The sequence below is a fragment of the Cherax quadricarinatus genome, chromosome 24, assembly GCF_038502225.1.
Source record: "Cherax quadricarinatus isolate ZL_2023a chromosome 24, ASM3850222v1, whole genome shotgun sequence".
In the NCBI taxonomy this organism is placed as follows: Eukaryota; Metazoa; Arthropoda; class Malacostraca; order Decapoda; family Parastacidae; genus Cherax; species Cherax quadricarinatus.
Genome location: NC_091315.1, coordinates 8,722,255 through 8,794,343, shown reverse-complemented (window position 1 = coordinate 8,794,343; position 72,089 = coordinate 8,722,255). Strand labels below are relative to the sequence as shown.

Below are 72,089 nucleotides of genomic sequence, written 5' to 3'. Positions count from 1 at the left end.
ATTCACAGCTCCTGGTCCCGCCTCTTCACTGGTCGCTACTAGGTCACTCACTCCCAGCTCCATAAGGTTTACCATACCTCCTCTTAAAGCTATGTATGGATCCTGCCTCCACCACCTCACTTTCGAGACTATTCCACTTCCTGACAACTCTGTGGCTAAAGAAATACTTCCTAACATCTCTGTGACTCATCTGAGTCTTCAACTTCCAACTGTGACCCCTTGTCTCTGTGTCCCATCTCTGGAACATCCTGTCTCTGTCCACCTTGTCGATTCCTCTCAAGATTTTGTATGTTATCATGTCCTCCCTGTCCCTCCTATCCTCCAGTGTCGTCGGGTCAATTTCCTTGAACCTCTCCTAGTACGACATGCCTCCTAGCTCCAGGACTATTCTCGTTGCAAACCTTTGCACTTTCTCTAATTTCCTCACGTGCTTGCCCAGGTATCGGTTCCAAACTGGTGCTGCGTATTCCAATATAGGCCTGACGTACTCGGTGCACAGAGTCCTGAATGACTCCTTACTGAGGTGTTGGAAAGCTTTTTTTAGGTTTGCTAGTTGCCCATGTGCTGCAGCAAGTTTTGGTTGACGTGGGCATCAGGTATTATAATCACCCCAAGAACCTTTTCCTTGATTGAAGTTTGTAATTTTGGCCCCCTAGGCTGTATTCTGTCTGCGGTCTACTTTGCCCATCCCCGATCTTCACGACTTTGCACTGGGCGGGGTTGAACTCCAGGAGCCAGTTGTTAGACCAGGCTTATAGCATGTCCAATTCCCTTCGTAGTCCTGCCTGGCCCTCCTCCGATTGAATTCTCCTCATTAACTTCACATCGTCTGCAAACAGAGATACTTCTGAGTCTATTCCTTTCGTCATGTCATTCACAATTACCAGAAACAGCACCGGTTCTAGAACTGACCCCTGAGGAATCCCGCTCGTCACAAGTTCCCACTCCGATACCTCGTCACGTATCATGACTCACTGTTGCCTTCCTGTCAGGTATTCTCTGATCCATTGAAGTGCCTTCCCTGTTATACCTGCCTGGTTCTCCAGTTTTTGCACTAATCTAATGTGTGGAACTGTATCAAAAGCCTTTTTTTACAGTCAAAGAAAATACAGTCTACCCACCCCTCTCTCTCGTCTTACTGCTGTCACCTGCCTCTGCTCCCTCTCTCAGGATCCACGGAGAGATGTTATCTGGCCTCATCGCCTTTGAGGTATCTAGTTCGCTATGCAGCTTCTTCACTTCTTCCTTGGCTGTATGTATTGTGTCCAGTACTTGATGGAGTACCCCACCACTCCGTGTTTCTCGAGTTCTTTCTGTCTCCACTGTGAATACTTCTTTAAATCTCATGCTGAGCACATCACATATTTCTCGGTCACTTCTTGTGAGCTCCCCTCCTTCCTTCTTCAGCCTAACTACCTGGTCCTTTACTGCTGGTTTCCTCCTGATGTGGCTGTACAACAACTTTGGATCCGACTTGCCTTTCGCTGCTATGTCATTTTCGAATCGTCGTTGGGCCTCTCTCCCTACCTGTGCATTTCAATTCTGGCTCTTCGAGTACTCTCCTTATTCTCCTGGGTCCCCTCTCTTGTAGTCTGGCTTCATTCATCATGCCCTTCCTGCTTCCCTGTCAACTTGTAACTCTACTATGTATTCAAAGCTCAGAACCACGCAATCGTCCTCAGTATCTGCACTGCTGAAGATGAATACTAGGTCTAGTTTTGCTGGTTCGTCCTCTCTGCTCTCTCTCTCTCTCTGGTAGTCTCCCTAACGTGTTGATGCATAAGGTTTTCCAGTACCTCCCTCTATTATCTTAGCCTTCCACGTTTCTGGGCGCCCATGTGGCTCCAGGTTTTCTAAGTCAATTTCCTTGTGATTGAAGTCACCCACAACCAGTAGCTTTGCCCTGCCAACATGGGCCCTTCTGGGCACTTCAGCCAGTGTGTCAAACATCGCTCTGTTATTCTCATCATATTCTTGTCTTGGCCTCCTGCTATTCTGCGGTGGGTTATACATCATTGCAAGTACTACCTTGGGCCTTCCAGATTGAAGTGTTCATGCTTCTCCTCTGTCTCCTCCCTCAGTCCGATAGAGTTCCACATCAGAGGCTACTGAGGAAACCTAAGGCACACGGAATAGGAGAAATTTTTTCCTGGGTAGAGGTATGGTTGAGAAATAGGCAGCAGAGAGTTTGCATAGACAGGTTTCCCTGTCATATACTGTGTCATGCAAAGAGTACGTAACCTTTATTCGGCGCATGTACACACCCTCATTTACAGGCTATCTCCCCCAACCAGCGAACCATGTGACTGAGGGTTGACGATGGGGCCCCGTCGTTCAACCAGTATCCAGGTTCCAGCCAATGAGAAGATGGTTTTGGCAATCGCAGAGGTTATGTGGGTACCACTCTCCTGTCTGCCCTTGTCATTCCCATTCTAGAGTCTGCTCTCTAGTGGCTTCTATTCAGCCTTGCTTACCGTGGAGTGCACTAATACCTATACTGTACATAGTGTATATAGTGTAGATACTTCTGTTCTAAATTGGTGAAGGATAATATAAGTCAAAAGTTTTCTGCTGTGTTTATTTTGCTCCCTTTACACCCAGGATAACAGGCCATTTGGACTCCTGGGTTGAAATATATACCAACGCTCTGTACGGGTTTCTGTCATATATAAGTGTTCTATACAGGTTTCCCTGTCATATTTAATTGTTCTATACAGATTTCCCTGTCATATTCTATTGTTCAGGAGGAGTTTCCTTTTCATATTACATTGTTCTGGGCGGGTTTTCCCTGTCATCTTCCATCGTTCTTTACGGGTTCCCTTGTCATTTTCCATCGTCCTTTACGGGTTCCCCTGTCATATTCATCATTAAGATTCAGTTTCCCTGTCATATTTCATCGTTATGGACGGGTTCCTCTGTCACATTCCTTCTTTCTGGTCGGGTTTCACTCTCATATTCCATCGTCCTAGATGGGTTTCCTTGTCATATTTCATCGTCCTGCATTGGTTTCCCAGTCAAAATTCATAGTCCTCGACGAGTTTCCCTGTCATATTCTATAGTGCTGTACGGGTTTCCCTGTAAAGATTCATAGTCCTGGAAGGGTTTCCCTGTCATATTCCATTTCTTCAGGACGGGTTTCCTGATATATTCCATCGTTCTGGACGAATTTCCATGTAATATTTCATTTTTCTGGAAAGGTTTCCCTGTCATATTCCATAGTTCAGGACGTTTTAACTGTCAATTTGAAACGTTCTGAACGGGTTTTCCTCTGTCATATTCCATCGTTTAGGTGGGGTTTCCCTCTCGTATTTCACGGTTATGGACGTGTTCCCCTGTCATATTCCATCGCGCTGGACATGTTCCCTTGTCACATTCTATCGTTCTGAATAGGTTTCCCTCTTATATTCCAACGTCCTGTACGAGTTTCCTTGTCATATTCCATCGTTCTGGACGTTTTTCCATGTCATATTCCACTGTTCAAGAAGAGTTTCCATGTCACATTCCATCGTTCATGTGGGTATTCCCTGTTATATTTCTTAATTATGGACGATTTTCTTTCTCATATTCCATCGCGCTGGATATGTTTCCCTTGTCATATTCCTTCTTTCTGGTCGGGTTACGCCCTCATATTCCATCGTTCAGGACGGGTTTCTCTGTCATATTCCATTGTTCTAGATGGGTTTCCTGTCAAAATCCTTAGTTCTGGACGAGTTTCCCTGTCATATTCCGTGTTTGTGGACGGGTTTCTGTGTCACATTCCATTGTTCTGTCATATTCCATACTTCTAGACGGGTTTCCTTGTCATATTGCTTCGCTCAGGACGGGTTTCCCTGTCATACTCCATCAATAAGGTGAAGTTTCCCTGTCATATTTCATCGTTATGGACGGGTTTCCCCTGTCATATTCCATCGCGTTGTACATGTTTCCCTGTCATATTCGTTCGTTCTGGTCGGGTTTCACTCTCGTATTCCATCGTTCAGAACTTGTTGCCCTGTCACATTTAATTGTTCTATACGGATTTCCCTGTCATATTGCATCGTCCTAGACGGGTTTCCATCTCATATTCCATAGCTCAGGACGGGTTCCCCTGTCATATTCCATTGTTTTCGACGGGTTTCCTGTCATATTCCATCGTTCTCGACGGGTTTCCCTGTCATATTCCATCGTTCATGACGGGTTTCCGTGTCATATTCCATTGTTCTGGTCTGGTTTCCCTGTCATATTCCATTGTTCTCGACGGGTTTTCCCTATCATATTCCGTCGTTCTGGATGGATTTCCCTGTCATATTCCATCGTTCAATACGCGTTTCCATGTCATATTCCATGGCTCTGAATTGGTTTTCCTCTCATATTCCATTGTCCATTACGGATTTCCCTCTCATATTCCATAGCTCATGACGAGTTTCCCTGCCATATTTCATCGTTCTCGACGGGTTTCCCTCTCTATTGTCCATAGATCTTTACATGTTTCCCCGTCATATTCCATCGTCCTATACCGGTTTGCCTCTCATTCAGTCGTTCTCGAAGGGTTTCCCTGTCATATTCTCTCGTTCTAGACGGCTTTCCCTGTCATTGTTCTGGACGAGTTTCCCCTCTCATCTTCCCTAGTTCAGGACAGGTTTCCATGCCATATTCCATGGTTCTGCATGTGTTTCCCTCTCATATTCCATTGTTTTGGACGGGTTTCCCTGTCATATTCCATCGTCCTAGACGAGTTTCCCTGTCACATTTTATCGTTCAGGATGGGTTTCCTCTCATATTCCATGGTTCTGGACGGGTTTCCATGTCATATTCCATTATTCTGAACGGGATTCCCTTTTCATATTCCATCGTTCTGGTTGGGTTTCCCTGTTACATTCCATTACGGTGGACGGATTTCTCTGTCACATTCCTTTGTCCTAGACGGGTTTCCCTGTCATTTTCCATCTCTCCTGAACACTTTTTTTGTGTCTTTTTTCCATCGTTCTGGAAGGGTTTATCTGTCATATTCCATCATTCACGACAGATTTCGCCGTCAGGTTCCATATGTATGAACTATTTTTCCTGTCATTTTTCATCGCCCTCGACTTGTTTTCCTGTCATATTCGATCTCCCTGGTCGGGTTTCCCTTTCATATTTCATTTCCCAGGACTAGTTTCCTGTCATTTTCCATCATCGTGGACGTATCGCTCTCATTGTCCATCAACCTGGGCATGTTTTACTCTCATTTTCTATCTCTGTGGATGAGTTTACCTGTCGTTTTCAGTATACCTGGACGGGTTTCACTGTCATTTTCTATTGTTGTGTCATTTTCCATTATTCTGAACGGGTCGTAAAGCATACTTTCATAGCTCTTTGATAATGTGAGTAGTCACGAAAGCGCTTGGAATTTCTCTATTTTTTCAGAGTGGTTGTTTTGCATATTCTGAAATCACCTGTTTACTGTGATCTTATTGCATTAATGGATACCACACGACTCTTCAGAATGTTCTCGATAAGCTTTCCTAATCATATATCTTTTGTTTCACAGTTTTCTTCTGCACTGATCAAGTCCCACAAGTTAAAAATTCGACTTAATTTCTTAAAAAATTGTTTAAATGAACAAGTTCTGCCCAAGTCTCTTTTACCCAATAGACTCCTTGACATGAGAGATCGTCCTTTTGATGATTTTATGAGAATTATTCTTCAGAAACATATTGAAATAACTAAAATACAGGAGAAAGAAGCATTCAAAATATTGAGAAACAAAAAATACTCTTTTAATCAGGCCATTCCATCAGAATGGAAACACGGTATGTTGGATCATTGCTATAATAAACTCAGAAGAATTTGTAATGAACTCAAACAAACTGCAAAGAAAATTAGACCTTTTAATTGAAAATAGTGATTGGACAAAGAATGCTAATAACAACTTTGTAATTAACTTATCAGATGAAATTTTAGACAAAAATACAACTGCTGCTCTAGGTTTTGGCCTAAGTTTTGCAACTTCAAAAAAACTTAATGATGTTGAAATTGCAAAAGCCTTTTGTAACTTTGAAAAATTTTCTGATTTGTCCTCTGATGAAATTAATATTAGTAAAGGAATGGTATATAGCTCTATGTTAAAACCAAACATTCCCAATTGCCCTCAAAGATTCTTTAAGTCTTATGATACACTTAATAACAATAAAAATTTGCGCCTTACTAAAGCAGACAAAATAAATGCAATAGTAATTATGAAAGAAAATGATTACCAAGAAAAAATGAATAATCTCTTAGATGACACTGAAACCTATTCTAAACTTAGGAAAAATCCCCTAGAAACCGTTAACAGCAATTTCAATAAAACAATAAAACTTCTACTGAAAGGCAAAGATGAATTAGTCAAACAATTTACTTCCACTAATCCATCTTTGCCTTACATGTATGGACTAATAAAAACACACAAACCAGGGAATCCAGTCAGACCAATTATTAGCTCCATAGGGTCAGTTTCATATAAATTATCCAAATGGCTTGTTGATATTTTGAGCCCTATTGTTGGCAAAATTTCTAACTTTAATGTTAAAAACAACATAGACTTGGTTGATAAATTAAGCTCCTTGACTGACTTAAATGATTTTAACATGGTTAGTTTTGATGTTACTTCCTTGTTTACGAAAGTTCCTGTTGATGATTTATTAAGTTTCTTATCTGAAGAACTCGTTAACTATGATTTACCATTGCCAGTTCCTACTATCATTAAACTTATTAAACTTTGCATTGTTGATGCAAAATTTGTATTTAATGATAAATTTTACACTCAGAAGTTTGGTATGGCAATGGGAAATCCTCTTTCACCTGTTCTTAGTAACCTATACATGGAATTTTTTGAAACAAGGTTACTTAACACAATCCTCCCTAATAGAGCTAAATGGTTCAGATATGTTGATGATATTTTGTGTCTTATGCCCAAAAATGTAGATATACACCATTTCCTTGGAAAATTAAATAGCTTAGCCCATTCTATAAACTTTACTGTTGAGTTTGAAGAAAATAACTCATTGCCTTTTCTAGATGTTTTAATTATTAAGGGTAATGAATTCAAATTTAAAATTTACAGAAAACCTACAAATAACTGTTCCTATGTCCACTATTATTCCTCGCATCAAGATAGAGTCAAACTGTCTGTTTTCTCATCAATGTTTCTGAGAGCTTTACGAATTTGTAGTCCTGAGTTCATAGATGAGGAAATATCCAAAATTTATGAAATAGGTAATGATTTAAAATACCCAAGAAATGTAATTGATAAATCTTTTAAAGTTGCTAGAAATACTTTTTACAATCCAAGAAGGGACAACCAGCCTTATTCAACTAAAAATATGTTGGTTCTCCCTTACCATGAAAACTTGGTTGATATGCCTTCTCTTCTTAAGACTTTTAATATTAAAGTTGTATTCAAAAATCTTGATACAGTAAAAAAACTTTTGATAAAGAATTCCCCCCAAAATGCTGATGGATGTGTTTATAAGATGCCTTGTAAAATTTGCGATGAAGTTTATTACGGTCAAACTGGTAAAAATCTCGAACTAAGATTAAAACAACATAAATATAGCATTAGAACTGGACAAGATTCCAATGCTCTATTTATTCATGTAAGAGATTTTAACCATCCAATTGATTTTCAAAAAGTTGAGAAAGTAGTATCAAGCAAGACCATGGTCGACGGGAATATAATTGAATCTTGTTTCATAAAAAGCAGTTTTGACAATAATATGAATATTTCCTTTGGTTTATATAAATTAGATCCATTTATAATTAATAGAATTTGGGAAGAATTTAATAATACACTGGACAAATAATTTTTAAATTTTCTTGGGTAGAATAGTTTGTGGGGTGAGTTGTGCAAAGGACCTATCCAAGTTGGGTCGGCGCGCGTCAGGTGTTTAACCGTTGTTTGATCTGATAGTGAGGTGCTGGCCTGACCTCTTATATAGCTTACTTGTATGCTTTACTTTCATAGTTCCTTGATAATGTGAGTAGTCACGAATGCGCTTGGAATTTCTCTATTTTTTCAGAGTGGTTGTTTTGCATATTCCGAAATCACCTGTTTACTGTGAACTTATTGCATATATATATATATATATATATATATATATATATATATATATATATATATATATACATAAACACTGATCTCTGGCTGAAGGAGACTCGAACCTACCTTCTCCTTCAGCCAGAGATCAGTGTTTGTGTATATTTCGCCTGCTCTCGCGAATTCCTTGCATTGTTAAAATCTCTAGTAAGGCTGATGCATGCAGGGGATGAGATGAAAAGCTGTAAGCCTTCTCCCTGAAAGCTGGCTGCCTTGTATGAAAGTCTAGCGCAAGCTGGACACCAAGGTATTGGTCCAGTGTGGTTCGTAGGTTCGAGTCTCCTTCAGCCAGAGATAAGTGTTTGTGTATATTTCGCCTGCTCTTGCGAATTCCTTCTGGACAATACTGGGTGCGACTTCCGTGGAGACTGAACCATTCAGAATTGCCCACTAATTACAGAATGGCATATGGACAGTTAAAGGCTCAGCTCCGCGAACTGAGTAAGACACCAGAATTGTTAACTGCATATAATGATATAATTGCTGAGCAGTTAATTAAAAAATTTATAGAAGAGGTACCTCCAGAGCAAGCCAAAATTTATGGTCACTATTTGCCACATCACGGAGTGAAGAAGGATTCTAAGACCACTTCTCTGAGAATTGTGTTTAATTGTAGCGCCAGGAGTAACAAAAGTGTACCTAGTTTAAATGACTGTTTGATGACAGGTCCGTCGTTGACGGAAAAATTAGGAGATATCTTATTAAATTTCAGGATGAAGAATTATGCCTTTACGGCTGACATAAGTAAAACTTTCCTAAGAGTGGGTTTACAAGAGGCTGACCAGGACTGTACCCGCTTCTTATGGCCTGAGAATCCTAGTGACCCACTTAGCCCTCTGAAAACCTTTTGCTTTAGGAGCGTATTACTTGGTGCTACATCCAGTCCGTTCCTACTTCAAGCGACGATAAATGCACACCTTAAACGTATGGGAAGTCCATTGAGTAAAGTAATGAGCAAACAATTTTATGTGGACAATTTCCTGGGTGTGACGTCAACTGAAGAGGAGCTGTTAATGACTTATGGAGAGGCTAATAAAATAATGCAAAGTGCAAATATGCCTCTGAGGGAATGGAATAGTAATTCGTCCAAATTAAAGGACAAAATAAGTAAAGATTACCCTGGAGATGAAGTGCAAAAATGTAGTAATGTATTGGGATTAACTTGGGATACTGAGAGAGATTTGTTAATGTTAAAACCTAATAATTACAGTATGCCCAATAAATTAACTAAGAGAGTTTTGCTTGCTGAAGTTTCCAAATGTTTTGATCGACTGGGTTTAGTGTCACTCCTTACGATAAGAGGGAAATTATTAATACAGGAAGCATGGAAACTTAAATGTGCTTTGGATGAAATTCTACCTGAGGAATTCATTAACAGGTGGGATGAATTAATTGGTGATTATGAGAAAATTCCAATGTTGGAGTTCCCACGCCAGGTGGCCAATACAAATAGGAAAAATGTACTCCACATTTTTTGTGATGCTTCAAAATTGGCATATGGAGCAGTTGCTTACCTTCAATGTAATAGTATTACTTCTCTTTTGTCTAAGGCTAAAGTGTCTCCAACTAAATCACGTACCTTGCCTCAGTTGGAATTAACAGCCATTTATGTAGGTGTCAAATTAGCTAATTATATAAGAAATAAGTTGCAGGAGATAAATATTAGCGACACTGTAATTTGGTCTGATAATGAGGTATCCTTACAATGGATTCGTAATGGAAACAGTAAAATTGTGTACGTACAAAACAGAGTCGCTGAAATTAATCAGATGCAAGAGAAGTATAATAATTTGGGTCAGCATGTGTTAACATTTAATCATATACCTGGTGAGGAGAATCCAGCTGATTTCTTGTCTCGAGGTTTACCTTATGCTAAATTTGTAAATACTGTATCAAGGTTTAAAGGACCGAGCTGGTTGGTAAATCAAGCTAATTGACCTGTACAAAAGGCGTATATTACTCCTGTTGAAATTACTGTGACCACCACTCCAATAGTTTGTTCTTCATTAGCCACTGATATAAACAGGTATTCCTCTTTACCCAAACTAATCAATGTAACTAAGTTGGTGTTTAAATTTTTAAACAAGATGAATATCTCGTATAAGTTTTCACATCCTCTTGAATATTGGATAAAGAGGGTACAGGAAGAAATCTATGGAAATGAGATTAAATTGATGATGGAAAGAAAAATTGTGAAAGGTTCCATAATAGAGAAATTGGGGCTGTATTTAGAGAACAATATAATTAGGTGCAGAGGTAGGTTACAAAATGCTGAATTGGGTGATTATGCTAAACACCCTATCTTACTGCCCAAAACTCATCATCTAACAAATGCCCATAAAAATGTAATGCATGATGGGGTACAAGATACCTTAAATTGTATTAGGGAAACTTTCTGGATTCCACAAGGACGGGAAAGTGTAAAAAGGGTGATTAAATCTTGTGTAATATGTTGCCGTGTGAATGCCAGATCATATATATACCCAGGTCCTCCACCATTGCCAAATGAGCAATTTGAGTTGTTTAGCAACGAACTCCGCCCGGCCGTAGTGTGGAAAATACTGTATATATTTTCCAGAAATACAGTAGTTATATGTAAATAGATGCCCATACTGTATTTAATAAAAATTATGTTATAAAAAATAGGAAACTGCACCTGCGCAGAAGAGACTCACCATTGTTGTTTGAATTTGGATTAGAAACGTTAGTGAAATCGGAAGAATTTTCGTGCTCTAGAGGTTAAAATTGGGCTGACACCTCTCAAACAGGAGCCGAAATTGTTGGATGTGCATTCCTGCATAACTTGAGATATCAGGCGACTGGACAAGACAGCTCCAGGAATCTCAGATAAGTCTGTTTATGTTTAACTCTGGCCAGTGTTATTTTCATGGATAGACAGTGAGGTTTTCTGAGTATGATACACTTTAATCTCCAGTCAAATTGGTGAGTGATATTAAGATATATTCTCCTTCTGTTATGTAGATGTGTGTGTATATATATATATATATATATATATATATATATATATATATATATATATATATATATATATATATATATATATATATAATCATTTATTAATTTTAATATACAGTCCACAAATTTATATATTTACCAGAATTCTTGGTGATGCATATTTCATTTGTAATTAATAGGTCTAGAGCAACTTGTGGATATGACAGTGGTAGGTATCGAAGGGGGACGTTTTTGTGACCTAGGTGTCCCAAATTCCTACTTCTCTATGTAACTCGGATAAATAATAATTATCTTTGTTATTTACTGGTATGTACATTATGAGTTACATACAGATAAATTCAATTTTCCACAGTAGATAAAACATAAAAAGAAATACATAACCCAACACAACTCAAAGGTTCTATGCAGTATCCTTCATAGTGGAAATCAAGGATGATCCAAAGAAGGGTAGAATATCACCAGTTCCTTTGTTCAGAATCATGACAACCCACCTGGAACAAAAGTATATGATTCCTGCCGTTTCTTATTGCAGCTGTAGGCTTGGCTGCGAGAGTATTATATAGTTAAAGGATCGAATCTCCCTCCACCTTTCCGAATGCTGAATGGCTCAGGTTTAGTTTTTCATATAAATATAGAAATAAACATTCTTAATGTAGCAGTGTCATCAGCATAAGCATAATCACAATGATATTTTTATTATGACCAGCAACTCCATATTATCCTCAAATTTACGTTACACGATGTGAAGTTGTAGAGAGCTCCACTTCCTTAAGTTCATTTTTTAACTAGTTAATTAAGTTTATAATAATTTGTGTTTAGGTAACCATACCTAAACTAATAAAACAAATATTTAGTTTTGTCATTTGCTCAGATTGTTCAGAAATCAACGCACAGGAAAGCGCCAAAGAACGAAACAGTTTAATTTTACGCGTTTTTCATAAAATATTCCCATTCCGTTCACACTGCATATAGAAAACGATTTTTTATGCGTTATGTTGCCCACACTAATAAAAACATATTTAACCACAAATAAGGAAATCAAAGAAAGAATCCACCAGTACAGTTTATATAATGGTAGCCAGGATCCAGTGATACAATCTAGAAATTGTTTATGGCAGTTCTGTTCGCTACGGTACAATCTAAATATTAGACGTTTAACAAGCAAGCCGTGTGACTGGCAGACACGTCAGCCACCAGTACAATCTAAATATTAGACGTTTAACAAGCAAGCCGTGTGACTGGCAGACACGTCAGCCACCAGTACAATCTAAATATTAGACGTTTAACATGCAAGCTGTGTGACTGGTAGACACGTCAACCACCAATACAATCTAAATATTAGACGTTTAACAAGCAAGCCGTGTGACTGGTAGACACGTCAACCACCAATACAATCTAAATATTAGACGTTTAACAAGCAAGCCGTGTGACTGGCAGACACGTCAGCCACCAATACAATCTAAATATTAGACGTTTAACAAGCAAGCCGTATGACTGGCAGACACGTCAGCCACCAGTACAATCTAATATCGTTCACCGGCAGCCACATCAGCTCATGGTGCCGAAAGCCTCTTTGATATATTTAATAATCTTCAATATCAAAGCGCCGCGTCGCCTCATCATCAAAGCGTAATCGCTGTCTGGATCCTCACACCTCAACATGAAAAAGAAAATGTACATTAAATTCAGAGGAAATAACTCTAATGGCATGGCAAAAAGGATAAAATATGCTGGTGAAAGACGCTATATAATATATTACTAAGTATTAATGTCATTAGCTGTTTACTACCATTTTTTCATGAGAGAAACGGAAGCTTGTTAAACGTTTTGCTCCCTGACACGACTGGCTCTCTTTCCAGCGCTTAAGATCGCAAATAAAAAAATGTCAAATTTTACACTTATCTATACAGTAACACGTATTCCTTAAGAGTTCATAATTCTCTAATGTATCTTTTCAACTCTCTTGGGAAATTGAGTTGGAATCCTTTCCCAGCAGCCACCTATGTTGTACGAAGGAGTTAAATTGCTGGAAATAAAAAGCTATTTATCCTTTTGCCTCCATTCAGTTACTGAAACTTATTAAAATGGGATATTTAAAGTTAGGTCACTTTACTGTGTTTTTGTTGCTGTCTTAAAAATGTTTATTATTTACTTGCTATTAATATTACAATATTATGTGAGACGAGGCTGGATGTCCTAGCATTGTGAAACAAAATTAAACGGGTGAAAGAATTTGAATGAGTTGAAGCAAAGAAATTAAATTAGGTATCTGAGAGAATGAACAACAAAGAAAAGGTCGAGATAACGTTTAGCTGCAGCAAGAAAGTATGAAGTGTAATTATTTATACTCGTGAATATTTTTAGTTAATAAAACGAAATACAGAATGGCAAGAGATGAGTAGACATCCAGTGAAAGCAGCAGAAATTGCAATGTAGAATGTAAGAAATCAGTATCACATAGCGCAGCAACGTTGAAACAATCTTAGACATCGGTAGCACAGCAATGCCAGTATTGTAATATATTAAGAGGATAATTGAGAATGTTAATAATATTTATATGCAAAGGAATATACTCGGATGCAAACTGCATATATACAAGTACTATAACTATTGCAGATTGAAAGATATGCAAATACTGAAAGTTAGAATAGAATGAGATACTTCACTGGAGTGTAGAACTCATTATAAATCAATGCTTCACTTTATATACAAGTCTTTTTAAGTCAGTAACAACACGTAGATTACAAATTTTATGTAGCAAACAGAAGACAACAAACACAATGCATGTATGGTTAACCACACCACACATGATCTGGTCCAGCACTACCACTGAGCTACAAGTTTTACAATAGGTAGCGTTCACATACTACACTTTCTGTGACAAGTTTACCTCAGAAACTTTCGTAGTACATTCTCACACCCCTTCAAGACCCAATTGTCTAGGAACTCGAGATAAGTCGTAATAAACGACTATCACTAAATAATTAGAAGAATGGACGGGACTCGAACCATCTGTACTGTCTGTGAAACCTTATTGTAAGTTTCGTACCTCAGTGGTACTGTGCTCAATTTGCTTCATGTTAGGACTTGAGTTCGAGTTCTTGTTTTTGAAAATATCTTTTGTGGGCCAGGAGAGTGTAAGAAAAACAATTAAAGATGACCAACCAAACTCGTGTCGTGTCAAGTATTGTGCACAAGTCAAGGACTCAATGGAAATGAGTCATTTTGTCTGATTTTGGGTTATAATAGGTAATTTACACATGTTAAACTATGAATGGTAACTGTAATTTTGTGCTTCTGTACATAAATAAACTTGTATACTTGATTCCCTGCCTCAAGGCTTCTCTTAATCTAAGATAAATTGTTTGCCAATGAACTGTTATTAGCATACATATATCTTTACATGTCATATGGTGAATAATATAAATAAATTTGAATTAATGCAGTTGCTCTTGCAAGTCAAAGCTTTCTTTATGATAGACTAATGTACAGAGAACGAAAACTTTTGTGGATTAACTAGTGTAAAAAGTAATGTATTATCTGTTTCAAGTATTTTACTCGAATTTGTAATTTTCTCGAGCTTCCATGTAAACAATATACCTTCTAAGTTTACATGATAATGGGTGCGCATGCACTGTATGATATGCAAATATTCTAGTCAAGAATTCTAATAGATGTGTGCCCTCAGAATGGTTTTACAAACTTTTTCTATCTGAACTGAAACCCATTCTCTTTGCTGACGACACGACTTATGTCATCTCTCACCCTAATCTTGCCACCCTCAACACCATTGTTAACGAGGAGCTGCTCAAAATATCGACTTGGATGACAGCCAATAAACTTACGCTTAACACTGGCAAAACCTACTATATTATGTTTGGTAGCAGAGCAGGTGTTGCGCAACTTAACATTAAGATCGACAACATCCTAATTGCCAGACATGATGAGGGCAAATTCCTTGGCCTATACCTCGACAACAACCTAAATTTCAGCACCCATATCCAACACATAACAAAAAAAGTACAAAACAGTGGGGATCCTCTCCAAGATACGATACTACGTGCCGCAAACTGCACTTCTCACACTATACCACTCACTTATATATCCATACCTCACCTATGTTGTCTGTGTTTGGGGTTCAACTGCAGCAACACGCCTAAAGCCAATAATAACCCAACAAAAAGCCGCAGTAAGAATAATCACTAAATCCCATCCCTGGCAACCCCCCCCCCCCCGCACTCTTCACAGATCTAAACTTACTCCCTGTTCAGAACATCCACACTTACTACTGTGCAATCTATATCTACAGGACCTTAAATTCCAACATTAACCTTGACCTAAAATGCTTTCTTGATAGTTGTAACAGGAACCACAGGCATAACACCAGACACAAACATCTCTATGGCATTCCCCGTGTTCGACTAAACCTTTACAAAAATTCAATGTATTTCAAAGGACCTAAAATCTGGAACACCCTACCTGAAAACTCTAGAACTGAAGACACATTCACCACTTTCAAAACTACAGTTAGAAAACATCTTATCTCCCTGATCCACCCCGACAACTAACTACATGATAACCACCTGGTGGTTCACAATTACACTCACTCACCCACTGACTATAAACCCAGAAATACTAATCTTAATCTTAAAATAATAAATCCTAACTAGTCATAAGTATACCTATGATACTCCAATATAGACACTGTATTGTGCCAAAATAAAAGCATTCACATTGGTAAACTCACGAATTATGATGTAGTCACTTAGCCTTAATACCATAATCTGTAAGGATTTAATGTTAAGAATTAATCTAAGTCTGCTCGAAATGCCTAGCCATGCTAGGTGTCCTAGTGGCCCCCTCTGTAATTAGTATTTTATAACATGTAAACCACACAATATCCAAAACCTGTAAATCCCACATTGTAACCCTTATAGAGAATTGAAGGACAACATTTGAAGATTTATTATGTGCTTATCTTAGTACCACTAAATGGATACAGATCGATCTCGTGACCGGTATCACAAGAGGCACTACTTTCAGTGCTTGATAGTGTGCTTATCTCGCTCATCAAGGACGCCAATGAAAATAAGCAACTGTGTAATAATTTATGTAATTGTATTTATGTATTTCCACCTATATATAAACTTACTATCAGTTGCATGACCAGTTGTCTCACTGTCAGTTAAGAATGTTCTTAATCACTCATTTTTTTTTTGGTAGTGACCTTGAAGGCACAAAGTTGTGTCGGGCACACATGCAGCATTTATTACCCTACATTTATTTAACTCAGCATAGCCTAATAAAATCAATTAATGCGACTTCAATGCTCCTTTGAAATATTACGTTACTGTAATAATATTACCGTATTATATTGCATTTACTTTTGGTATGTAATATTGTTTTAACCTAAGCCACTCAACAGATATGATGGATTCCCTCTCATACTAAATCAAATAGGATGATTTTCCTTTCATAATCCATCTCCTTCACATTGAATAGTTTCCCCTGTCATAATACATCTCACGGCATGATTTTCTATAATACATCGTCACACAGAATGGTTTTCCTGTTCATATTCCGTCATACAATTGGGGGTATATAACTGAAGTTATGAAATCTCGGTTTGAGTTGGGCGACAAAAATATCGTCATAGCTGGTATTGTGTCAACAGGACCAGAGCCCATAAAGTAGGATTTATTTCTCCTGATCATAATACGGAGAGATAAATTTGTGTCCAGGGGTCCATATCACTGGTAGCAGATCTAGTGTCAACGATCACATAGCACTAGCTGGTCATGTCAAAGATTATATAGTACCACTAACCTTATTTCGTATGAAGGTTTCCATAGCATCAACATTAGTTCTTGTGTTAGCGCAGTGGTTCCCAAACTTTTTCAGCTTGTTACCCAATTTAACATGCCACATAAAGCATGTTACCCCTTTCACAAAATGTTGTTATTATTGATATATATGGCTAAACGTGAACGTATACAGCCTCGCATACTCTGCTAATCCTAGCAAAACCATTGAAAACGTAAGAACCACACATACATTATATATAAAATTAATAATAGCTACAAATTCACAGTAACAGCGGGTAAATACTAACTATATACTGCACAGGGCAGTACACATACATACCAGCTTATGTCTACCTCGGCTGATGCTCACAGATAAACTGACAGTGTGAAATGGAGGCAGCCTCAGGAAGTGAGTGACGCGTACTGGACAGGTCGATCTGGGCTACTGAGTGACTTTTGTCCTGAAGCATACTTGTCAAAATACTTTTGGGTTTCCACACACTTAGCTATATGTTTCTTCTTTTCTAATACTGTATATTAGTTTTTGATGTTTATTGTTATTTGGTTTAACTTTATTACTTACTTATAATAGGTTTACTTTATAACTTTATATACTAAGACAAAGTTAACAATAATCCTCATACCGGGTACCGCATTGTTTTCTTGATTTTCAGAATTCATAACTTTTTTTCTATCACCCCTCCATTACCCCCCAAAAATGGTTAAATTACCCCCAGGGGGTAATTTACCCCCAGTTTGGGAACCACTGTGTTAGCGTATCTAACAGCTTTTAATTATTTATTCTAACCATTTATGTACATATATTTTAAGTGTGAATAGCTTTAAGAAGTATAAATAGTGCTTCAAGTCTTAGTTTCACTCCTTTGAATGATTTATTGGTCGAAAGCCATAGTTCTTGTCTTGTACATGATATTGTTAAATGTAAATAAATTCACTATGGCAGGATATCATTATAATACATGTGACTATTGACATGACAAAACATCATTATAGGAAAATAAAGAACAGAAAGTACCTGATCAATGTCTTTCTCTGAAGGAATTAGGAAGGAGAATCAAGAGTGACAAGCAATATTTTGATAGTCGTTTTAGTTTAATTCTAAAAATAACTTGTAACACTAGAAAAAACTCCGAAGATTTAATTTTACCTATTCGGCCGAAGAGGTAAAATTGCTTAATTAGCAAGAACTCACTGAAAATTAAGTCCTATCTAAAATTTTCTCTTATACGTTATATATATATATATATATATATATATATATATATATATATATATATATATATATATATATATATATATATATATATATATATATATATATTTTATTACATAATATGGCACAGAAGATTTAAGAGATACATTGTTAATATAAAAGTGGCATATACGGTACATGTTGTTACGTGTGTATCACTGATTATAGGGCGAAAATCTCATCCAGCTCCTCAGAGCTGGGGCGTGTGCCCAAAATACAGCAGGCATTACCCCTTTGAACAGCCGCACTGAGCCTCTGGAACAGAAAACTAGCTGCCCTGGGATCCCTAGTTACCCTGATGAGTCTTTTTCCCAGCTCCTTAAGGAAATTAGATGCACTCTTTCCCCATGAGCCAAGGGTCTCTGAGCCTATGGGAACAAACATATAATGATGGGCAAGTTCTCCATATTTTCTAGACTTTTGGGACTCCCTGAAGCTGGCAGCTGCCCCTCCTTCCTCCCTGGTGTATTGGAGATAGGTATCAGCCAAGGTAGATGCACATGTATAGTCCCACACCACCTGCTTCCCATCTGTCCAGGCTTGAAGGGTGATACCATCTGGACGCTTCTGGCTGCCATCAGATCTGCATAGTTGGGGTGGCTCCCTTACTGCTGGGCATCCAGCTGTTGTGAGGCTCCTCTTGATAATGTTATTAACCTCCTCATGTCTTGCAATCTTTCCCTCGGATTTACGGCACACAAGACCATGGTACCCGAATCGGTCTGCTGCTTCACTGCCACAAATACAACTGTGTTCGGCGAGAATAGGGGCGGCAAGTCGAAGGGCAACACCAATGCGGATGGTCTGTGGGTCAAGGCGTGTGCCATATATATAATTTTGTACGAGAAGAACCTTAGAACCTGACCTAACTTTATTTTAACTGAATGTATTTTAGATAAGTTTACAATAATTTAAAAATAAACACAATGAAATACATTTGTTTTCGTAAGTTTCAGAATGATTTTTGCAAAATTATTGCATACACAAATGTGCTGAAACTATGCTGGAACTTTTTTTTCACAACACATATCTAATATGTGTGTGGTTAATCTTCCAATGAAGATACATATAAAAAGCCAACAACTGTCTTCATGCAGTCAACATAACTCAAAGCTTTCGAACAAGTTACGTTTATTGTCGGTATTCATGAACGTTCAGCCTTATGATCTTTTGCATATACTGTTATTTCTGTAATCATGAAAAGCCTTCTTACAAATTAATTATATTAATTCTGACACTGTTACATGTGTTATGTGGATGTACAAGTGCTCGGTTTGAACAAATAAAGACCGTTGCGCTAAATAAATTATATAAAAAAAGTTTATTTCTTGGTGGCAGCCTGCTGTATCAGTTCGTCAAATATGACGAGGAATCGAGATCGAAACTGCGGATTGTTTTCCAACAAGTTCTGTGTCTTTTCTTGCAACGTCTCCGATAACTCGGCAAGGTTTTCTTCCTTCATGTTTATCAAATCAGGAGCATCTTTACTCTCACATAATAAAACCGGCACCGACATTGCAGAGAAAATCATCCCGTATTCCATCTTATCTTTGTACTCCTGAAGAAGTTCCTCTTGGGTGAAAGGCATGTTTCTTCCTCCAGCCTCCATCACCCCTCGAAAAGTGTCGTAGTAGGAGGAGAGGAAGTACTGGCAGTTTGCCTTCCTGTCATGGCCGTGGAGACTCGTGTATAGAAAGTAATTGAGGTCCGTGGCAGGAGAGGCAACACGATTCAGCTGGAGGTCCAAGAGCATAACCTCAACGGGATCCCCTTCTTTGTTATACCTGCAAGAAATTTATACTATTAATGACATTTAAAACATTACTAAGAAGATAACTGCAATATCCAATGTATATGTATATAAGAGGTGCTCATAATAGACAAGTTAACTTTTACCTACCTGAAAAGCATATTGTTGTTCCAACAGTCACCGTGGCAAATGACATCAAACTTGGGATTTCTGGCCAACTGAATCTCTATAAGATCAGCCCAGTTATCCTTGTGCTTTGCTATCCACTGCTCTGCTACCTCATAGCCTTTTATGTTATGCAATAACTGCTCACTACTTTTTAATGGGCCAGAAAACATCTGATTTAACATCGATTTTGCACAGTCTGAGAAGTTCATCCAATCAATTTTAATATGAGTGAACCTATCCGCTAGATCCTCTGTGGAAGACCTGGCTTTTAACAGGAGCGAGGCTGCGTGCAGTCTGGCCAGCTCCTGCAGGACAAGAGTGGCGTGCGCAACACTCAGGCCCTTCTTCCGGTCGAACATTTGAAATCCTCGTGGACGAAGGTCTTCTAAGAAAATCATCTCTTTCTCTTTTTCTAAAGATGAATAAAAAAATTTTGCTACTCTTAAGGGACTGAAACCAAGAGCGGTCAGTTCATAATTTAGCACAGGAAGAATCTCCTCGAAAAATTCTGACTCCTTCTTAAATATTGCTAGACCAAATTTCGTAAAGTCTTCACTAAATGACCATTGTGGGCAGAGCTTGACCACGTAAGACAAAGATTGCTCTTTTCCCAGTAGTGAGAACAGGACGCTCACGCTGGTAACGATGGTGGCGTAGTTATCACCCTTGTTAGTGAAGTCCTCAATGCTCCACGAGATGAGCTTGGCCTCGCTGCCCTTGTCAGCCATCAGCGCTGCCTTTACGTGTATCTCAGTGATGTTTTTCTGAGGCCTGACGAGCTCAGCTTCTTCTGGACAGTTTAAAGACTTGGTGGCGGCCTGCTCTATCAGTTCGTCAAATATGGCGAGGAATCGAGATCGACAGAGCGGATTGTTTTCCACCAAATTCTGTGTCTTTTCTTGCAACGCCTCTGATAACTCGGCAATGTTTTCTTCCTTCATGTTTATCATATCAGGAGCATCCTTATTCTCGCCTAACAAAAACGGCACCGACATTGCAGCGAAAAGGATCCCATATTCCATCTTCTCTTTGTACTCCTGACGAAGTTCCTCCATCGTGAAAGGCATGCTTCTTCTCCCATAATCCATCACGCCTCGAAAGGTGTCGTAGTAGGAGGAGAGGAAGTCCTGCCAGTTTGCCTGCCTGTCGCGTCCGTGGAGACTCGTGTATAGAAGGTAACTGAGGTCTGTGGCCGGAGAGGCAACACGATTCAGCTGGAGGTCCAAGAGCATAACCTCAACGGGATCCCCTTCTTTGTTATACCTGCAAGAAATGTATAATATTAACGATATTTGTTAAAACTTGTATAAGCAAGGTTTAAAAATATAAAACATTACTGGAGATATAAAGGCAATGTTCAGTGTATATGTATATAAGAGGTGCTCATAATAGCCAAGTCCACTTTTACCTACCTGAAGAGCATATTGTTGTTCCAACAGTCACCGTGGCAAATGACATCAAACTTGGTATTTCTGGCCAGCTGAATCTCTATAAGCTCAGCCAAGTTATCCTTGTGCTTGGCTATCCACTGCTCTGCTACCTCATAGCCTTTTATGTTATGCAATAACTGCTGACTGCTCTTTAATGGGGCAGAAAAAATCCCATTTATCATCCCTTTTGCAGAGTCTGAGAAAGTCATCCAATCAGTTTTAAGATGAGTGAACCTGTCCGCTAGATCCTCTGTGGGAGCCCTGGCTTTTAACAGGAGCGAGGCTGCGTGCAGTCTGGCCAGCTCCTGCAGGACAAGAGTGGCGTGTGCCACACTCAGGCCCTTCCTCCGGTCGAACATTTGAAATCCTCGTGGACGAAGATCCTCTAAGAAAATCATCTCTTTCTCTTTTTCTAAAGATGTATAAAACCATTTCGCTACTCTCAAGGGACTGAAACCAAGAGAGGTCAGCTCATAGTTTAACACAGGAAGAATTTCTTTGAAAAATTCTGACTCCTTCTTAAATACTGCTAGACCAAATTTCCCAGCGTCTTCACTAAATGACCATTTTGGTAGGAGCTTGACCACGTATGACGAAGATTGCTTTTTTCCCAGCAGTGAAAACTTGACACTGACACTGGTAACGATGGTAGCGTAGTTATCGCCTTTGTTAGTGAAGTCTTCAACGCTCCACGAGATGAGTTTGGCCTCGCTGCCCTCGTCAGCAGTCAGCGCTGCCTTTACATGTGCCTCAGTGATGTTGTCCTGAAGCCTGACGAGTTCAGACTCTTCTACACTTGACACTTGGAAAATAAATTAAAATTAGTATATGCCATATCTATATATATATATATATATATATATATATATATATATATATATATATATATATATATATATATATATAGATATATATATATATATAGATATATTTACACCCATATATATATAGATATCAAATAATATGCTGTGACCGGCCAAGGATTGAACTCGAATCATCTAGCGAGACTCCCACTGTCGACTCCCTAGTCCACTACGCCACCATGCTACAAGACGTTAGAGTGTCCAGCATTACACATGCCTCCTCCAATGCCTAGCACATTCGTGGGAGTGAAAAGCTCAAGAACTAATTTCATTCTCTTCCCGTTTGAATACAAGTCTCACGAGTGCATCCACGACACAAGTTCCTGAGCTTTTCACTCCCACCAATGTGCTCGGCGTTAGGAAAAGCATGCTTAGTGTGCTTACTGTACACCTAACGTCTTGTATAGTACAATAGGATTAGCTAGTTTCCCGGGTGGCTGGCTAGATGACTCGGGTTCAATCCCCGGCTAGCCACAGTGTTTTATATAAATATGTATATATATATATATATATATATATATATATATATATATATATATATATATATATATATATGTGTGTGTGTGTGTGTGTGTGTGTGCAATAAGATCACAGTAAACAGGTGATTTCAGAAAATGCAAAACAACCACTGTGAAAGAATAGAGAAATTCCAGGCTTGGAATTTTTCTATTCTTTCAGAGTGGTTGTTTTATATATATATATATATATATATATATATATATATATATATATATATATATATATATATATATATATATATATATATATATATATACATATATATATATATATAATAATAATAATACTAATAATAATAATGACGTGCCGAATTGGTAAAACTGGTCAATTAGCAAAAACTCATTTAAAATTAAGTCCTTTATAAAATTTTCTCTTATACGTTTAAAGATGCATATATTTTTTCAGTTATGTTAATGTATAAATTAATGATTTTGTACCAAAAGAACCTTAGAGAACTTGCCCTCTCCTTATTATAACAAACGCAATTTAATTTAGCCTTATCCAGCTAAATATATCTTAAGAAAGTTGACAATAAACAAACAATGAAATATATTTTTTCGTTAGGTTCATAATGATTTTTGTGAAATTATTGCGTACACAAATTTTCGCTTGCCTTATTCGGCAAGAAGAGCGTTGCTATTTAAGCCAAAATAGCAACTTATACCTAACGGGCACGACATATATATATATATATATATATATATATATATATATATATATATATATATATATATATATATATAAATATATATATATATATATATATATATATATATATATATATATATATATATATATATATATATATATATATATATATGTATGTGTAAAATTGGTCAATTAGCAAGAACTCATTTAAAATTAAGTCCTTTCTAAAATTTTCTCTTATACGTTTAAAGATATATTTTTTTCATTAATGTTAATGTAAAAATTTATAATTTTGCACCAGAAGAATCTTAGAAAACTTACCTAACCTTATTATAACAAGTGCAACTTATTTTAGCCTAATGCAACTAAATATATTTTAGATTTGTTTACAATAATTTAATACTAAACAAACGCAGTGAAATGTATTTTTTTTCGTCAGGTTAAGAATGATTTTGGCGAAATTATTGCATACACAAATTTTCACTTGTCCTAAATGGCAAGATGAGCGTTGGTATTTAAGCCAAGATCGCAAGTTCTGCCTATTCGGCACGACATATATATATATATATATATATATATATATATATATATATATATATATATATATATATATATATATATATATATATATTCAACAAGTCGGCCGTCTCCCACCGAGGCAGGGTGACCCAAAAAAGAAAGAAAATCCCGAAAAAGAAAATACTTTCATCATTCAACACTTTCACCACACTCGCACATTATCACTGTTTTTGCAGAGGTGCTCAGAATACAACAGTCTAGAAGCATACACATATAAAGATACACAACATATCCCTCCAAACTGCCAATATCCCAAACCCCTCCTTTAAAGTGCAGGCATTGTACTTCCCATTTCCAGGACTCAAGTCCGACTATATGAAAATAACCGGTTTCCCTGAATCCCTTCACTAAATATTACCCTGCTCACACTCCAACAGATCGTCAGGTCCCAAGTACCATTCGTCTCCATTCACTCCTATCTAACACGCTCACGCACGCTTGCTGGAATTCCAAGCCCCTTGCCCACAAAACCTCCTTTACCCCCTCTCTCCAACCCTTTCGAGGACGACCCCTACCCCGCCTTCCTTCCCCTATAGATTTATATGCTTTCCATGTCATTCTACTTTGATCCATTCTCTCTAAATGACCAAACCACCTCAACAACCCCTCTTCTGCCCTCTGACTAATACTTTTATTAACTCCACACCTTCTCCTAATTTCCACACTCCGAATTTTCTGCATAATATTTACACCACACATTGCCCTTAAACAGGACATCTCCACTGCCTCCAACCGTCTCCTCGCTGCTGCATTTACCACCCAAGCTTCACACCCATATAAGAGTGTTGGTACTACTATACTTTCATACATTCCCTTCTTTGCCTCCATAGATAACGTTTTTTGACTCCACATATACCTCAACACACCACTCACCTTTTTTCCCTCATCAATTCTATGATTAACCTCATCCTTCATAAATCCATCCGCCGACACGTCAACTCCCAAGTATCTGAAAACATTCACTTCTTCCATACTCCTCCTCCCCAATTTGATATCCAATTTTTCTTTATCTAAATCATTTGACACCCTCATCACCTTACTCTTTTCTATGTTCACTTTCAACTTTCTACCTTTACACACATTCCCAAACTCATCCACTAACCTTTGCAATTTTTCTTTAGAATCTCCCATAAGCACAGTATCATCAGCAAAAAGTAACTGTGTCAATTCCCATTTTGAATTTGATTCCCCAAAATTTAATCCCACCCCTCTCCCGAACACCCTAGCATTTACTTCCTTTACAACCCCATCTATAAATATATTAAACAACCATGGTGACATTACACATCCCTGTCTAAGACCTACTTTTACCGGGAAGTAGTCTCCCTCTCTTCTACACACCCTAACCTGAGCCTCACTATCCTCATAAAAACTCTTTACAGCATTTAATAACTTACCACCTATTCCATATACTTGCAACATCTGCCACATTGCTCCTCTATCCACTCTATCATATGCCTTTTCTAAATCCATAAATGCAATAAAAACTTCCCTACCTTTATCTAAATACTGTTCACATATATGCTTCAATGTAAACACTTGATCTACACATCCCCTACCCACTCTGAAACCTCCTTGCTCATCCGCAATCCTACATTCTGTCTTACCTCTAATTCTTTCAATTATAACCCTACCGTACACTTTTCCTGGTATACTCAGTAAGCTTATTCCTCTATAATTTTTACAGTCTCTTTTGTCCCCTTTCCCTTTATATAAAGGGACTATACATGCTCTCCGCCAATCCCTAGGTACCTTCCCCTCTTTCATACATTTATTAAACAAAAGTACCAACCACTCCAACACTATATCCCCCCCTGCTTTTAACATTTCTGTCATGATCCCATCAGTTCCAGCTGCTTTACCCCCTTTCATTTTACGTAATGCCTCACGTACCTCCCCCACACTTACATTCTGCTCTTCTTCACTCCTAAAAGATGGTATACCTCCCTGACCAGTGCATGAAATTACTGCCTCTGTTTCTTCCTTAACATTTAAAAGTTCCTCAAAATATTCTCGCCATCTACCCAATACCTCCATCTCCCCATCTACTAACTCCCCTACTCTGTTTTTAACTGACAAATCCATATTTTCCCTAGGCTTTCTTAACTTGTTTAACTCACTCCAAAATTTTTTCTTATTTTCATTAAAATTTCTTGACAGTGCCTCTCCCACTCTATCATCTGCTCTCGTTTTGCACTCTCTCACCACTCTCTTTACCTTTCTTTTACTCTCCATATACTCTGCTCTTCTTATAACACTTCTGCTTTGTAAAAACCTCTCATAAGCTACCTTTTTCTCTTTTATCACACCCTTTACTTCATCATTCCACCAATCACTCCTCTTTCCTCCTGCCCCCACCCTCCTATAACCACAAACTTCTGCCCCACATTCTAATACTGCATTTTTAAAACTATTCCAACCCTCTTCAACCCCCCCCACTACTCATCTTTGCACTAGCCCACCTTTCTGCCAATAGTCGCTTATATCTCACCCGAACTTCCTCCTCCCTTAGTTTATACACTTTCACCTCCCTCTTACTTGTTGTTGCCACCTTCCTCTTTTCCCATCTACCTCTTACTCTAACTGTAGCTACAACTAAATAATGATCCGATATATCAGTTGCCCGTCTATAAACATGTACATCCTGGAGCCTACCCATCAACCTTCTATCCACCAATACATATTCTAATAAACTACTTTCATTACGTGCTACATCATACCTTGTATATTTATTTATCCTCTTTTTCATAAAATATGTATTACTTATTACCAAATTTCTTTCTACACATAGCTCAATTAAAGGCTCCCCATTTACATTTACCCCTGGCATCCCAAATTTACCTACTACTCCCTCCATAACATTTTTACCCACTTTAGCATTGAAATCCCCAACCACCATTACTCTCACACTTGATTCAAAACTCCCCACGCATTCACTCAACATTTCCCAAAATCTCTCTCTCTCCTCTACACTTCTCTCTTCTCCAGGTGCATACACGCTTATTATAACCCACTTTTCACATCCAATCTTTATTTTACTCCACATAATCCTTGAATTAATACATTTATAGTCCCTCTTTTCCTGCCATAGCTTATCCTTCAACATTATTGCTATTCCTTCTTTAGCTCTAACTCTATTTGAAACCCCTGACCTAATCCCATTTATTCCTCTCCACTGAAACTCTCCCACCCCCTTCAGCTTTCTTTCACTTAAAGCCAGGACATCCAGCTTCTTCTCATTCATAACATCCACAATCATCTCTTTCTTATCATCTGCACAACATCCACGCACATTCAGACTTCCCACTTTGACAATTTTCTTATTATTATTCTTTTTAGTAATCTTTACAGGAAAAGGGGTTACTAGCCCATTGTTCCCGGCATTTTAGTTGACTTTTACAACACGCATGGCTTACGGAGGAAAGATTCTTATTCCACTTCCAAATGGATATAAAAGGAAAATTAATAAGACCAAGAACTATTAAGATAAAATCAAAGAAAACTCAGATGAGTGTGTATAAATAAATGTGTACATGTATGTGTAGTGTGACCTAAGTGTAAGTAGAAGTAGCAAGACATGCCTGTAATCTTGCATATTTATGAGACAGACAAAAGACATCAGCAAATCCTACCATCATGTAAAACAATCACAGGCTTTCGTTTTACATTCACTTGGCAGGACGGTAGTACCTCCCTGGGTGGTTGCTGTCTACCAACCTACTACAATTATATATATATATATATATATATATATATATATATATATATATATATATATATAATATATATATATATATATATATATATATATATATATATATATATATATATATATATATATATATATATATCCTTATTCATTAATGTATAAATATGTATGAATACATAGGCATTACTACCACAGTGAACAGTAGTAGTATTCCAAGCCTATTTCGTGATATCCCTCATTGTAAAGACAAAGCAAAGAGCAATAAAGTAACAGTCTGATAAAGAAGAGATGTGACCTCCCACATAGCCGGTTGGAAAGTTTGCCAATACATTCCAGTTGTTCTGAAGGTCATATATCAGGTAAAATTTAAGAGTGACAATTCAGGTAAAGAGAAACTTACTATCATAGATTATAATCCTCACAAAGTTTATGTATTACAGAAGAATCTAATTATGCACTTCTGGAATTATATTCATATTGTAATCTCACTTTTTTTTATTTAGCTTATATTTCGTTTAACCATTGATTTTCTTGTATAAACTTTTTCAGGCGTTTCGATATCCATAAAGTGGCTGAAATCTGTCGCATCAATAAACATTGCTGTAGACTTTTGCACAGTGCTAATATGGCATTTATGTTGTAGTAATCATAGTTCTAACTTTTTCCAGCTTTCCCAAAATAAAATATATTGAGTTTCTTACAATAAATGTTGTCGAGAGCCATCGATACTTTTCTGGGTTTTTTTAATCAAATAGTTAAGAAGGTATCAAGGTTTCTAAATATAATTTTGTTTTTGAAGCTCGTAAATAGAGTAGAAATATCCGTCGAATACAGAGATTAGTCAGAATTCCGTCTCCAGGATTCTGACAGATTTTTGCCACCACATTGATTTTCAAATTGCTGAATAGTGTGTAACAATGCAATGGTTGAACAAACTATAATAGAAACCTTATGTATAAAAAATGAATACAAGTTGAATATAAATCCAGGATCATTTAAATTAGAGTCGCTTGTAATACGTAAAATTTGTTAGTATTATAACTCCCCTTTAGTTTTGAATCTAACCTGACATAACCTTAATAAAAACTTCAGAAATATTGATATATATCTCCCACGCTCAGTGACTGTACATATGAGGACACTTCTCAGCATTACTAGACTTTTGTTGCTGTAGTAATTTTGCTGTTCTCTGTGACAAATCAAAATACGCTTAGAAAAGTACTGCTGTTAGCTGCGGTTTTATTGCATATTAATTAAGATATCACTTGTTTGTGGTCCTTCTGCAAGTAAATATTCAGTGTTTAATAATCTAAATAACTGAAGAATGTACGAGTAAAATAAATTTAAAGAGTTCCTCAGTAAGGAAAACTAAAAATTTGTTAACGTGAACCCTAGTGAATAGAACAGGATGACTAAAACTGTCTAATTTGAAGGCTGATCCCATACACACGTGTAGAGGCAAACAACATAGATTTTGGAGTAAGTATAATAAAGCAGACATGAACAGGGTGTGTGGTTGGCACTGTATTGTACCAATGAACCACAAAGGCTACAGTGAATGATTTAAGAACGATAACTTCCGAGATTTGGTTGCATCAACTGACACCTATTATGCTATTGTCTCATCCCACTCCACTACAGCTTTCTTGGTACATCTATTCTCGTACCCCTCTATTTGGAGTCTACCTGGAGGGTATTCCGGGGATCAACGCCCCCGTTGCCCGTTCCACGACCAGGCCTCCCGGTGGATCAGGGTCTGATCAACCAAGCTGTTACTGCTAGCCATATCGTCTATATAATCACAAAAGGTACCTAGATTCTGGTTAATGGCACCTTGCCTATAGTAGCTCCATTCTTTTCCCTACCAATCCTCAGACATTTAATGAACCCTATGATTTTAGAGCTTCCCAACGATTATATTTATTTTTTAAACAGTACTTATATTGATCCCTGTCCTCTTTTCTCATTCACTTTTGACTTTTGTTTCATTAATATCCGGCCATTCAGAGTCCATTTACCATACATGATATATCCGTGAGAGAAGGAAGACAAATGCATGTCCAAGTCCTCGCAACTTTGAGCAACGTTATGTCCACACGAGCAGTCCACATCCAACTGTGTTTATCCTCAGAGACCAAAGCAATTCACATACGACTATTCATACAATAACAACACACAAAACACACTGTGCATCATCTTACTGGTTCAAAGGGACGGGAGACGAGACCAGAAGTGGGCAATGAAATGCGTGCAGCTCAATTGTTCAATGCGGAATGATGAGCCGAGGGTCTCTGTGGTATTACTAGGCTATGAAGCGAACACTGTGGGTGGTGCATTACTGCCATGATAACTGTAATGACATTTTATCTTAACCAGATTTCTTATTGATATGGAATATAATCCTCACCTCTACTGCTGCAGAAAATTTAACACATTAACTTCTGATTAGTCAATACTTTGGATGCATTTTTTTTTAATTTTACATTATAAATCTTTGGCAACATCTCTTGACTTCTGAGTCTCTCTCCCTATCTAATGTATTGATCTGAAGAGATAAGAGCATGCTTACGTAATCTTGTTAACAATCTCTCTCCCTCTCTCTCTCTCTCTCTCTCTCTCTCTCTCTCTCTCTCTCTCACCTCTCTCACGCACACTCTGGCATGTACAAACAGAAGCTTAGCATTTATGTAAACCAGAGGAACTTTAGCAAGAATTAAGAAACATCACTCCATCGAAGTTTGGGAAGCAACTAGCATTTATAGATACGAAACAACACGAAGGATTAGAAATGAACTAGCCCACTGAAGGTCAAGAGGCGGAGGTACGAGATGAAGGTCCACCCTGCAGGCAGGCAGTGAAGGTCCACCCTGCAGGCAGGCAGTAAAGGTCCACCCTGCAGGCAGGCAGTGAAGGTCCACACTTGCAGGCAAGCAGTGTCCTATTAGTGGCAATCACTGAGGCGAGTTCAGTCACCACTGTGGTTCCCAGTAGTATTCAGCCGTACTCTCGTCTCCAATAATTTATATCATCATTCTGTCATGCCTGATAACAGTAAGGAAAACTGTTTACTGAAATGTAAGACAAGTGAACGCTATTTTTAAGCTGAGGCATGATCTTAAGCAAAGCTAATGAAGGGCTCGTGATCCACTGAACTGAAGCTAACCTCCTTTTCATTGATCAGATCCTAACTTCTTTTCATTTCCCATGAATGTAAAAATCATGAAACGACAACGGAAGTGGGAGTTCATCAAGTTGCTGTTTGCAAACAATACATTGTTATAATAAAATTCTGGGAAACTGTGATATAGTATATAAAAAGTGAATAAAAGAAACGAAAAAAAAGAAAAATTGATCGCAGAAAAGAAAACCATGATCAAAATAAATAATATAATGACTGGGAAGCTTTAAACCTGTATGGTTCATACAAGTCCAGAGAATGGTTAGGTAATACTATTTGAGCTAAGGAATCGCACGTTTTAAGATCAAGTGCCCTTAGCCAGTATCTGGGCAATTTTTGTGGTAAATAGACGATAGGGCTGTGAGGGGAATGAGAAAAGATGTACCATGAAATCGGCGGGAAGGTGGGATTAGACTGAAGCGTAACCGAAGGTAGCAGTTGATGCAAGGAAGTCGCAGAAGTGTTGGTTGTAAAATCTTCATATGGTAGCCTTGGTGGCTAACGGGTACAGTGCAGGGCCTCTCACACATCTTGTTTATATCCATTTTATTAATACACTTAAATGAAAACAGTGCATGAAGTTTGCCTCTACAGTTGAATACGGGCTTAGGCCTGAAATTAGTCATATTTGATGTTCCTGCCTTATTCATCAGGGAGCAATTAAAGAAATTTTTAACTTTCTTTGGGATTTTTTTTTAATTTAATCTACCCATGCATTCTTCTATGTTTAAGATTCTCAATAAACCCTATGAGTTTGATTGCAAATTAGCTTATTACTCCCGAATAATTTGACAAAGCTATAGACAATCCCAATTTTCCTGTGCTGAGTAATTATATATATATATATATATATATATATATATATATATATATATATATATATATATATATATATATATATATATATATATATATCTAGGAAGGTAGGGGGGTGTGGACCAGGTGTTTACAGTGAAACATATAAGTGAACAGTATTTAGATAAAGCTAAAGAGGTTTTTGTGGCATTTATGGATTTGGAAAAGGAGTATGACAGGGTAGATAGGGGGGCAATGTGGCAGATGTTGCAGATGTATGGTATAGGAGGTAGGTTACTGAAAGTAGTGAAGAGTTTTTACGAGGATAGTGAGGCTCAAGTTAGAGGGAAAGAGGGAGATTATTTCCCAGTAAAAGTAGGCCTTAGACAAGGATGTGTGATGTCACCGTGGTTTTTCAATATATTTATAGATGGGGTTGTAAGAGAAGTTAATGTGAGGGTCTTGGCAAGAGGCGTGGAGTTAAAAGATAAAGGATCACACACAAAGTGGGAGTTGTCACAGTTGGTCTTTGCTGATGACACTGTCCTCATGGGTGATTCTGAAGAGAATTTGCAGAGGTTGGTGGATGAATTTGGTAGGGTATGTAAAAGAAGAAAATTGAAAGTGAATACAGGAAAGAGTAAGGTTATGAGGATAACAAAAAGATTAAGTGATGAAAGATTGGATATCAGATTGGAGGGAGAGAGTATGGAGGAGGTGAATGTATTCATATATTTGGGAGTGGACGTGTCAGCGGATGGGTCTATGAGAGCTGAGGTGAATCAAAGAATTGATGAGGGGAAAAGGGTGAGCGGTGCACTTAGGAGTCTGTGGAGACAAAGAACTTTGTCCTTGGAAGCAAAGAGGGGAATGTATGAGAGCATAGTTTTACCAACGCTCCTGTATGGGTGTGAAGCATGGGTGATGAATGTTGCAGCGAGGAGAAGGCTGGAGGCAGTGGCGATGTCATGTCTGAGGGCAATGTGTGGTGTGAATATAATGCAGAGAATTCGTAGTTTGGAAGTTAGGAGGAGGTGCGGGATTGCTAAAACTGTTGTCCAGATGGGTGAGGAAGGGTTTCTGAGGTGGTTCGGACATGTAGAGAGAATGGAGCGAAACAGAATGACTTCAAGAGTGTATCAGTCTGTAGTGGAAGGAAGGCGGGGTAGGGGTCGGCCTAGGAAAGGTTGGAGGAAGGGGGTAAAGGAGGTTTTGTGTGCAAGGGGCTTGGACTTCCAGTAGGCATGCGTGAGCGTGTTTGATAGGAGTGAATGGAGACACATGGTTTTTAATACTTGACGGTGTGTTGGAGTGTGAGCAAAGTAACATTTATGAAGGGATTCAGGGAAACCGGCAGGCCGGACTTGAGTCCTGGAGATGGGAAGTACAGTGCCTGCACTCTGAAGGAGGGGTGTTAATGTTGCAGTTTAAAAACTGTAGTGTAAAACACCCTTTTGGCAAGACAGTGATGGAGTGAATGATGGTGGAAGTTTTACTTTTTTGGGCCACCCTGCCTTGGTGAGAATCGGCCAGTGTTAATAATAATAATAATAATAATAATAAATAAAAAAGCGCTTATATATATATATATATATATATATATATATATATATATATATATATATATATATATATATATATATGTGTGTGTGTGTGTGTGTGTGTGTGTGTGTGTGTATATATAAATATATATAATCAACAAACCGGCCGTATCTCACCAAGGCAGTGTGGCCCAAATAGAAAAACGAAAGTTCTTTTTTTTAAGTTTGGTAATGTATACAGGAGAAGGGGTTACTAACCCCTTGCTCCCGGCATTTTAGTCGCCTCTTACAACACGCATGGTTTAAGGAGGAAGAATTCTGTTCCACTTCCCCATGGAGATAAGAGGAGATAAACAAGAACAAGAACTAAAAAGAAAATAGAAGAAAACCCAGAGGGATGTGTATATATATGCTTGTACATGTATGTGTAATGTGACCTAAGTGTAAGTAGTAGCAGCAAGACGTACCTTAAATCTTGCATGTGTATGAGACAGAAAAAAGGACACCAGCAATCCTACCATCATGTAAAACAATTACAGGCTTTCGTTTTACACTCACTTGGCAGGACGGTAGTACCTCCCTGGGCGGTTGCTGTCTACCAACCTACTACCTAGAATATATATATATATATATATATATATATATATATATATATATATATATATATATCTATATATATATATATATATATATATATATATATTAGTCTGCTATATTCTAACATTTTCATATGGTCTACTAGATTTTAATATTTCCATATGGTTTACTCTGGAGATAGTTTACGTACTTTGCATAACATTAGTAATAAAAACCAATGCATTATGTTATGTACAGCAATTCATTGAAGGAAAGTCATAGTATGATGTTATTTTGGTATCAGTTATTTTGGTACCTGTTATCATTGATCACTGAGGGTAGGTAAGATACCATTACACTTACTGTTTTTTGCCTTTTAATAATAATAATATAGCTTTATTTCTATTAGCACATGTACAAAGTATACAGGCTTAGCTGACATTAATGACATATAGAAAGCCATTCGTCATGCATTGCATTTCGGGCAAATTAGGTCAGTTTTGTCCCAGGATGCGACCCACACCAGTCGACTAACACCCAGGTACCCATTTTACTGATGGGTGAATACACACAACCGGTGTAAGGAAATACGTCCAGTGTTTCCACCCCTGCGCCAGGAATCGAACCCGGACCCTCACCGTGTGAAGCAAGAGCTTTTGCCCCCAGGCAATATAGCAAAAAAGACCAGCTGATTGATTCAGGATAATCAAATTATTTTTCATTTTGTCCTTTCCACGGCTGATGACTTGAGAAAGGCCTCAGTAAAATGTTAGCTGGTCCTTTTGATACTTTTATGTATTTCTGACAGAGTGGACCGATGAACCACAGAAAAGAACTTAGTCAAAAGACCTAACGATCCATTGAATGGTCTATAATGTGACTCGTATCCGCGTCAGAAATAATTTTCTTTGTCTTGACTAATAAAATGCCAGCTTTCATATGATCAGATAAATCTTGTATAGCTCTGTATTTAAGTGTTAACTTTTAGCTGGCTTGTATTAAAATGTTCATCAGTTTTATATGGCAGGTCTCAAGAAAATTCAAACTTTGCGAGACTTTTGAACGGTTATGGAAATAGGGAAGGTATGTGCAAATATTCTTTATTTTTTCTGGACTCTCTATATTTTCTGCTGTATAGCCCTTGTGCTTAGCGCTTCTTTTTGATTATAATAATAATAATATTTATATTTTCTAAGTACAGATTTCAGAAAACAAAAGAGAAATTTACCCAAAAATTTATTTTTGTTTCTTCCTCATAACCTCAAGGCTTTCCTGTTTATATAGCATGTATGTCTAATCATCATTTGCGTGTAATATATGTGTGAGAAAAGTAGCAATAATGAAAATAAATTTAAAATTAGCAATTGTAAATTTTAAAAGATCATTGATCACAGACATGTTGCGTAGAATATTAATTTTTTGGAGTTTTCACGAAAAAAGTTATTCATAATGGCTAGTGAATTAGGTGTGAACATCGAAGATGAGTACGAATCTAGAATCTGATAGATAGATAAATAGATATCAGATTCTTAATCATTAAAATATTGTTTATGCTGAAACTATGCTGGAACTTTTCATTTTTCTTGAAAACTCTTATCCAATATGTGTGGTTAGCCTTCCAATGAAGTTATATGTGAAAAGCCCACAAATGTCTTCATATATTCACTATAACTCGAAGCTTTTGAAAAATTTGCGTTCATTGTCGATATTCATCATTGCAAATACTGTTATTTCTGTAACCATGAAAGCCTTCTTATAAAATAAATTTATTAAATATCGCATAGTTACATTTATTTTGGCGATGTACAAGTTCTCGGTTTGAGTAAATAGAGACCTCTGCGCCATATAAATTATAAAAAAACAAACAGTTTACTTACTATCTGGACAGTTTAAAGACTTGGTGGCGGCCTGCTTTATCAGTTCGTCAAATATGGCGAGAACTCGAGATCGAAAGAGCGGATTGTTTTCCACCAAATTCTGGGTCTTTAATTGCATCGCCTCTGATAACTCGGTAACGTTTTCTTCCTTCATGTTTATCAAATCGGGAGCATCCTTACTCTCACCTAATAAAAACGGCACCGACGCTGCACCGAAAATGATCCCATATTCCATCTTATCTTTGTACTCCTGACGTAGTTCCTCCAGGGTGAAAGGCATGTTTCTTCTTCCAGCCTCCATCATCCCTCGAAAAGTGTCGTAGTAGGAGGAGAGGAAGTACTGGCAGTTTGCCTTCCTGTCATGACCGTGGAGACTCGTGTATAGAAAGTAATTGAGGTCTGTGGCCGGAGAGGCAACACGATTCAGCTGGAGGTCCAAGAGCATAACCTCAACGGGATCCCCTTCTTTGTTATACCTGCAAGAAGTGTATACTATTAACGATATTTATTAAAACTTGTATAAGCAAGGTTTAAAAATATAAAACATTACTGGAACTATAAAGGCAATGTTCAATGTATATATATATATCAGAGGTGCTCATAATAGACAAGTCCATTTTTACCTACCTGAAGAGCATATTGTTGTTCCAACAGTCACCGTGGCAAATGACATCAAACTTGGGATTTCTGGCCAACTGAATCTGTATAAGTTCAGCCCAGTAATCCTTGTGCTTGGCTATCCACTGCTCTGCTACCTCATAGCCTTTTATGTTATGTAATAAGTGCTCACAACTATTTAATGAGCCAGAAAAAACCCCATTTATCATCGCTTTTGCAGAGTCTGAGAAAGTCATCCAATCAGTTTTAATATGAGTGAACCTGTCCGCTAGATCCTCTGTGGGAGCCTTGGCTTTTAACAGGAGCGAGGCTGCGTGCAGTCTGGCCAGCTCCTGCAGGACAAGAGTGGCGTGCGCCACACTCAGGCCCTTCTTCCGGTCGAACATTTGAAATCCTCGTGGATGAAGATCTTCTAGGAAAATCATCTCTTTCTCTTTCTCTAAAGATGTATAAAACCATTTCGCTACTCTCAAGGGACTGAAACCAAGAGAGGTCAGCTCATAGTTTAACACAGGAAGAATTTCTTTGAAAAATTCTGATTCTTTCTCAAATACTGCTAGACCAAATTCCGGACCGCCTTCACTGTATGACCAGTGTGGTAGGAGCTTGACCACATATGACGAAGATTGTTTTTTTCCCAGCAGGGAAAACTTGACACTGACACTGGTAACGATGGTGGCGTAATTATCGCCTTTGTTAGTGAAGTCTTCAACGCTCCACGAGATGAGCTTGGCCTCGCTGCCCTCGTCAGCAGTCAGCGCTGCCTTTACATGTGCCTCAGCGATGTTGTCCTGAAGCCTGACGAGTTCAGACTCTTCTACAATCGACACTTAGAAAATAAATTAAAATTAATATATATATTTATATATATCCTAGGTAGTAGGTTGGCAGACAGCAACCGCCCAGGGAGGTACTACCGTCCTGCCAAGTGAGTGTAACACGAAAGCCTGTAATTGTTTTACATGATGGTAGGATTGCTGGTGTCCTTTTTTCTGTCTCATGAACATGCAAAATTTCAGGTACGTCTTGCTACTTCTACTTACACTCAGGTCACACTACACATACATGTACAAGCGTATATATACATACCCCTCTGGGTTTTCTTCGATTTTCTTTCTAGTTCTTGTTCTTGTTTATTTCCTCTTATCTCCATGGGGAAGTGGAACAGAATTCTTCCTCCGTAAGCCATGCGTGTTGTAAGAGGCGACTAAAATGCCGGGAGCAAGGGGCTAGTAACCCTTTTCCTGTATATATTACTAAATTTGAAAGGAGAAACTTTGGTTTTTTCTTTTGGGCCACCCTGCCTCGGTGGGATACGGCCAGTGTGTTGAAAGAAAGAAAGATTTATATATATATATTTATATACACACATATATATATAGATATCAAATATCATGCTGTGACCTGCCGGGGATTGAACTCGAGTCATTTAGCTAGACTCCCACGAAGCAAGCTGAACTGTCGACGCCATAGTCCACTACACCACCATTCTACAAGATGTTAGGTGTCCATTAAGCATATGAGACATGCCTCCCCCCAATACCTAGCACATTCGTGGGAGTGAAAAGCTCAGGAACTAATTTCATTCTTTTCTCTTTTGAATACCAGTCTCACGAGTGTATCCACGAAACAAGTTCCTGAGGTTTTCACCCGCACGAATGTGCTCGGCGTTAAGAAAAGCATGCTTAGTGTGCATACTGTACACCTAACGTCTTATAGCACGGACGCGTATTGGACTAGGGCGTCGACAGTTTAGTTAGCTTCCCGGGAGGCTGGCTAGATGACCCGGGTTCAATCCCTGGCAGGTCACAGTGTTATTATATATTTATATGTCGTGTAGAATAGGTAAATTATTATTATTATAATCAAAAAGACGCGCTAAGCCACAAGGGCTATACAGCGCTGCAGGGTAGGGAAGGAAGCGAGGGTATTGGGCGGCAGAAGGGGGAGGGATGATCAGTACGTTACAGAAAACATCGGGGCAGGGGATAGTGCGGGGGTAGAGGGTAGCAAGAGACTGAGGTAGAAAGGGCTGAAGGTATCAGAGTTTGTGAAGTAAGTCAGTTGTTGTCAAAAAGTCAATGAGAGAGTCCGGATGAAAGGTGGGTCCATCAGCGAGAAGGGAAGCGAAGACGACGACGGAGGTAAATTCTGCGTGCTCGTTGATAAAGTGGGCAGTCTAACAGAATGTGGCTGACTGATAATGGAACCTGACAATTCTCACAGAGAGGAGCAGAGCGCCTCTCCATGAGACATCCACGAGTAAGACGAGTATGGCCAATGCGAAGATGGGAGAGTAGTCTCCCAACCTCGACACTGGTGACAAGAAGACGGCCAGTAGCCTATACTCGGTTTAGTAGATTGAAGTTTGTTACCGAGGATAGCAGACCAACGTTGTTGCCAACGGGTGTGAAGGTGGGTAGCTATTGCAGCAAAATAGTCCGTAAATGGGATACCTCTATATGAAACTGGTAGGTCATGTACTGCTGACCGCGCAGCAGTGTCTGCCTGTTCATTGCCCTGTACGTCAACATGACCAGGGACCCAACAAAAAACAGTGCATCAAATTTCTGTATAGCCTGTAAAGCACTAAGGGAGTCTGAGACAACCACAAATGATGACACAGGCATAGATGCAATACGGATAAGTGCTGCAAGAATGGCATACAATTCAGCAGTAAAAATACTAGCCGAAGATAGTAAATACCCTCGTACGACTCTGTCCGGAAACACTGCTGCGAATCCTACGCCGTCAGAAGACTTAGAGCCATCTGTGTACACTGCAATGGCATGAGAATGAGAGTGGAAGTGGTCAAGAAAAAGAGAGCGGGAAGCGACCGTAGACAGTTGGGCTTTCGAGCAAGGGAGAGAGAAAGAACAGACTCGAACAACTGGAACTTCCCAGGGATGTAGGGAAAAGTGAGATGCTACATGAACATAGAAAAGTGGTAATTCAAGAGAAGACAAGAGCGAATGTAGGCGAAGAGAGAAGGGACGGAGTAAACAGGGGCGGCGAACAAATAAAGAATGTCTACTAATATCAGTGACCATTCTATTAATGGAAGGATTGCGGGGATCATGAGAGCGTACATAGTAGCGAAGGCAATGGGCATCACGGCGATCGGATAAGGATGGAACGTTCGCTTCTGCATAGAGGCTCTCAACAGGGGAAGAGCGAAAAGCCCCAAGGCATAAACGTAATCCTTGGTGATGAATGGGGTTAAGGCTAGAGAGAGTAGCAGGAGAGGCTGCTGAATAGATCTGGTCACCATAATCAAGTTTCGATAAAATGAGGGTGGAATGTAGGCGAAGGAGAGTTCGACGATCAGCTCCCCATGAAAGATGAGCAAGGGTTTTAAGAAGGTTCAGCCGGCTGTGACAAGTTGCCTTCAGAGAGGTAATGTGAGGTTTCCAGGATAACCTACGGTCAAAGAGGAAGCCCAGAAACCTGACTGTATCACGTTCAGGGATACGGGAGCCATAGAGGTACAAAGGATAATCGGAGATGACAGAGCGTCTAGTGAAAGTAATTTGGCTAGTTTTGGTGCTGGAAAATTTAAACCCATGTGTGGTGGCCCAATTGGAAACACGGTCGACCGCATACTGGAGAGAAACTGTAATGAGGTGACAGTCAGCGCCTGCACAGGCAATAGCGAAGTCATCAACATAGAGTGATGACCAAATATTTGATGGAAGACTAGATGCCAAATCATTAATAGGAAGGAGAAAAAGTATTGTGCTCAGAACACATCCCTGGGGGACACCTTCAGCTTGGATAAAGTCCGGGGAGAGCACGGAAATGTCTATCAGTTAAAAAGTTCTTAAGGAAGGATGGTAGATTGCCTCGAAGGCCTAAGGAGTGGGCTTGGGCCAAAATATTATACCTCCAAGTTGTGTCATATGCCTTCTAAAGGTCAAAAAATATGGCAATAACTGAGTGATTATTCGCAAAGGCATTACGAACATACGTATCCAAGCATAGTAAGGGGTCTATGGTAGAACGGCCCTTACGAAAGCCATATTGATGAGTGGAGAGACTGCTGCGTGTCTCTAAATACCACACTAAACGTCTATTTACCAGGCGTTCCATCACTTTGCAAACTGCACTGGTAAGGGCAATGGGACGATAGTGGGAGGCTTCATGTCCCGTAGTACCCCGTTTGCGGAAAGGGAGAACAATGGCAGATTTCCACAGCTGTGGAAGAACTCCTTGTGACCAAATAAGATTGAAAAGTCTTAATAGGACTGCAAGCGCTGACTGATGTAAATGTTGTAGCCGATGATCGGCAAGCTGAGAGTGTTGCTTCCAGTTCCTGAAGTGTAAAAGGCATATTATACTGTTCTTCTCTGAGAGAAGAAAAGTCCAAGGGTGTTAACTCTCTGGCAGACTTTGAGGAAAGAAACGAGGGGCATAGATGGAGCCCCTGAGAAATACGGACCAGATGATTGCCAAATTCATTGGCAACATCTAGAGGGTTTGCTATATCAACACCGGCAACCCGCAGAACAGGAGCCGAGTCAGGAGAATATTTACCACTCATAGAGGAAGCAGAGGTGATGGTGGAGACATAATCTCGCCAGCAAGTGCGTTTAGCGTCACGGATGACACGACGAGCGATCGCACGCTTCTGCTTAAAATCAAGAAGTCTCTCCGTGGTTCTATTGTACCGGTCCCTGCCCCACGCAGCGCGTTTCAAACGTACTGCACGAGCACAAGCAGGAGACCACCAAGGCACGCATTTCTGAGAACGCCTGCCCGAAGTTTGGGGTATAGAATGAGAAGCTGCGGTTAAAACGGAGGACGAGAAGAGGTGTAAAAGCTCATCAATGGAGGACGAAGAAGGAACCTCACTAAAAACAGTTAGTTGTGAGTAAAGGTTCCAATTTGCCTGATCAAATTGCCAGCGTGGGATACGAAGAGGTGGTGAATATGAAGGGGAAGTAAGAATGATTGGGAAATGATCGCTGTCATGTAAATCCGGGAGAACAGACCAGGTGAAGTCTAATGCGGCGGAGGAAGAGCAGACTGAGAGATCGATGCAAGAGAGAGTATGAGTCCGTGGATCAAAATGGGTGTGAGTACCTGTATTTAAAACATGGAGGGGGTGGGAAGCAAGAAAAGCCTCTAACTGAATGCCACGGGAATCACAGTGAGACCCCCAGAGGAAATGATGGGCATTAAAATCGCCAAGTAACAAAAGCGGTCGATTGCAAGACGTATTAGAATGGTCATCGGCACCACAGACTGGGCATTCGGCTATAGATCTGAAATATTTCGCTGGATGGCCAAATCCCCAGCAATTTCTACACTCTTGTGGTGTAGGGATCACCTTTCGAACTTGTAACCGATGTCCTGCTACATAAACTGAGGATGGGAGTTCACGGCTGTCAAAAGTTAAATGAGCCACATTGCTAGGGTATCGTCTCCGCCCGCGGGCAGGAAGAACATAAGTGTCTACCTTGAGGATTGGGAGATCTTGGAGTTCCAGCTGTTCAAGAATGTCATTGCCAAATGTCTGGAAATTTTGTTGAACTATGGTATGGGGAAGAATGACGGTACCACTACAAGAATTGAGGGAATGATATTTTTCAATAGTGACAGGAACAGTATCGATATGGGAAAGAAGAGAAAGATCATGAGCCTGGGTAGCATTCTGTACAGTGATGATGTGCGTACCGCTCTTAAGAGCATGAAAAGAAATATCTTTACCAACATGGCGTAGGAGTGCCTTGCCAATACTATGGTCGGAAAGATAGGCAATAGAGGAAATCGGTGGTAAAGTGAAGAATTTAGTCCATTGTGCATTCTGAAACTGAGCGTGGAAAGGGAGTGCAGGATGTGTCGATCTTTTCTGAGAAGAACGAGAAGGTGGAGAAGTCTCATCAGCAGGTAATTGTCGTTGGCGTTTAGGAGTGGGACCAGAGTTGGTCCGACGTGGAACGGGCCGGAGATTCGAAAATTGCCGCACCGTAGAGGGAGAGGCCGGAAGCATAGTCAAAGGAGAGCGGAGGTCAGATAAATCGAAGGAGTCAGTCGAGACCTCAGTACCTGAAGTGGGTGAGGAAACAGCACCGGCAAGAGGTACAGAGGCATGAGGAGTGTCCGAAGAGTGGTCCAAAGACGAGGCGGAGTCAGAACGGGGTGCGGTATCAAGAAGGAGCCCCTTCTTGATACCTTCTTGATAGCAGGTTCATGGACTAGGGCTTCCATGGTTAGGTTACTTTCTTTTTGTTTTTAAGAAAAAAAAAAAGAAAGAAGAAAATAAAATAAAAACAAAATAAAAAAAAAGAATAAAAAAAGGGGGGACCGGGGAGGGATAGTTCCTAGGAGGAATGAAAGGGCCAGAAATCTCCCTCCGCGCCCAAGAGGACCTCAGCACCGCAAGTAGTGCAGATGCAGCATGGAACCCATGCCATACCCTACCCATCATGCCAGTAAACCAGCAATCCGGGATAGCAACCTCACATCTGCCGAGCTACCTCGGTGGACAAAAGAGAGCGGCCGGATATCCGCCACAAAGCATACCTCCTTCGCCCACCACCCCCGGAATCCGAAAGGTGGCTTCCAGAGATACACCCGTCGCCCGAAAGACACCCAAAGTCACCCTCCGGGATACCGGAGAGGGATCGCGACATCCCCAGGCAATCCAGGTTCCACGGCAAACTACGCCACCGCCAAGAACCTCAACGGAATGGGATGGACCCCGGTACCCTTTCCCCTACCTAGGAACTAGCGTGCCTGTGGGAAAAAATCCCAAAGGCCAAAAAGGAAGGGCAAAAGGGAGGGGTGAGGAGGAGGAGGAGGAGGAAAGGAAAAAGGGGAGGATGGGAGAGGGAAGGGGGGATTGGGGGGTAATTATTTACCCCCCAGGCAAAACTGGTCAGTTAGCAAGAACTCATTTAAAATTAAGTACTTTCTAAAATTTTCTCTTATACGTTTAAAGATATATTTTTTCATTTATGTTAATGTAAAAATTAATAATTTTGTACCAAAAAAATCTTAGAAAACTTACCTAACCTTATTATAACAAGTGCAATTTAATTTAGCCTTATCCAACTAAATGTCTTAGGAAAGTTGACAATAATTTAATAATAAACAAACACAATGAAAATATTTTTTATCGTTAGGTTTAGAATGATTTTTGCGAAATTATTGCATACACAAATTTTCGCTTTCCTTATTCGCCAAGAAGAGCGTTGCTATTTAAGCCAAAATAGCAAGTTTTACCTATGCTGCACGACATGCATATATCCTTATTCATTAATAAATAAATATGTATGAATACATAGGCATTACTACCACAGTGAACAGTAGTAGTATTCCAAGCCTATTTCGTGATATCCCACATTGTAAAGACAAAGCAAAGAGCAATAAAGTAACAGTCTGATAAAGAAGAGATGTGACCTCCCACATAGCCGGTTGGAAAGTTTGCCAATACATTCCAGTTGTTCTGAAGGTCATATATCAGGTAAAATTTAAGAGTGACAATTCAGGTAAAGAGAAACTTACTATCATAGATTATAATCCTCACAAAGTTTATGTATTACAGAAGAATCTAATTATGCACTTCTGGAATTAGCTTATATTTCGTTTAACCATTGATTTTCTTGTATAAACTTTTTCAGGCGGTTCGATATGCATTAAGTGGCTGAAATTTGTCGCATCAATAAACATTCTGTGGAGACTTGCCCGGTGCTAATACTGCATTCATATTGTAGTAATCATAGTTCTACCTTTTTAGAGCTTTCCAAAAATAAAATATATTGAATTTTGTACAACAAATGTTGTTGAAACAAGCATTGGTACTTTGCTGGGATTTTTTAATCAAATAGCTAATATGATATCAAGGTATCTAAATACAATGTTGTTTTCGAAGCTCTTAAATAGAGAAGAAATATCCGTCGAATACAGAGATTAATCAGAATTCCGTCTCCAGGATTCTGATAGATTTTTGCCACCACACTGATTTTCAAATGGCTGAGGAGTGTGTAACAAACAAGTCAATGGCTGAACTAACTATAATAGACACCTGCTGTACAAAAAAGGAATAAAAGTCGAGTATAAATCCAAGATCATTTAAATTAGAGTCGTTTGTAATACATAAAATTTTTAGTATTATATGCTACATTAACAAATTCCCCTTTACCTAACACGTCACTCTTGAATTTAACCTGACACACGACCTTAAAATTGATATGCCTCTCCCACTCTGAGTGAGGTAATTAACTGCCCCACTGACTACATGTGAGGTAATATTTCACCATAACAAGACTTTTTTGTTGCTTTAGTACTTTTGCTGTTCTCTGGTTATTGTGATAAATCCAAATACTCTTAGAAAAGTACTGTTGTTCACTGTGGTTTTATTGCATATTAATTAAGATATCACTTGTTTGTGGTCTTTCTGCAAGTAAATATCCAGTGTTTAATAATCTAAATAACTGAAGAATGAATGAGTAGAATAAATTTAAAGAGTTCCTCAGCAAGGAAAACTAAAAATTCCTTAACGTGAACCCTAGTGAATAGAACAGGAAGAAGAAAACTGCCTAGTTTCAAGGCTGATCCCATACACACGTGTAGAGGCAAACAACACACATTTTCTGGAGTAAGTATAATAAAGCGGACATAAACAAGGTTTGTGATTGGCACTGTATTGTACCAATGAGCCACGATGGCTACAGTGAATGATTTAAGAATGAAAACATTCGAGATTTAGTTACATCAACTGCCACCTATGATTCTATTGTCTCATCCCACTCCACTACAGCTTTCTTGGTACATCTATTCTTGTACCCCTCTACCTGGAGTCTACCTAGAGAGTATTCCGGGGATCAACGCCCCCACGACCAGGCCTCCCGGTGGATCAGGACCTGATCAACGAGGCTGTTACTGCTGGCCATATAGTCTATATAATCATAAAAGTACCTAGATTCTGATTAATGGCTCTAGATGCAAAACTTGGTGCCACCTTACTCATCGTAGCTCCATCCTTTTCCGTACCAATCCTCAGACATTTGATGAACCCCATGAATGTAGAGCATCCCAATGACTACATTTATTTTTTAAATAGTACTAATATTGATCCCTTTCCTCTTTTCTTATTCACTTTCAACTTTTGTTTCATTAATACCCGGCCTTTCAGAATCCATTATCAACCTTTGCACACCTTGGCACATATTTACCGTATATGATATATCCGTGACAGAAGGAAGACAAGTGCATGTCCAAGTCCTCGCAACTTTGAGCAACGTTATGTCCACACGAGCAGTCTACATCCGACTGTGTTTATCCTCAGAGACCAAAGCAACTCACACACGACTATTCATACAACAAAACACATTGTGCATCATCTTACTGGTTCAAAGGGACGCAAGACGGGACCAGCAGTGCGCGATGGATTGCGTGCAGCTCAATTGTTCAATGGGGAATGATGAGCCGAGGGTCTTGGTGGTATTACTAGGCTATGAAGCGAACACTGGGGGTGGTGCTTTACTGCCATGATAACTCTAATGATATTTTATCTTAACCAGATTTCTTATTGATATGGAATATAATCCTCACCTGTACTGCTGTAGAAAACACATTAACCTCTGAGTAGTCATTACTTTGGATTTTTTTTTAATTTTGCATTATAAATCTCTGGCAACATCTTTAAACCTCCGAGTCTCTCTCCCTCTCTAATGCACTGAATTGAAGAGATAAGAGCATGCATGCATACATACTCTTGTTAACAATAATTCTCTCTCACACACACAGGGACACTGTACACTGTGTACGTCAGGCCCATACTGGAGTATGCAGCACCGGGTTGAAACCCACACTTGGTCAAGCACGTCAAGAAATTAGACAAAGTGCAAAAGTTTGCAACAAGGTTAGTTTCTGAGCTTAGTGGAATGTCCTACAAAGAAAGGTTGAGGGAAATTGGCCTGACGACACTGGAGGACAGGAGGGTCAAGGGAGACATGATAACGACATACAAAATACTGTGTGGAATAGATAAGGTGGACAGAGACAGGATGTTCCAGAGAGGGGACACAGAAACAAGGGTTCACAATTGAAAGCTGAAGACTCAGACGAGTCACAGGGATGTTAGAAGTATTTCTTCAGTCATAGAGTTGTCAGGAAGTAAAATAGTCTAGCAAGTGATGTAATGGAGGCTGGAACCATACGTAGCTTTAAGAGGAGGTATGACAATGCTCAGGGAACTGAAAGAGAGAGGACCTAGAGGCGAGGCCAGGAGCTGAGATTCGATCCCTTCAACCACAATTAGGTGAGAGCAATTAAGCGAGTACGCGCGCGCACACACACACACACACACACACACACACACACACACACACACACACACACACACACACACACACACTCACACTTAGTCATGTACAAACAGAAGCTTAGCATTTATGTAAGCCAGAGGAACTTGAGTACGAATTTTCAATGTAAAAATAATTAAGAAACAACACCCCATCGAAGTTTGGGAAGCAACTAGCATTTATAGATACGAAACAACACGAAGGACTAGAAATGAACTAGCCCACTGAAGGTTAAGAGGCGGAGCTACGAGATGAAGGTTCACCCTGCAGGCAGGCAGTGAAGGTCCACCCTGCAGGCAGGCAGTGAAGGTCCACCCTGCAGGCAGGCAGTGAAGGTCCACCCTGCAGGCAGGCAGTGAAGGTCCACCCTGCAGGCAGGCAGTGAAGGTCCACCCTGCAGGCAGGCAGTGAAGGTCCACCCTGCAGGCAGGCAGTGAAGGTCCACACTTGCAGGCAAGCAGTGTCCTATTAGTGGCAATCACTGAGGCGAGTTCAGTCACCACTGTGGTTCCCAGTACTATTCAGCCGTACTCTCGTCTCCAACATTCATATCATCATTCTTGTATGTCTGATAACAGTAAGGAAAACTGTTTACTGAGATGTAAGACAAGTGAACGCTATTATTAAGCTGAGGCATGATCTTAAGCAAAGCTAATGAAGGGCTCCTAATCCACTGAATTGAAGCTAACCCTTTTCTCATTGCTCAAATCCTAACTACTTTTCATAGCCCATGAATGTAAAAATCATGAAACGACAACGGAAGTGGGAATTCATCAAGTTGCTATTTGCAAACGATTTTTTGCTATAAAAAATTCTGGAAAGCTGTGATATAGTCTAAAAAAGTGATTAAGCGGTAAAGAAAGGAAAAACTGAACGCACAAAAAGACAACAAAATCAAAATAAATAATATAATTATTATAATCATTGGGAAGCTTAAACCTGTATGGTTCATGCAACTCCAGGGAATGGTTAGGTAATATTTGAGCTAAGAAAGCGCACGTTTTAAAATCAAGTGCCCTTAGCCAGTATCTAGATAATTTTTGTGGTACACAGACGATAGGGCTTTGAGGGGTACGAGAATAGATGTACCATGAAATCGGTGGGAATGTGGGATTAGAAAGAAGCGTAACAGAAGGTAACAGTTGAGGGAACGAAGTCGCAGAAGTGTTGGTTGTAACCTTGGCGGCTCACGGGTACAGTGTAGGGCCTCTCACACATCTTGTGAATGAACACTTCATTAATATACTTTAAAAAAACGTGCAATGAGGTTTGCCTATACAACTGAGTATTAGTAATAATATTAGTAATATTTGATGTTCCTGCTTTATTCATCAGGGCTCAAGTAAAGAAATTCTTAATTTTTTTGAGGTAAAACTTTTTTTTTTAATTTAATCTACCTATGCATTCTTCTGTAGTTAAGATTCTCATTAAACCTAATGAGTTTAACAGCAAATCACTTCATTACTACCGAATAATTTCTCAAAGTTATACACAATCCCCTCTTTCCTGTGTTGAGTAATTATATATATATATGTATATATATTATTGTACCCACGGAACAAGTGATATTGATCATTAACAACACTGTACTAGCCAAGGAGTCGAACCCGTTCTGTTTTGGCTGGATGCACCATTATTAAAGATTGTGGGGTCTAGTGGTCTAAAGCGTCATGCGTTTTCTCTCACCATCAGGTGGGCCAAACAGCGTGGGTTCGACTCCTGGGCTAGTGCAGTGTTTTATATATATATATATATATATATATATATATATATATATATATATATATATATATATATATATATATATATAAACCCACATGGATACAGAAAAACAGAAGATAAATTGGTCGTCTGTATTTTTCGATCCCCTTCAGGGATGATCTTCATCTGCTGAAGAGGATTCATGTTAATTTGCTTCTACGTTTATTTTAATCTTCTACCGACATGCATATTCGATGGAGCTAAAATCAGTGTTATTTATTTCTTGTTGCTTTGTAATCTCTTTATTATTGAGCTTCGTGAAATAGATTTTCAACATAACGAAGGTAATGTTAATATTACGTTATCAGCATACAGCATAAGGGTCACTACCAAAGTGTTACATAAATAAAACTATAAGAATACACATAATTATAAGTAATTAGTTGGATTCTCGATATGTGGGTTTGAATATGCTGGAAATGACAATTTCATGTGTTCCCTGTGTTCTGGCACATAAAACCTGAAGAACATCCGATACTTTTCTCCTCCCCACCCCCCGTTTTTTTTTTTTAGCTGTTTTCATTCAATTTTTCTTTCTCTTCCCCCTCCCTTCTCATTCCTTTCCATGTCTTCTCCCTTTTTCATCCTTCCCGTTTATATGCTTATCTTCTCTCTCGTCGGTCACAATCAGTCACAGTTACCACGTCATCCGATGCGAGAAACCCTTATGACATATTACATCCGACGTGTTCAGTCTTAAGCTCAAGGACATTTAGGCGCCACTGTGTCGTCAGCTTGACAGCAACTGATTTAAGATAAGATTTCGTTCGGATTTTTAACCCCGGAGGGTTAGCCACCAAGGATAACCCAAGAAAGTCAGTGCGTCATCGAGGACTGTCTAACTTATTTCCATTGGGGTCCTTAATCTTGTCCCCCAGGATGCGACCCACACCAGTCGACTAACACCCAGGTACCTATTTGCTGCTAGGTGAACAGGACAACAGGTGTAAGGAAACGTGTCGAAATGTTTCCACCCGCCGGGAATCGAACCCGGGCCCTCCGTGTGTGAAGCGGGAGCTTTAGCCACCAGGCCACCGGGCCTGGTGGCTCTGATGATGATGCCTCTAGCACTCCCCTTAATCCTTTCTACCTCAATCTCTAGATACCCTCTACCCCTGCACTCATTAACCTACTAATCATCCCACTTCCTCTTGCTACCGAATACTCTTGCATCCTTCCCTGATCTGCTGCGCGTATAACCTTCGTGGATTAGCGCTCCTTTTCGAATATAATGCGTCGTCAGCTCACGGATGAGCAGGATGAATGTGCGGAGTGTCGAGTGACTTGTTGCGTGGCGTGAAATGTCCTTCACGGATGCTAATCATGAGGAAGATGGGTGCCTAGGACAGCGTGACATTGCAAAAATTGTGAAGCAGGAGGAGGAGGAGGAGGAGAAGAAGGTAGAAGAGAAATAAACTATCTTGAAAACACCTGTCCCTAACAACAGTCCAGATACTCAGGCATGCTAGAAAACATTTGTCCATGCTTGTTCCTCGGCGAGTCTTGCAACTGTCAGCATAATGGCCTTAATATGCACCCCATACGCATTCTGTGGGCGGTAGTCAAAAGATTACAATGGCCATAATGAAATCAGTGAATGAGTCACAAAGGTTTTATAGCTAATCAAGTTAAACCCCTCAAGGGACGTTCCTTGACACTGGTGAGGGGCTCTTGATCTAGGGAATTGGATTTGTGCTCCAGTTCCTTGAATTAAGCCTGAATATCTTCCATCCCCTCCACAAGCGCTGTATATTCCTACGGGTTTAGCGCTTCCCCATAATTATAATCAGGTTACAATGGTAATGAACTATTTACACTTTTTGGATCTGGTTGCAGTCGTAATGGGTTGTTTATGCAGACACAGATTCGGTAACAAAACATTTATACTATAGTTTCTGCGCAGTTTTTATTTTATATTACCTTATATATTAATAGGGCATGTTCAAATTTAGACAAGTTCAAATGTGTTTGAGTTATTTGCTAGTGGCAAAATCTTTCCAGAATGGCTGGCAATATGCCACTATACACTCCAGACTGTCACACCTTTACTGGGGGTGAAGCAGGGGACACCGGTACACTCCAGACTGTCACACCTTTACTGGGCACCTGAAGTAGGGGACACCGGTACACTCCAGACTGTCACACCTTTACTGGGGGTGAAGCAGGGGACACCGGTACACTCCAGACTGTCACACCTTTACTGGGGGTGAAGCAGGGGACACCGGTACACTCCAGACTGTCACACCTTTACTGGGGGTGAAGCAGGGGACACCGGTACACTCTAGTGTTCGCATCGCTATTGGGCCGTGCGGACGTGCTGCGCAGTAGCTCCTGATTGAGTTGGCTTTTGCGCAGTGTTGACGTGTACTTGGCTCTGTGAAGACCTGTTTGCGCGCTCTCTAGAATTGAAGCAAGATGCCCTCCATCGAGCAACTTTACCAACAGCTTAAGGAAGAATTGAGGATGGCGAATATGGAAATTCGGCGACTGACCGAGGAAAACAAAAAGATTCGTAGTAGTCCTCCTGTTTTGAGTCCTCAGGTCAAGAAGGGAAACTGGTCAGTGGCTGGACAGCAGGGAAAGAAGTTGACGATCAAGAAGACGAATGGAAAGGTAGAAACGATGAAGAAGAAAGAGACTGCCGTGGAAACTGTTGTGGAAACATCCAATACATTCTCAGTGCTACCCGACGAATGTGAGTCGAATACTGGGAACGTCACGACGAAAGACATTAAGGAAGGTACGAATATTGTTGTTGTTGGGGATAGCCAAGTTAGGTATATGGATAGGGCGTTCTGCTTGAAGGACAGGAGTAGGAGACAGAGAGTTTGCTTTCCTGGGGCTGGGATGGAGGATATTGTTAGCCGTCTGGATGACATCATGAGAGGTAATGGGAGCAATCCTATTATCTGTCTCAGTGCTGGAGGCAACGATGTTGGCAGACGTAGGAGTGAGGACCTGATTAGCAGGTATAGGTCAGCAATAGAAATAATTAGAAGTAAGGGTGGGAACCCTCTCATATGTGGTATTTTGCCAAGGAGGGGAGTTGGAAGTGAATGGTTGTCCAGGGCAATTGGTGTCAATTGCTGGCTGGACAAATACTGTAAGGAAAATGCGGTAACATTCATTGACAACTGGGACCTCTTCTATGGCAGAAATGACATGTATGCTAGGGATGGGGTTCACTTATCTAGGTGTGGGGTGGGAGCACTGGCAACTGCAGTGGAGGGAGCAGTTAGGACTTTAAACTAGGAATAGTTAGTGGTATGGGTTTTGGCAGGAAAACAGTGAAGTTCCAGTGTAGTAATATTACGAGTTCTAGGGGAACTAGTAATAAGCAGAACGAGATAGATATTGAAAAGCCAGGGACCTTGGGTGATAAGGACAGTAATAGGTTTAGTAGAAAAATAGAAATGAGCAGGAAGGGTAAAGAGAAAGGAGAGTCTTTCAATGTTTATTATGCTAATTGCCGTAGTGCTAGGAATAAGATGGACGAGTTGAGATTAGTTGCTAGTGCAGGTAACATTGATGTATTTGCCTTAACTGAGACGTGGTTTAATTAAAAAAGTCGGGACATGCCTGCGGAATGTCATATTCAGGGTTTTAAATTGTTCCAAGAAGATAGAAGTATTGGGAGGGGGGGTGGGGTGGCATTGTATGTCCGAGATCGCTTGAACTGTTGCATAAAAACGGGTATTAAGTCTGAAGTAACACATACAGAGTCTGTTTGGATAGAATTTTCAGAGGGGCATGAAAAACTGATTTTAGGAGTGATATACCGTCCCCCAAACTTAGATAGGGACCAAGGGAAACTACTATGGGAGGAAATTGTTAAGGCCACAAGGCACGATAATGTAGTAATTCTAGGAGACTTTAACTTTAGTCATGTTGATTGGAATTTCTTGACTGGGAATTTAGAATCATACGACTTCTTAGAAGTATTTCAGGATTGTTTTTTGAAGCAGTTTGTGACAGAACCTACAAGGGGAAATAACCTGCTTGACTTAGTTATGGCAAACAATGAATCCCTTGTTAATAATTTAGAAATTTCAGAGGAACTGGGTGCTAGCGACCACAAATCAATTACATTTAGCATTGAATGGAAGTACGATAGTAGCGATAACTCAGTAACAGTCCCAGATTTTCGCTTAGCAGATTACGATGGGCTTAGAGAACACTTATCATCTGTTGACTGGGGTAACGAAGAGAGCTATCAATATGACAGTTTTCTGAACACTATACATGCTGCTCAAAGAGCGTTTATCCCATATAAAGAAATTAGATCAAATAGAAATGACCCAAAATGGATGAATAATAGGCTCAAATATCTACTAGGGCATAAGAAAGGAATTTATAGGCGTATCAAAAGAGGTGAGGGTCATCTTATGAATCAGTATATTGACATTAAGAGGGACATTAAAAAGGGGATAAGAAAAGCTAAAAGGGACTATGAAATTAAAGTTGCTAGGGATTCTGAAACTAACCCAAAAAGTTTTTTCCAGGTCTATAGAACAAAAGTTAGAGATAAGATAGGTCCCCTTAAAAATAACTATGGGCACCTTACTGACAAAGAGAATGAAATGTGCTTGATTTTAAATAATTATTTTCTCTCAGTTTTTACACAGGAAGACACTAACAATATTCCAGTAATTAATTTTTACAGTGGGCTAGAAGAAGATAAATTATGTAACATCACAGTCACTAGTGAGATGGTTGTGAAGCAGATAGACAAACTGAAGCAAAATAAGTCGCCGGGTCCTGATGAGGTTTTTTTCAAGGGTTCTTAATGAATGCAAAATGGAACTCTGTGAACCATTAACTAATATTTTTAATTTATCTCTTCAAACAGGTGTAGTGTCTGATATGTGGAAGATGGCTAATGTAACTCCTATTTTTAAAACAGGGGACAAGTCGTTACCGTCAAATTACCGCCCAATAAGCCTGACCTCAATTGTAGGCAAATTACTAGTCAATTATAGCTGAGATTATAAGAAGCCATCTCGATAAGCATAGCTTGATTAATGATACTCAGCATGGATTCACAAGAGGCCGGTCTTGTCTAACTAATTTATTAACTTTCTTCAGTAAAGCTTTTGAGGCTGTTGACCACAATAAAGAATTTGATATTATTTACTTAGATTTTAGTAAGGCTTTTGATAGAGTTCCGCACCATAGACTGTTAAAGAAAGTGGCAGCTCATGGCATTGGGGGAAAAGTGCTCTCGTGGATCGAGTCATGGCTCACTGACAGGAAGCAGAGAGTGTCCATAAATGGGGTTAAATCCGAGTGGGGATCTGTAACAAGTGGCGTTCCACAGGGATCAGTCTTGGGCCCGTTGTTGTTTATAATATATATCAATGATCTTGATGAGGGAATTACTAGTGATATGAGCAAATTCGCCGATGACACAAAGATAGGTAGGATAATTGATTCAAACGTAGATGTTATGGAACTTCTGGAGGATTTAAACAAACTCTATTCTTGGTCAGAAAAGTGGCAGATGCAGTTCAATGTAGATAAATGCAAGGTTCTGAAGCTTGGGAGTGCCCATAACCCTAGTACTTATAAGTTAAATGATGTAGAACTTAGCCATACAGATTGCGAGAAGGACTTGGGGGTTATGGTGAGCAGCAACCTTAAACCAAGACAGCAATGCCTAAGCGTACGTAATAAGGCAAATAGATTACTGGGATTTATATCAAGAAGTGTAAGCAACAGAAGTCCAGAGGTCATACTGCAGCTTTATACATCATTAGTAAGGCCTCACCTAGATTATGCAGCTCAGTTCTGGTCTCCGTATTACAAAATGGACATAAATTCGTTAGAAAACATTCAGCGTAGGATGACTAAATTAATACATAGCATTAGAAATCTTCCTTATGAAGAAAGATTGAAGACTCTTAAGTTACATTCACTTGTTAGACGAAGAATGAGGGGAGACCTGATCGAAGTGTATAAGTGGAAGATAGGTATTAATAAAGGGGATATTAATAAGGTCTTGAGGATGTCTCTCCAAGAGAGAACCCGCAGTAATGGATTTAAATTAGATAAATTTAGATTTAGAAAGGACATAGGAAAGTATTGGTTTGGAAATAGGGTAGTTGATGAGTGGAACAGTCTACCTAGTTGGGTTATTGAGGCTGGGACTTTGGGTAGTTTCAAATCTAGGTTGGATAAGTACATGAGTGGGAGGGGTCGGATTTGAGTGGGACTTTCACATCAGAGCTTATTTCTTGGGTGGCATTGAAAATTGGGTTGGGCAAATGTTTTGTTAGTGGGATGAATTGTAAAGGACGTGACTAGTATGGGCCAGCAGGCCTCCTGCAGTGTTCCTCCTTTCTTATGTTTTTATGTTCTTATGTTAGACTGTCACACCTTTACTGGGGGTGAAGCAGGGGACACCGGTACACTCCAGACTGTCACACCTGTTTATAATCAACATGTGATAATTATTTATAACCAGTATTCAGCAACACTTGTGTTACATCTAGTCAGTTTGACCTTTATTATTTTTCTTTCACTTATAGATAAATGTGCGTGGATCATTCAGGGAAAGGAATGGTAGAGGCTCGATTCTCTGCTAATATTGAGAAAAATACTTTACCGAATCTGTTTTTTTGCGAGCAAAATACGTGAAATATAGCAGTACTTTTTCCTAAATTAAACTATCGCAGGAAAAAAACAGATGCATAATGCCGTAAAACGTATGTATTTAAATTTGAAGTGAATGCTGTTGTTGCAGGTAAAGAGAAACCAGTGGGCAGAACCCCTCATAGTTTGGTGACGGAGGAGAGTGTAAACGGGGCATTGCTGGCGGACAAGGGCAGAGACGCCCACCTTGTTCCATGGAAGTTTGAAGACTTCACCACACAGGACGACAATTATGCCAGCATCGTCAGCAGTGTGAAGGTCATGTTCTCTCTCGAAGGTCAAGACTCCGAAGTGGCTTACGTGGTGAAGCTCAACCCTTGTAGAAATTTTGAATCTTTGGAAGGGATGACTGGTATGTTATTTGAAAAAGAAGCAAATTTCTACTTAACTCTGTTGCCCCACCTAAGCGCAGCACTGACAACCGCTGGACAGGAGCCATTAAGAGTTCCTAGATGTTTTTATGGTTCCCTCGAGAGGGGCCAAGAGTTTATTTTCCTGGAAGATCTTCGCACTCGAGGATTCAAGATGTTCGACCGCAGAAAAGGTCTAGATGTGGCACACACTTCACTGGTAGTAATAGAACTGGCCAGATTTCATGCTTCCTCAGTTCTGCTGGAGGTAACGACTCCTGACGACGATCTCGTCGTTCAGCATGATTTCCTAATACGAGACTGGACGGATTTCGATGTTACATCTACGATGTTCGACTCGTACCTAAAAAATGCCATTGATATGCTAGGAAAAGTTGGAGGATACGAAAGGTCAATATCCTGGGTTGAAAGTCTCAGATTAAATATCAGAGAGATTATACTGGAGCAACTGGAGAGAAATGTTGGTGAGGGGCTCTTGATTTAGGGAATTGGATCTGTGCTCCAGTTCCCCGAATTAAGCCTGAATGCCTTCCACATATCCCCCCCCCAGGCGCTGTATAATCCTCCGGGTTTAGCGCTTCCCCCTTGATTATAATAATAATAATTGTCTGCCATGGTGACTGCTGGAACAACAACGTCCTCTTCAGGTAAGTTGCTTGGTGGTCTATGACAGAGATTGCTGAAATAAAATATCTTAGTACGATGAAAGCTGGTTTGCCAAGGTGACTACTGGACTGTCTCTTCAGGCAAGTTGCCTGATCGTCTTCCACAGTTACTTCTGGGAAAACATCTCAAGGTATATTACCATGTCGCCTTTAATGGTGACTGTTGAAACAATACGTCTCTTCTGGTAGGTTTGCATTGGTCTTCTTTGATTACTAGAATGAATGATTAATTTGTAAGTAAATTTTTAAAAGACGCCTGTTGGTGAGATAGAGGAGTATCTTCATTTTCAAAAACACTTTCGCCTAATTCCTCCTATAATATTGCCCTTAGTGTGCTTGTTGTGTGTATTTGCATATATCTGCGTGTGTGTGTGTATGTGTGCTCACCTATATATATATATATATATATATATATATATATATATATATATATATATATATATATATATATATATATATATATATATATATATATATATCGTGCCGATTAGGTAAAACTGGTCAATTAGCAAGAATTCATTTAAAATTAAGTACTTTCTAAAATTTTCTCCTTTACTTTTAAAGATGTATTTTTTTTTCATTTGTGTTAATGTAAAAATCAATAATTTTGTACCTAAAGAACCTTAGAAAACTTACGTAACCTTATTATAACAAGTGCAATTTAATTTAGCATAATCCAACTAAATATATTTTAGATAAGTTTATAATAATTTAATAATAAGCAAACACAATAATTTTTTCCGTTAGATTCAGAATGATTTTTTGCGAAATTATTGCTTACACAAATTTTCGCTTGCCTTATTCGGCAAGAAGAGCGTTGCTGTTTAAGCCCAAATAGCAAGTTATACCTATATATGTAATTGCAGATGTCAATATTTTGATTCTGGTACACTTCCACCCCTCCTCTCAACCTGCCGCTGGCCAGATTCTCTCTTCTGTGGAGCCTACCTTTCCCACTTTGTCTGTGTGTGTACTCACCAAGTTGTGGTTGCAGGGGTCGATTCAGTGTGTGTGTGTTTGCGTGCGCAGTAAATTCATCGATTTGTGATTGCGGAATCGAACCTTAGCTCCTACGTAACCTAATGACGATCATTTTGTTGGCTTCGAGCTACCTGTGGCATGTTATATTCGCTCTTGATACTCCATATCCAGCTTGAGTCCTATATTCAGAAGTTCACATAAATTGAAGTTCTGTGTACTTCTGGAAAGGCAGCTAGGAAAGGAGTAACGGGTCATAAGTTTCTTTTGGTCTTTTTATTTATTATACGAGTATGCTCTGAGATTCTTTATACTGAAGCACAAATTAAAACATCCTCCCACTGCGTGCTTTCCGTAGGTATGACGAGAATGGGACACCTACGGAAGTGATGCTGCTTGATCTTCAGGTAGTACGAAAATACTCGCCGACTACTGATCTTAATTACCTCTTCTTCACCAGCCTCACAGGGGAGGTCAGGAAACCCAACCTGGACACATTTCTGGACACCTCTTACAGCTCCTTCCTTAGCGTCATGGTGTCCGCTGATATGGACATGCCGTTTACAGATACCTTCATCAAACAAGAGTTTCAAAGAATGCCTTTGGTGCCTTATTCGCAATGATGCTTGTTCCACTCGTGCTCTTTGAGCCTGAGGATGTGCCTGACTTGTCATTAGGAACTGATGATAACATCGATGAACTTATGAATAATTTCAGGACTAAGGGCTTGGGGATGCTCGATACCAACCTGCTTTTCAAGTCCAGATATTTATCGATTTTTGACGAGCTAATGAAACTGGGTCTTATTCCATAATTAATAATCAAGCAATTAAATGCGAGTAAATGTTGCCGCATAGATGATTTTAGTAGGTGAAACATAAGCAATAGGTTTAAAATTGAGAGTGTAAATATTTTGTTTTACAAAGTGTAAAAGAATTTCGCTCAGACTGTCACAATCATATGCATTCAGGACGGAGGGATGGGGAAAAGACTCTGAGAGAGAGAGAGAGAGAGAGAGAGAGAGAGAGAGAGAGAGAGAGAGGGAGAGAGAGAGGGAGGGAGATGTAATGTAAAAAAAACGTAAGTATGACAAAACAGTTAGAGGAAAACCATGGACACAGGACATAAGCAAGACGAGAGAATAACACAGTGTAGCTACGTAAACAGTTGTCAAGGACATCTGACTGTCAACACCACTCAAGTCTATAGACAGAGACCAGACTGTAAACACAACTACAGAATGCGTATAAATAATGACCGGAGTGAAGACGCAACCCAAGACAATACAGACAAATGCGTAGACACCACCACAGTCTGTAGAAATCAGACTATAGAAACCAGACTGAACATAATTTCAGACTACAGAGACCAGACTGCCGACACCACCCTACTCAATATATAGAGACCATAATGTAGACACCGCCCTAGATTACATAGACCGTTAGGTAGAAACCACGCCAGACCACAGAGACCAGAACATAGAAAAAACTGTAACCAAAACCCCATGCTGTAAAAATCACACTGGGAGACCAGACCTTAGATATCAGACATTAGAGAGCAGTCAGTAAACACTTCCCCAAGATTGTGCTTCCTCATCATGAAGTCTTCCTTGAATTAATGGCATTATTGCATGTTATCCGTATTGCGTAAAGGAGTTAAAAAATAATGTCTAGTGATGATATATATGAGAGAGACTGAGAGACAGAAAGTCATTATCCCTTGAAAGGAATAAGTAACTTGTCTTATGTTAATAGACAATATAATCATAGTTAAGAGGTTAGGTAAGGTTCGTCAGGAAACAGGACAGGTCTCTTGACATGGGTCTTAGATGATAACCCTCCGCTGGAGCTTTCGGTCATCTGACCGCGGCCTTCCGTTCGCTTACTAATTAAGAGAAGTTTTATTCCAAGGAATTTCGTGATTTATCACATCGGGGAAGAGGAAAAGTAACAAAGCAACACAAGTGTTAAATAGCCGATATGTAACTTCATATGCAGAGTGTGTGAGTTACCTCACCCACTGGACGTGGGAGAGAAGTCCCAGTGTTCTGATTTTTTTAAGTCAGGTCACATGTTAGGTAAAATTTAAGAGTTACACATCAAGTAAAAGTGAATCTGTCAACATCGTTTAGGCTCTTCACAAATTTTACGTATTATGAATGAACCTAACTTATATAATACTGAACTTAAATTCAAATTGTAATCAATAACATTTTTTTTTATATTATACTTTATTATATTTGGTACAATGATTGATATGCTTGTTAAAACTTTTTTACAATTACTAGTTTGTTAAAATCTCCCACATGAACGAACATTTCTAATTCTGTATTTATGTTCATGTATTCTTCGTTAAAGACTCCTAATTTCCTCATAAAAAAAGGACTTCATTTTTTAAAAAAGACTTTTGAAGACAGACATAACTATCAGCATTTTGGGAAATTCTTAATAGTTTTCTATAATATCAAGATTTTAAAATTCCTACAACTTTAATTTTGAAGTTCATAATATAAAATCTTAATATAAAAAGAAACTATTTGATTAAGAATGCCTCATACATGCATCAGCATTTGTTTGACAGAAGTGCACAAACTACAGAATAAAGGTATACGCACAGTTTTCTTTGAGTAAAGCAAAGTGTTTTTAATTGCATGTTCAGAAGGGTTTTCCAGGGACATTTTCAACACTAAATTTTACAGTAAATAAAGATATTCGTCATGTTTGATGCTTTGGTTTGATTTAAAAGGTTTCCTGTGAATCATTTATATGCCTTCCATGGATAATTATAATTTTTGTATTTATGCCGTAGTAAACCTGTAAAGGCAGCGCATGGAAAATGGCTCTAGAATTCTTTAAAAATTACCTAACCATGTCTACCTCTCTGATTATTGCTTTCATTAATCTTTGCAATGCTGACGCAAAAAAATGAATGTAATATGGCAGTGCAATTCTAAAGTCCCTTCTAGCTTGTGCTTAGACTTTTAGCAGGATTTTTTTGAAGTCAATTTTTCATTCTAATGCTTAAAAAAGACATATGTTGACGATGTTTTAAACAAGTAAATGTGACAAAGTATGACAGATTTGATTTTCACTTTATATACACTTTTCTCATCTGAGAGGTTTAACAACAGTACGGAGGATTTCATTTGTAAATACATCCATAGGTAGACCTGGTATTTGAAAATGACTTAATGATAGACATCTACAAACGCCTGTATATATTCAATGAAGAAATGAGCACTTCAGCATTTGTGAGAGAAATGTTTTATTACCTGTTCGAAAAGGTTTATCGGCGAGTTTTTTTATTAACAGTAAAGTTATTAAAAATGAAAGCCGTTATTAAAAACAAATTCAGAATGGTGTACTGAACGAATGTTTGATTGAGATAGATAATATTACGCCAATGATTATAAAAACAAACAAAAACACGTATAATTTACGAATTATTTTATTTCCTCGATGAAGAGTTTCTTTGACACAGGAGCTTCCCGCTCCACTAGTTCGTCAAATATGGCGAGGAAACGAGATCGAAACAGCGGATTGTTTTCCATTTTGATCAGCATATTGTCATGAAGCTATTGTCCTAGATTCTGCATGTCATCTACCTTTGCGTTAATAATATCAATGGCATCATCACTCTCGCTTAACATTACCGTCACTAACATTACTGAGGAGAGAACGCCATAAATCATTTTGTCTTTGTACTCTTCACGAAGCTCCTCTGGGGAAAATGATGTATCCTTTTCAGCGGCCGTCATCACCTCTTGAAATGCTTCGTAGTAGGAGGAGAGGAGCCTTGCAAGTTGGCCTTCCTTTCGTGGCCGTGGAGACTGGTGTAGAGAAAGTAATTGAGGTCTGTGGCCGGGGAAGCAATGCGGTTCAGCTGGAGGTCAAGGAGCCTCACCTCAATGGGATCACCTTCAACGTTATTCCTGGAATTATAGAGTAAAGCAGACTCACGAGTAACCCTTATCAACACTACTTATGGTGGTTATGGCCAAGATAAAAATTACTGGCAGAGAGACTGGAGGATAATTTCATGAACTCCCAGTAGTTGACCCCTCTTACAGCGATGGATGTCCCATACAGATTTAGCGCTTTACTTGAATGTATTCATTATTATTACTGAATTAAAAAACGAATGAGCCCAATTCGATTTCACTCACTTGAAGAGAACATTGTTGTTCCAACAGTCACCGTGGCATATGGCATCAAACTTGGAATTTCTGGCCAACTGATTGTCTCATAAGATCAAAGAAATTATTTTTGTGTTTGGCCAACCACTGTTCGGCTACCCAGTAGCCTTCTATGTTATGCAGCATCTGCTCAGCAGCCGAAAACTGCCCTGAAAACATTTCATTGAACATCATTTTTAGTGATTCTGGAGAAATCAACCAGTCAAATTTAATATGCGTAAACCTGTCCGCCAGGTCCTGTGTGGGAAACCTGGCCTGTAGGAGGAAGGAGGCTGCGTGCAGTCTGGCCAGCTCCTGCAGAATGAGAGTGGCATGAGCCACACTCATGCTCTTCTTGAGGTCAAACAATTTAAATCCCCGTGAGCGGAGATCTTCCATGAAAATCATCTCCTTTCCTTTCTCTAATGAGGTATAAAACCACTTAGCTAGCCTCAAGGGACTAAGACCAACAGCTGTCAGCTCTTAATTCAGCAAGGGAAGAATTTCTTCAAAAAAATTCTACCTCTTTCTTGTATATTAAAAGAGAAAAAACAGAAAATTCTTTATCAGTTGGCCGCTTTAGATTCAGCTTGACCACGTAAGACGAAGATTGCTCTTTTCCCAGTAGTGAGAACAGGACGCTCACGCTGGTAACGATGGTGGCGAAGTTGTCACCCTTGTTAGTGAAGTCCTCAATGCTCACCGAGATGAGCTTGGCCTCGCTGCCCTTGTCAGCCGTCAGCGCTGCCTTTACATGTGCCTCAGTGATGTTGTCCTGAGGCCTGACGAGTACAGACATTCTACATATGCTACTAAAAAATAAGTTGCCATATATTTATTTAATCTATATATCGTATATCGTATATATATAAATGTCGTTTGACTTAAACAGCAAGGCACTTCCTGTCGAATAGGGCAAGTGAAAATTTCAGTATGAAGTAATTTCGCAAAAGTCATTCTGAATCTAACGAAGAAAATATTTATCATTGTGTTTGTTTATTATTAAATTATTATAAACTTGTATAAAATAAATATATTTAGCTTGATTAGGCTAAATTAAATTGCTCTTGTTATAATAAGGTTAGGTAAGTTTCTTATGATTTTTTGGTACAAAATCATTAATTTTTCTATTAAAATAAATGAAAAGAATATGTCTTTAAAAGTATAAGAGAAAACTTTTAGAAAGGACTTAATTTTAAATGAGTTCTTAGAAATTGACCAGTTTTACCTATTCGGCACGACATTATATATATATATATATATATATATATATATATATATATATATATATATATATATATATATATATATATATATATAATGTCGTGCCGAATAGGCAGAGCTTGCGATCTTGGCTTAAATAGCAACGTTCATCTTGCCATATTGGACAAGCGAAAATTTGCATATGCAATAATGTCGCCAAAATCATTCTGAGCCTAACGAAAAAAATATATTTCACTGTGTTTGTTTAGTATTAAATTACTGTAAACAAATCTAAAATATATTTAGCTGGGTTAGGCTAAAATAAATTATTCTTGTTATAATAAGGTTAGGTAAGTTTTCTAAGATTCTTTTGGTGCAAAATTATAAATTTTTACATTAACATTAATGAGAAAAATATATCTTTAAACGTATAAGAGAAAATTTTAGAATGGGCTTAATTTTAAAATAAGCTAATTGACCAGTTTTACATATTCGGCACGACATATATATATATATATATATATATATATATATATATATATATATATATATATATATATATATATATATATATATATATATATATATTGGGGTCCACCTCTGGTGTAAATTGTGGGACGCATAGCCTCGGAGAAGTGGATAAAAAGGCTTCAAGGAAGAATATTTGGATTTCTTCCTGAAGCCATTTGAATATTCCACTTCTCCTACCACCCCATCTTTTAAACTATTTTTTTTTTTTACCAATAGGAATATTTTATTACATAATATGGCACAGAAGATTTAAGAGATACATTGTTGATATAAAGGTGGCATATACGGTACATGTTGTTACGTGTGTATCACCGATTATAAGGCGAAAATCTCATCCAGCTCCTCAGAGCTGGGGCGTGTGCCCAAAATGCAGCATGCATTACCCCTTTGAACAGCCGCGCTGAGCCGCTGGAACAGAAAACTAGCTGCCCTGGGATCCCTAGTTACCCTGATGAGTCTTTTTCCCAGCTCCTTAAGGAAATTAGATGCACTCTTTCCCCATGAGCCAAGGGTCTCTGAGCCTATGGGAACAAACATATAATGATGGGCAAGTTCTCCATATTTTCTAGACTTTTGGGACTCCCTAAAGCTGGCAGCTGCCCCTCCTTCCTCCCTGGTGTATTGGAGATAGGTATCAGCCAAGGTAGATGCACATGTATAGTCCCACACCACCTGCTTCCCATCTGTCCAGGCTTGAAGGGTGATACCATCTGGACGCTTCTGGCTGCCATCAGATCTGCATAGTTGGGGTGGCTCCCTTACTGCTGGGCATCCAGCTGTTGTGAGGCTCCTCCTGATAATGTTATTAACCTCCTCATGTCTTGCAATCTTTCCCTCGGATTTACGGCACACAAGACCATGGTACCCGAATCGGTCTGCTGCTTCACTGCCACAAATACACCTGTGTTCGGCGAGAATAGGGGCGGCAAGTCGAAGGGCAACACCGATGCGGATGGTCTGTGGGTCGAGGCGTGTGCCAAGGCTGGAGTTGGGAACAGCCAACAGAAAGTCCCCAGCATGAGGGGCTCTCACTGCCAGCAGGCGGGCTCTATCCTTCCCTGACACACTCTGAAGCATCGTTGAGGCTATATTTTCCACTATTGGACCATCCCAGTGCAATTGTTTGTAGTTGTTGGGGGGAGCAGGTCTGGTTTCTGAGCCCGTTAGATTATCCCAGATCATTGCTCCGTCAATGAATTTTTGGTCCTGGGCTCCAATCTTGTCCCTAAGATGTTCAGGGAGAATCGCTGCTACAAGCTCTCTGGATGCAATACACGAGGACAGAAAAGCAGGTAACGCAATCTGTGATGACTTGCGGACACCAATGCCTCCTAGTCTGACTGGAAGTGTAGCTTGGTTCCACTGCCCGTCTTCTAGAGTAAGGTTAAGTACTTTCGTAAAAATCTGCCTCAGAATACTGTCATATTCGTGCAGTATAGGGTTATCATATGAAGGTGCACATCTTAGGAAATATGTCAACCTGGGCAGACTCAAGCACTTTGTGAGAAGGTACAAGGCATCGTGGGTGTCCAGATTGCCTATTCGTTGTTCCATTCTCCTTAACTCTTCCAATTTCTTCCTGAGAATTGTGTCAATGGCATTGCTTCCCAGAGGTGCTCCTAGCAAGACACTATTTGTGGGGGCAATGACTGCTGCTCCTGGTAGTTTTGATCTCACTGCATTTATCACTTCTTGACTGACTGAGATGATTTCACATTTGGATGGATTCAGGATGAGACCCATTTCCTGTCCCCGTGTCATTACCTGTGTAAGGTCATGTAGGAGGGACTCCTTTGTACCTGCTAGTGTGCCATCATCTAGGAACCAGATGTTTAGCTCGCTGGTCAGTCTGACTGTGATTTCCCTAACTGCAATACAGAAGAGAAATGGTGCAAGAGGATCTCCTTGTTGGACACCCTCCGATGATGTGATTTCATGCTCTCCAAAGAGAAGCATTGATTCCTTGCTATACCCAGCTGAAACAAAAGGGAAGAGACCAGGGAAATGTTCTTGTAGTGCTGCTAATACCACGTCTCTTTTCAGGAGATTGAACGCATTCTTGAAATCTAATTTTACCACTGCATTGTCCTCAGGCAGGTTGTTGATATATGCCCTTGTTGCATGAACCGCTGCTTCACTTCCTTGAGAGACCCCAAAGCCAAGCTGGTTTGGTTGAAGCATCATGGCTGCCTGTGCACGAATACTTCGGACAGCAGCTTTGGATACGAGGCGGCGTAACGTGTTGCCTACTGCAATTGGCCGAATTCCTCCATCCTTCTTTTTAAGTGCACAAAGTGTTGCACCAAAAAAGAAAGGTCTAATTTCATCAGGAATCAGACCAGCCAAGGAATTGTTGACGAACCTTGTGATCTCTGAAAGCAGTGTCTCTGCAATTTCCCCAATAACTGGCCTTATTCCAGTGTAACCCCCAGCAGAGCCAGATGGGAACGACATTATTGCTTTGTAAATGTCTGAGTCTTCCACAATCAATGGTTCCATAGTGGGGACAGAGGTGTTGGAACTGTTGGTGCCACTGGTTTCCCTGGCAGGGTGCTTTCCTCTAAGTGCTTCAGCCGTGTCAGCATCCCTGGGAGCAACTGTATCTTCACTGGTAATAATTCTGATTGCCCCCACTGTGTTGCCCTCTTCAATTTTCTTGCTCACCTGGACTCTGACTTTTTCACTGTCAGTAGAGTGAGTGGGGGTTCTGCCTCTCCCTTTTTTGTGTTGACGGGGAAGGTGAATGAGGTTATCAACTCTAGGAAAATCTCTTAAGGATTTAATTATCATTGAAGCTAGCCTCTTTCCCCTTCTTTCCGGCACAGCTAAGCAGACATTGCCAAAAAGTAGCAAGTTGTGCCATGCCTTGATGGTTGGTGGAGCATTTAAGATAGTGGAACCATCGTTTACTTTTTTCAGGAGGTCTGTAAGTTTCCCAGCTGCGTGTGGACGGGCTGCTTTGGGAATATGTGTGAGTGTCCTCGTACCTGTTGCTTTGATTGCTTCCAAGAGATTGTCTGATGAGATAAAATCTGTTGGAGTGGGTTCAGGTGCCTGAGGTGGCTCTGGATCATCACTTTCCACAGGAGGACATCCTGAACCAGGGCAACTACCGTGTTTGGGGAGGAAACCATTCGAGTTGAGACAACGAAGCTGTAAGCATGACCGACACTTGCCTCTCCTAGTATTGCCAGCCGTGCCATTTCCCTGGCTGCTTGCTTCCTCCTGGTTGGCATCCATCTGCTAGACTAGACAATAGGAGTGGAATATGACATGCTGGGTGGGTATGGTGCGTGGAAGGTAGTGAACTTGACCGTGGTGGCCTGGTGGAGTTTGAGGGGCCGGGAGGGGAAGGGGAAAACTTCCCTTGGGAATTAGGTGGGGGAGGCGCAGGTTGAGTGGGGTTATCCCGGGGAGTACAATACACATGGACTTGCACACTATATATTGTTCACACTGTCTTACAATACACATAACTTTATTTGTTTCCCCTGTACACTATGAACAATGTGGGTATGGGCACTGCTGAACCAATGTGTTCACTCACCATCTAGTTACACATCCCACCTCTTCCACCCACCCCCGTGAAGTGGGGGTGGATGCACTGACTGGTCACTCCCTCGTTAACATTAATTTCACATTGTTTTTCCATAACATAAGCCTTTAAAAAGCCCATGCATCGACACAATCATTTCCACGTTAACTGGAAGCATGGTGCATGGTGCTGGATATAGATGTTTATATATATATATATATATATATATATATATATATATATATAATAGTGATTCACGAAATCGTAATAACACGATTGCATACAAACTATACCACGATTATTATTATTATTATTATAATCAAAAAAGAAGCGCTAAGCCACAAGGACTATACAGTCTATACCACGAGAGGGGATAGATAGAACCCGCGGTCAGAGAGTCATGAAACTCCAGACCAGCGAGTTACCTATCGTTAGCATTGCTAACGCGTCGGTCTAGAGTTTTATGATTCTGACCGCGGGTTCTAACCCCACCCGTGGTATGGTCTGATATATATATTAGTATATTCACTATAACCACAGTGAATGATAACTGAATCCAAGTGCTTTCGTAATCTCACATTCATTTTAAGACTGAGTTCTGTTATACTGCAAATTATAAACGCGTGCTCGCAAATACATTAAAATACAAGAGTGAAAAAAAAAAAAAAACACATTCCAACACCGATAACCAATTTTCGGCCGATATTGATACTTTTCCCTCCAATTTTTATTAAAATGACTACGTTCAGTATATATGGGAGTGTTTATTGCACAGTTGTATTAAATAACACAGGAAGGTTAAATACTAAATAACTTAATTTCTTTGAGATGATAATGTCATTACTCATTACTTGGTCTGTTGTGTTAGTTACTGGTTGCCAGTTTCACTTGTCAATAGTGTGTGCGTGTGTGTCTGCATGTAAACTGTGTGTGTGTGTGTGTGTGTGTGTGTGTGTGTGTGTGTGTGTGTGTGTGTGTGTGTGTGTGTGTGTGTGTGTGTGTGTGTGTGTCTGTGTGTGTGTGAGAGAGAGAGAGAGAGAGAGAGAGAGAGAGAGAGAGAGAGAGAGAGAGAGAGATAGTGTATGAGTAACTCACAAGTGTGAGGTAGTGTTAATGTTGATATTTGTCCTCTAACATGTAATATTAATATTTTAAAAATTATCTACTGGTATCGGATGTTTCTTAACCAATATTGTTGCCATAAAAATGGCCGATACCCACCGATACTTTGGTACATCTCTAAATGTTCATAAAACGTCTGCGTTTAGCAGCATGTTTTTACACGCTTTAGACTTGCACAGATTCTCAGTTGGTGGCTGAGGGTGTGAGGAGGTACTCTAGCATCTTTAAGAGATTGTAAATTTTCCCTTTTGAAACCATCTTGGTACCGCGTTGAGTCTAGCATTCACACAAGATGTCGGTCTGAATCAATCTGTCCCTGTCTCTACCTCTTTCTTTCTCTCTCTCTCTCTCTATATATATATATATATATATATATATATATATATATATATATATATATATATATATATATATAAATATATATATATATATATATATATATATATATATATATATATATATATATATATATATTTATATATATATATTATTATTATTATTTTATTATCACACTGGCCGATTCCCACCAAGGCAGGGTGGCCCGAAAAAGAAAAACTTTCACCATCATTCACTCCATCACTGTCTTGCCAGAAGGGTGCTTTACACTACAGTTTTTAAACTGCAACATTAACACCCCTCCTTCAGAGTGCAGGCACTGTACTTCCCATCTACAGGGCTAAGTCCGGCCTGCCGGTTTCCCTGAATCCCTTCATAAATGTTACTTTGCTCACACTCCTACAGCACGTCAAGTATTAAAAACCATTTGTCTCCATTCACTCCTATCAAACACGCTCACGCATGCCTGCTGGAAGTCCAAACCCCTCGCACACAAAACCTCCTTTACCCCCCTCTCTCCAACCTTTCCTAGGCCGACCCCTACCCCGCCTTCCTTCCACTACAGACTGATACACTCTTGAAGTCATTCTGTTTCGCTCCATTCTCTCTACATGTCCGAACCATATATATATATATATATATATATATATATATATATATATATATATATATATATATATATATATATATATATATATATATATATATATATATTATGCATGTAATATTATGTGCAAATGAAATTATTTGTTATTACTGGGAATTTTGGGTGGACACTGAGAATATCAAGAACGTCAGAGTGGCTAAGGTATTTACAAAGGTTCCGATGCCTCACTCAGTCGTTCATGCATTCACATTATTATTATTATAATCAAGGGGGAAGCGCTAAACCCGGAGGATTATACAGCGCCTGGGGGGGGATGTGGAAGGCATTCAGGCTTAATTCGGGGAACTGGAGCACAGATCCAATTCCCTAAATCAAGAGCCCCTCACCAACATCAAGGAACCTTCCTTGAGGGGTCATGCATTCACAGATATGTGAACATTCAGTTATATAATATCGAAGGTCATGTGTTCGCTCCACTTCACATTTTTTTTTTTACGAGAGATTCAGCTCCTTACATTTTAGGTTCACTATTACTCCTTGACGAGGGAGACGGCGTCCTAGGCCCACATTTTCTACGGTATTTCAGTGACAGGAACAAGAGGTTAGTTGCTCTTGTAGTAAAAGCAAAAAGCAATCTGTACATATATTTATCTAGTTACAAACCAGATTTAACTGTGATTATCCTCGGCTACTCGCATAATACAGCTCTTACAACAACGAACAAAGCACACTCCATTTAATATATCTTACTGGTTTACAAAGTAGAAAGACGGGTCAGCAGTGTGATGATTTGCTTGCAACTTAATGACACGACTCAAGGGTGTTGATGTGAAGGTCGCCAGAGGCATCACTGAACCTTAGGAACAACCCAAGTGGGGGGTTCTCTACTGCCATTGTTATAATTACATAATTTGTCAGACATCTCACTAATTTAGAATATATTCTCCACGCCTGCTGTTTTAGAAAACAATTATGAGGAGTCCTTATCGTTTCTTGCAATAATTCATACATTAAAATCTGTGTGCTCAGCACTTAACCATCATCTAGGTTTAGCAGTATAATAAGTGTTCGTCTTATTGATCATTGGTAACATCGCTCTTGCCATCTAAGTCGATCGTGTTATCTAAAGCGCTTATATATTTAGAGTAAAGTACGAACACACACACACAGAATACAGAAAGTCACGGTGAGAAAGTTTGTGCCACTATCAAGGAGGTACATGACCAGCGGAGTTTCCCAGGAGCTCGTCCTTGTACCGCAGACTATTCAAGATATGCCAACAACCTCCCGTGTAGCTTAGAAAATTATTATTTAGGGCTCGGGCATGATGCCTGTTACGACTGTGATGTCGTAACTTAAAATATTTCTGGCTCCTAAGGCTACTCACACTGCTGTCTAGGGGTTATAAAATTACTTTGAAAACATAGCACACCTTGGGCCAGCATGTACTCGTATATTAAACAATATTAATTATTATTAGGAAGGAAGGACAAAAACTCACCTATATAAAAATATATATAATATTGTTAATAACTTATATACAACTTATAACTCCTACAATAAACAACCACACTACAGTTCACATTAGCTCACTAGTACTAATGAGATAAAATAAATCATTAGAGAGGCTCCTTGACATACACACCCCCGTCTTCACTTCTGTCTGGTAGAGTAATACCAGCAGCAAAACACCATGCAGTACTCTCGTATAAACAGGCCTCTGCATACTAGGGTCTTAGAAATAAACATGAGAGCACTTAGACACAACACCTTTAGTATACACTAAAAAAAAATTACCTACTCAAGCTACCGCTCAAACATGATGACTTTACCCCCGTCACCACCCGTCTGGTACTGAACTAAACGCACCTATGTTCCTGTCCTGGCCACTGCCTGATTGACAGGAATAAAACGTGTTCGTTTTCAGTTCAATCCCGGAACTATGTTATATAAAATACTTTTTCTGCATGTCACTGGGTAACAATGCCAAATTTATTACAAGAATTACGACAGATTGAGAATATAATAAGCACCCTGTACTTTTTCTATGTTATATATTTTGTAACACTTGGATAGTGAGAAATTAGATGGATCAAGAAACAATGTGTGCCAGAACAAATGAAAGCCTTCGCTTATCTTTTATTGCTACTGTGGTAGTCTGATTATCGTCCTTGTCAAGCGTCTTTAAAACATCTAAAATCACTGAGTTATTCACTGGGAGTTATGCTCAACCACTCAGTGGTCAAGAATACCAAGTGTGGATTATGGTACAATTAATACAAACATTTATTCTCTACGTATAAAAAAAAAAAATCAGACTATCGTGAATAAACGAAGTGTGTGAACGAAATGTTAAATACAGTTTGGTTAAAAGAAACAGTGGGACTTAAAATATTGTATAACAGAAATTCAAGACATCTTATCCCTCTTTTAAATTTACACTTTCAGCATGACTGGATATTAATCATTTAAGAAGATAACGTCACAAGGGATAAGATGATAAATACCTCGTCATAATGACCAGATTACGACCCAAGGTTATGTAAATGTAGTGAGGGAGAAAACTGACGGAGATTGTTTAATATAGGGGAGAGAAGAGTGAGGGAGGAATGAATTTAGGGAGTAGAAGAATGAAGAGGTGGAAAGGTACACTAGCAGGATGCTGCTTTTTCACTAAATTACTAAATAATACCAACACTGTGAGAACAAAAGCGGTTATTCTTTTCGTTTGTTCTGGAACTCAAAAGTTCCAGAAAAGAAATGAATAACCGTATGATCAAACAGTCTCTCGGTCCACAGAAGGATTTGAACCTTCACAGTGTGTATCAAAGTACACAGTTCTTTCGCCAATCAGAGAGATCCCAGAGGCGAAAGTACTGTGTACTTTGATACAGTGTACAGCTTCCAATCCTCCTGTGGACTGAGAGATATACTTTGTTTAAAGTTCACCCGTATATATATATATATATATATATATATATATATATATATATATATATATATATATATATATATATATATATATATACAGTGGACCCCCGGTTCGCGATACTAATCCGTTCCTGAGAGCTCATCGTAAACCAAAAATATCGGAAAGCGAATCAATTTTCCCCATAATAAATAATGGAAATCAAATTAATCCGTGCAAGACACCCAAAAGTATGAAAAAAACTTTTACCACATGAAATATTAAGCTTAATGCAATAGAATAGTAATTACAATAACAACAATAAATAAATAACAATAAATAACGAAAGAATAATTGACACTTACCTTTAATGAAGATCTGGTGATGATTGATGGGATGGGAGGAGGGGAGAGGGTGGATGGTGTTAGCATTTAGAAGGGGAATCCCCCTCCATTAGGACTTGAGGTAGCAAGTTCTTTTCGGGGTTACTTCCCTTCTTTTAATGCCACCAGCTTGAGAGTCACTGGACTTCTGTCGC

At 39.2% G+C, this 72,089-nt stretch overlaps 2 protein-coding genes and 1 pseudogene across 2 annotated transcripts; 1 reads left to right on the top strand and 2 right to left on the bottom strand.

Moving 5' to 3' along the window:
* Positions 1-18,236: 18,236 nt before the first annotated feature.
* LOC128690802 (uncharacterized) lies at positions 18,237-45,885 on the bottom strand. Its single transcript, XM_053779526.2, has 6 exons — positions 45,752-45,885; positions 36,409-37,228; positions 35,782-36,257; positions 21,479-22,298; positions 20,049-21,329; positions 18,237-19,932 (listed from the first exon to the last, which is right to left on the bottom strand). Coding segments are annotated over exons 1-6 (3,861 nt in total). The 5' UTR covers positions 45,753-45,885; the 3' UTR covers positions 18,237-19,469.
* A 3,886-nt stretch (positions 45,886-49,771) lies between these two features.
* On the top strand, positions 49,772-59,356 carry LOC128690722 (uncharacterized). Its single transcript, XM_070088479.1, is given in 6 exon segments — positions 49,772-49,870; positions 50,455-50,542; positions 55,213-55,963; positions 56,068-56,139; positions 57,494-57,723; positions 57,726-59,356. Coding segments are annotated over 6 exon segments (1,464 nt in total). The 3' UTR covers positions 57,950-59,356.
* Positions 59,357-60,891: 1,535 nt separating this feature from the next.
* LOC138853178 (uncharacterized) lies at positions 60,892-62,108 on the bottom strand (annotated as a pseudogene).
* Between the last annotated feature and the right edge of the window lie 9,981 nt (positions 62,109-72,089).

What these genes read in the sequence shown, in the direction of transcription:
- LOC128690802 (XM_053779526.2), bottom strand. An exon ending in AACAACAATATGCTCTTCAG is followed by an intron (nt 36,258 to 36,408) that starts GTAGGTAAAAAT and finishes CACTTCTTGCAG; the next exon opens with GTATAACAAAGAAGGGGATC. An exon ending in AACAACAATATGCTTTTCAG is followed by an intron (nt 19,933 to 20,048) that starts GTAGGTAAAAGT and finishes AATTTCTTGCAG; the next exon opens with GTATAACAAAGAAGGGGATC.